The sequence below is a fragment of the Lytechinus variegatus genome, chromosome 2 (assembly GCF_018143015.1).
Source record: "Lytechinus variegatus isolate NC3 chromosome 2, Lvar_3.0, whole genome shotgun sequence".
Lineage (NCBI taxonomy): Eukaryota > Metazoa > Echinodermata > Echinoidea > Temnopleuroida > Toxopneustidae > Lytechinus > Lytechinus variegatus.
In genome coordinates this window covers 8,262,673-8,318,733 of record NC_054741.1, presented here as the reverse complement: position 1 = coordinate 8,318,733, position 56,061 = coordinate 8,262,673, and the positions used below count along the sequence as shown (strand labels likewise).

The window sequence follows — 56,061 nt, the reverse complement described above, 5'->3', positions numbered from 1 at the left end:
ACATCCAAATGAGAGAGTCCATGACGTCACTCACTCACCATCTCCTTTGTTTTTTTATTATTGTTTGAATTATACAATATTTCAATTTTTATAAATTTTACGACCAGGCCCTCCCTGCCCGAAGCACAAAATGCCAAAACAATGGAACTCCACGTGTTCAGGGAGGAACGAAACCCCATTCCACACGACAATGGCGAGAAAATCAAAATATTTCATATTTCATATAACAAAATACAAAAGAAACAGTGAGTGAGTGACGTCATCAACTCTCCCACCCGGATGCAACTGGCTCGCTCATACAACCGTTTTGCCGAAAACAAGCGAAACCTTAAAATGCTACAACTTTCCTATCCTACATCCGACCCCGATGAAATTTTCAGCGCTATGCCTGTTGAATTTCTCTCTTTTTACTCAAATCAAGTTTTTGTTGGGGTGGACTTGTCCTTTATTTTTTTTTTCTTTTCCTCGTGTCAGAGGTTTTTTATTCATTCAATTGCCAAGTTAACATGTATTAACATCCAGGCCCATCCAGGGTCTTAGAGATAACATCCGAGATGTCGTCTAAAAGAATTTCATATTTAAACACATGCCATATAGAACAACTGTTGTATGGTTTACCTTGAAAATAATTAATCATATACATCAAATAGATTGCATATTGAGCATACACAAGGACTATATTTATATCTGTTGCCTTTTCATGTGTGAAATCAAAACCAACTATTAATAATTTTTCGTTTAATATAATTTTTTCTTTAAACATTAAATTAATCAAATCCACAATACGTTTCCAGAAAAGCTTTACGCTTGGGCACTCTAAAACAACATGAACAAAAGATTCTGTTGTTTTACAGAAAATACATAAGTTGTCTGTTACAATTTTCCACCTCCACAAGTTGTATCTAAACGGTAAAATCCTGTGAAGAGTTTTGAAGTTGAGTTGCTTTATTTTATTGTTTTTCAACGTCTTAAACTTAAATTTCAATGTGTCTTTCCAGTCAAAATCAATTGCAAGGTTCAATTTACCTTCCCAGAATGTTAAAGCAGCCGGTTCTCTTTTATTAAATTCACACAATAAACTATAAAAATTGCGAGACTTCATTGATCGAAGTCTAATAAAATCAAGCGTTCTAATTTCGAATACGTCGCTTCCGTATTGTGAATTTGTTTCATCGTTATCTGCATAATTTATGTCTAGAATTCTTTCGATCCAAATTTTTGGTATCGCATTTTTCAGTTTCGAATACATAAAGTCAATTAACAAAGAATTTAAGCCAAGCACTCGACAAATATGTTCTCTTGGCAGAAATCGTCCATTTTCTACAATGTCATTAATCGTTATAATACCTTTTTCAAACCATTTTTTAAAAAATAAGGGTTTTCTATCATGTGTGATATTACTATTATACCACAAAACTTGATTTTTAACATTAACAATATCTGGAAACTGAATATACTTAAGTTCACTCCAAGTTATGAGACAGTCTATATAAAAGTCGGGTACCTTTTGTTTTACGCACAACTTCAACATATCTTTACTGAAACAATTTGTTTTCAAAATTAATAAAAAAGGACAAATTTTTTCAATCCAATATCTAAACATGAACTTCCACGGTACATCATTATCATTTTCAAAGAATCTACTCAACCATGATAAATGTAAGGATTGGAATTTAGATTTCAGATCTATCATTCGCAGTCCTCCTCTTGTAATATCATTAATCAAGACTGCTCTCTTGACTTTTTCTCGTTTTGAATTCCATAAAAAATTATACATCAGTTTATTGAGATCAACAATTAGCTTCTGGGGGATGGGTAACACAGAGGCAACATAAACAAATTGAGAAATTACTAATGATTTAAGAATCAAAACTTTACCATAGTAAGTTAAATTTCTCATTTTCCAAAAATTTAAAATTGATTTAACTTTTTGAAGTTTCATAAACCAATTCAGTCGTTCAGACTCTTTTTTATCACTTGTTAGATACATTCCTAAGTACTTGACAGGTTCATCATTCCATTTAATACCTTCAATGAATGCGTGTTGTTGTTGCATAGTGACAGCATTTGTTTTCATCACATTTAGGCTTGGCCCAGCAAATAAACCAAAACGTTTTACTTCTCCAAGACATAAGTTGGCAGATTGAATGTTGTTTAAAAAGAGAACAGTGTCATCTGCAAGTTGTGATATCTTAAATTCTTTTGAAATACCAGTTTCAGTAGATACTACAGTAATACCACTGATATCAATATTCTGCCTTATCTTTAATGCCATAATTTCAACCACAAGAATAAACAATAGAGCCGACAGAGGGCAACCCTGTCTAATTCCTCTTTTTATTTCAAATTTTTTCGAAATCCAACCATTATTCATGACACTCCCTCCAACATTTGCGTAGAGGACCTTAATCCATGTAATAAAAGATTCTTTGAATTTAAGTTTGTATAATATTTGAAATAAGAACTGATGGGTAACCGTATCGAAAGCTTTTCGAAAATCAAGAAAAAGAAAAATGCCTGGGTGATTATTATATTCACAATATTTAATAATATCTTTAACCAAACGTAGATTTTGCATAGAAGAACGCTGTTTTAAATAACCTGATTGATCAAAAGAAATCAATTTATCTATAACACCTCTTAATCTTGTACACAATACTTTTGCTGCAATCTTATAATCAGTGTTGAGCAATGATATTGGTCTCCAGTTATCTAGACATTGTTTATCACCTTTCTTGTAAAGCAAAGTTAAAATAGCTAATTTCTGAGTTTCTGATAACTGTTTTTTAATAAAACCTTCATTAACACTATCTATTATAAGGGATTTAACATCGTCCCAAAAATACTTTAAAAATTCAACAGATAAACCGTCACTACCTGGCGACTTATTGTTTTTCATAGAAAATAAAGCATTACGACATTCTTCTTCAGTAAGTATACCTTCGCATGACAATGCTTCTTGTTCTGTTAACGTAGGTAATATAGTTGAATCTAAATAGTCATCAATATCAGACGATTCAACTTCATTGATTGTTTTAGAGTACAAACGTTTATAATATTGAAATATTTCTCCAAGAACAGATTCCTGGTTTGTAATAACCCTTCCATTCTTTTTAATAGAATTAATTTCTTTTCTCTTTCCGTTTCTCTTTTCACTTTCAAAAAAATATTTGGTTGACTTTTCACCATGCTCCATCCACTTTTGTCTGGATCTGATGAAAGCTCCTTTGCATTTATATGTTAACCATTGGTCTAGTTGAATTTTTGTTCGTTCTAATTCAGCTTTATTTTCATTAGATGGGTTTTCATCAGTCTTATAAATCATTAAATCGAATTCAGATTGTAATTTTTTAAAAGTTTCATTATTTTCTTTCTGTTTTTGTTTCGAATACTTGATTGTGTATTCTTTAATTTTTATTTTACACATATCCCATTTCATTTGAGGATTCATAATTACATTTTCCAATATAAATTTTTTAATCAAACTTTTCACATTTTTCGTATAATAATCGTCTTTTAATAACGAATTATTCATTTTCCATAAGCCACATCCTTTTCTAGGACTATTAGTTGTCAATGGCGATATGACTTTATTACATTATATATGTATTTTACAACTGCAAGCTCATTTTTGTTGTTGATTTTTATATTGAATCTCTGTATTTCTGATTTGTATATTGAAAATTGATGAGAAATGAAATAAACCAAACCGATAAATTCAAATCTATCTGTATGCCTATCCCTTGGTGTTTCTCAGTCCATATTCTACAACAGTGCTGCAAATATCTCAAACCGTACAGATGAATAGAATTTCATGAAACTGTAGGAAATAAACGCACACTAATAGAAGACGTTTATCTATCTAGGTATATATAAACCATGTAATTAATGATAAATAGTTTCTGTTCTGCATTTTCACTCTTATTGACACTAAAATAAGTTCATATAAATTTTCTTATATATTCCTTTAACACTTTACAATCCTATCTCCTTCCACCAGTACTTCTCCAAAAATGGATTTCCAACAATCACCACGAAAGATCTTTCCAAACTTGGCCTACTCGGCAACCGCGATTACCTCAGCTTTCTCGACATCAAACTCGCTAACATCATCTACAAATGCAACGAGGAGTGCACTACGGAAATCGTGTGTCTCAATGATGGTTACCAGGGGCCTAACTGCAACTGCGTGTGCCCACCGGGTTTCAGCGGGACCTTCTGCCACCAAACAGGTGGCCCAGTAGATCCCGTGGGCCCTTCTGAAGAATGTATGCACACATACACTGCTGCCTACGGCGAGATCAAATCTATTAACTACCCCGGGAATTATGACGACCTGTTTGATTGCAGCTATCGCATTCAGGTAAAAGGCGAACATTGCAACATTCTGTTCATTTTTATTTTTGTTAGTGTTGAAAGGGTTTGGACTTCGGAGTAAGCCAGATTGCAGATTCTAATGATGAAATTGAATATTTCTGAGAGGATTATGTAATGAGACTGCCCACACACAACGAGATGCACCTCGTTATATTCCTCGACAAACTTATCAAACTCCACCGATGATTCACAATGTGGGGGTAGGGAGAGCTAGTTAATCGCTCTATCCATCTCTTTTCCTGTTTCGCTTATTTGCGATTATGCAGAGTAATTGATTGAAACAAAACATTTTCTAATCGTCATTTTAGGGAGGGCAGGGGTCGTCGATCTCGCTCGTGTTCAGTGATTTCGACTTCGAGGACCATGAAAACTGCGAATACGACTACCTCAACATCCGATCTGGTGACAACGACCTGACAGGAAATACTTTCTGCGGCAGTGAGCGTCCACCTGCATTCTATACACAGAACAGCGAGATGATTTTGAAATTTCATTCTGACCCTTACGTCAACGGTCGTGGATTCCGTGCGACCTATAACATCATCGGTCCCCTTGTCGGAGAGGAATCAACGACTGTTCCAACGACCACGGCCCAGACAACAACACAGATGACCACGACTACCGAAGGAGAGGGTGGAGGTATGTAAACTGATTATTAAAATTAATGATATGAACAATATATGTCTAAGCTTGCGATCTGCTTGACTCTTTAGAAAATGTTTACCCTAATCACTACATTCAGAATTATAGGAAATGTTTGATATGAAAATTATTCGTCTATTAATTTGTGCTAGGAGTGCACTTTTTACACTCTGATAGTATTGATCCGGCCAGATCGATCTTCCCGCCGTTAAACATTCATTCCAAGGTATTGTTTTCAAACAATCATTCATATCTGTCTTTTATTGCCCCCCACCCCCTTTTGTTTTCACCCAGAGTTCGTCGGTTCTTGCGGTGGATATTTTTCAGCTCTGACTGGCACTTTGGCTTCTCCGAACTATCCGGCCGACTACTCGAACAACGCTGTCTGCTACTACACCATGGTTGCTCCCGCTGGTCGTCGCATCGAGCTCACTATTCACCACCTGGACGTCGAACCCTCGACCGAGTGTGAGGGCGATTACGTCATTGTGAATCCGGGCAGCGGGATTGAAGTCTTAATGAGGTAAGCTTCTACAGGCCCGAGCAGCTTTTAACTGTTTTTTTTAATAATGCATATAGTACTTTCACTTGTTCGGATGCAAGACAAAAGAACAATGTATATAAAATGCCTCGTTCTCGCCGGGCCGACCGTGCCGTGAATCGAACCCCGAACCACATGTATATGGTGTAGTCAGGCACCTTCGACCCCAGGGACCGTTTCATATAGCTTTTCGTAAGTAACCATCGCCAATGAATATACCATTTTCCATAAGAAAGGATCACCTTTCGTTCTCAAAATCGCTCTTAAATTGCGAACAGCTTTATGAAACACCCACCGACCTCATGGAACTGGTTCACTTAAACAATACTTACGACGATTTCAGTATAGCGTCATCTATAGACTATGGACTAATAGGGACGTTCCAAACAACAGTACACAAACAAATCGCTGAATATTTCATCAAAATCGGACAAGGATTAACAAAGCTATATTTCCATTGTTTCGATGAGCAATCTGATGATGACATATCCCCAATTTATTGTTCTTTTTGTATTTCATTATATGAAAATAGGTTTATTCAAATATTTTCTACCTAGAACTTAAAACTTAACAATTGGATTGAAAACTGATTTAGTGCATTAGATATTCATCGCTGCAACTTACTTCATTACAAGGGATTCATATCAGTCACACAAGTAGGAAAAATTAAATAATAATGATTTCATGTGATAACGTAAGAAAGAGGAAAGTGGGGATGTGTCATCTTCAGCCTATATACCTCATGAATATTCATGACGAAGTCCATTATAATTATTTTCACAAAATATTGCTTTACTTTAAATTCAATAACTTGTTATTTGTCATCCGATTTTGATGAAAATTTTCAGCATTTTGCTCTGTGAATTTTATGCTATTTATTCAGATCTAAATATATTCAGCACGAAGTATCCTTTTAGAGATTTTCACTATGGTTGCTTGTGGAGATGTCCTGACAAGGAGGAGCGGGGGTGGATATGTGAGTCAAATATAATGTTGATATCCCAGCCCTCCAAGCACTCACTGGAAACAATTATTATTTTGAAAAAAAATATTAGAGGCAAATTGGGAATAAAATTATAATACACGTACGGTCCTGCCAACCATGACCATCGATTCTGCCGTTTATTGGGATTCAATATTCAAATTTCAACCAGTAAAATGCTTCTTTTATGTCGATTTTGATACTGCTGAACATCATTATTTACAATTCGCTGTATGTTTCCTTTGATTACTCGCAGGGTCTGTGGGTCTCAGGCGCCAGGCGGTACCTTCATTTCTTTACAGAACTGGCTTCAAATTCGATTTAGGTCTGATTCCTCTGGCACACGCTCAGGATTCACAGCCTCATATCGCACCGTAGATATCATCTAATCATGGCATCTAACTCTGGTCCCCGCTCTGGTCCAGGTGGACGTTTCATGAAGATGTTTGTTGGTTATGTACGACTGATTACACGACTAAATGATATATCCCCATGTATGGCTGACTCGCCGCCTAAGAACAAAGTCCAATCGTTTGTAAAGTCACTCGTAACTTTACAAAGAGCTTATGGAAACCAGGCTATGGTGCCCCTAAGAAAAAAAAGGAACTTACAGGACTGAGGAAGATGCTGGATATAATTATGAAAGCTGGGAGACTTGATTTCGTGCTTACAGATTGATGGAAGTTATTGAGAAGCTGACTGGCATACCGAATATTGTGCTATATTCAGATTGTGCGGAGTTTGGAAAAGAGAATAACTTGTTTGCTATTTATAAGAACAGGGGCGGCGGATCGAAATTGGAAGTGGGGTGGCACAGGGAGGTAAAGGGCACTTCGTATTTTGAAAAGTGCATCTTACAACCAAATACGATAAAATTAAATTAGAATATCTACCCCACTCTTAGATGTCTCAAATAATAATCAAAAGTCGTTAACAAGAAAACGGTATCAGGCGCTTATTCTTATCAAAGGATACGGGTGCACACCGTAAATCCCCCCCCAAAAAAAAGGTTTATGGCAGAGAGAGATTACGGGCGCCGCTTTTCCGACGGTGGCGACAACGTATGGTTAATTTTTTTAAATGACATAACTTAGAAAGTGTATGGACCTAGCTCATGAAACTTGCACATAAATGTCATGAAGTATTATTATTGAACGTCCCGATCGAGTTTCAGATCAAATGACTAAGGTCAAAGGTCATTTAGGGTCAATGAAAATTGGGCATTTTTGGGGTATTTGGTGAGTTACCATCGTAACTTTAAGTTTATGGATATTCCGTGTGAATAAAAAAAATGACACCTTACAAAATCCCCAAACTAGGAAATATTATATGACATGAATGCATAAGTATTATAATGGCATGATAGAGTATCTTCTCTCAAATAATTTATTACCACAATGGTATTAAATCACTCTTGGATAATCATTTGGTATTCTTTGCAGTGATGTAAATTTTGATTTGCGCCAAAGCAAGGCATGACTGCAGTGGATGAACACTTGTCTACATGCCAGTGATGTCAATCCTACTTGAGTTGATTAACATAATTTGCAAATCCCTTTTCAATGAAATTAACTTGTGAATTGATACTAAAGAGTGTTAATAAACAATTATAATGCAAATTACTGATAAAGCGTTTTGAAGTGGATTTTACTGCAACCCTTATAGGATAATGACACCATTGACATAGCAGTCATGCCTTACTTTGGCGCAAATAAAAATTTAAATCAATGCAAAGAATATTTCCTGATAATCAAGCGTTAACACATGCCATATAAATATGGCATCAAATTATGTGGAAGCTATACTCTTTCATGTCGTATAGTATACAATAATTATTTGTTCATGACTTACTTTTTTCCTTAAATTTGGGATTTGTGTGGTGTCTAACTTTTTGTTTGTTTTTCACTCACCGTGCATTGAAATGTGGACAGAGGAGTTTTCCAGTATCATTGCTCATCTTGCACAAATAGCAGGTCACTTGATCAAGGTCAAATGTCATTAAGGGTCAATGAACGTAGTAGCATATTATTATATGAATGGTGTTTATTAAGAATATAATCATTTTGAAAGTCAGCACTGCTGCTATTGAATCACGTAATGCAGGCGAGACTGCCAAAGTCGGTCCTCTAGTTTTTCTCTCTTTTTGGCTCGTCTAATTTTGGGAAATACTGAATATGTGGCCCTTCAGAGGAGGAAAAAGTAAATGAGTAAAAAAGAGGGAAATATATCGCATTATGAAATAAATAACAAGTAAATAATGATCAACTTTAGAGCAAACATGCGCAGATTAAAAAGTGTTCCTCAAAGGGCAAGGCATTCGGAAAAGAGTATTTTCAACGGGAAATTGTGACAGGCAAGTACCCCTTTCCTGTAGTTTTGCTTTCCCTGCAAAAAAGGCGGTGCCAACTGTAATAAAATTACTTTAACAGACTGAACATTTTAAACAAACTAGATAAAGCGGGACACTTGATCAGAGGTGATAGGAACACATTGCAGAAGAGAAATTTCCCTATGAAAAATGAGCTGAAGGTTGTAGTAAAAACATTTTTAAAGCGATCATCCAACTGATAGATGTACTTTCAGAATGGAACAGAACGCAAAAAAAGAGAATGGGTGCTGGTCGGACATTAAAAGAGCGAAATAAGAAAGGCCGCTTATCTCATACGAGAAAAAGCGCTTATAAGAGCACTCTAAAAACTCATTAAACGGGTCCTTTTAGATGGAAAGGGGCACTGAACATGTTTGCCAGAGGGTTTTTTTCTTCCCGTAGAAAGAGTTGTTCCTCCTACCCTCAGGATCGCTCCCGATGAAAAAAATGATTTGTTACAAACGTTAGGGAGCAAATAAGTTATTAATATAAATATCATAATAAAAGGTTTTTATTCATATTCATTATCTTTAAAAAATCGGGGGAAATCGATCGAAATGGTGTCATACAAAATACTTTTAATGATGATGTACGATTGCTGAATTTATTAATTATTAGCACTTTTTGAGGTATTTGAAGCCTTTTTAAGGATGTGTAATCATGATATTAAGTTATTTTTACAAGTGCTTTTCATCCGATTGGTAGTGCAATAATCGAGATGAGGATGAATAATATTTTTTTAGCAGTCTTATAACTTTTTTTTTATAGGATCTTAAAAATAAATTCTGAGTGCCTTTAATGAAGCGGACTTTGTCAATGTGCTGTTTCATCTAAAATCGATGGACCAGTAACAGTATCAAATCCTTTCGAAACGTATAATAATGTTGAATTTACACAAACATGAGCAGCATATTCAAGGATAAGTAGGATAATGAATTTCATGTAAAGGGTTGTACTATAAAACCTACCAAATTGTGTGTAAAATGCATACATGTCCGCTGTGGAGAGCATGCAGTTATACCATATTTTACGGAAATGCTACCAATTGTCAGTTTGCATACTATAATTAAATTGATAAAGAAAGAATAAAAAACAGGCCTTAATTAATAACAAAAATGTTCCTGATCCAAATTTCATCGGTTATGTCTATGGAGCATTTGTCGCATTTTACGGAGCGAATGTCCTCGGAGCAAATGTCGATGGCGCAATGATTGTCGCATTATACGGAGCAAAATGTCGGCGGAGCAATGATTGTCGCATTATGCGGAGCAAATATCGGCGGAGCAATTGACGACGGAGCAAATATTGGTGAAGCAATTGACGGCGGAGTAATTGTCGGCGGAGCAATTACATCGAACTGGAAATACGTAATTCCAGTTCAGTGAGTAAAATATCGGCGGATTAATATTGTCTGGAGCAATTTATTATCGGCGGAGTAGTTGTCGCATTTTGCGTAGAAATCGTCGGGTCACCGTTACTGTGGTAACTGCTGGATAAAACCGGACTTGTCGGATAAAACACTCCCTGGTTTTCCAGCGTGCAATGGGATATTTTTTTATACTTAATCCAAGTCTTTAGTCTTCTACAATATCCTCCTTCATTTTTTTTATTCTGCTAGTTCAACCTCATCTAGGAGGATATAGTATTACTATATCAAACTCTATTATCGCTCAATCGCCTTATTCCCCATCACCTCTCAAAAACAATGCGACAATCACAATCTGTCTAATTTTTACTTGTGCAAAATCAGCATTTCGCAGTTGAAAATAACAAATACTTTTGATACAGCATGAAATGATATACCTTCAGGTCAGTTTGAATCATATGAATCATGTTGAATATAGCATGCGGCTGGACCGTTAGATTTTAAAATTGTAAATATTAAATTATTCAATAAAAAATATCATTTTTCATAATAGATAGAATCGTTTCGTTCTACGTTGTTGATTTTTGTACTTTATTTTGACCAAAGTATTAATCAACAGTTGTTTATGTTTGCCAACCTCAAATGTCGTTTTAAACCATGGACCTACTACAAAGTCCATGGTTTAACCAATATTTAATTACAACAGGAGAGGGAGGGAGAGAGAGAGAGAGGGGGTGAGACGGACAGAGAAAAGGAGAGAAGACATTAGTTTTATGTGCTATATAACTTCTATTCAAAGGTTTCCATGGCGAAGAAGAAGAAGAGTGTAGTGGGTTCACCATGTATTCTTTCGTGAGCACAATAATCATGATAATGTTGGTAGTAATGTGCTATGTAATGAGCGTATATCATGCAGGGATGGCCTTAAAGGTTTTGGCGGGGCGACCACCCTAAGATTTTTAAAGAGAGGAGCAAAGAAAAGAGAAGAAAAAAACATTAAAGGACAAGTCCACTCCACTTTTGATTTGAATAAATGGAGAAAAATCTAACTAGCATAACATTAAAAATTTCATCTAAATAGGATGTAAAATGAGAAAGATATGACGCTTTAAGATATTGCTTATTTTTCTACAAAAAAGTGGTATGCACAACCCAAATGAGACAGTCGATGATGTGACTCACTCATTATTTCTTTTGTTGTTTTTTTATTGTTTGAATTATACAATGTTTCATTTTTTTATAGACATTAAGGATCAACTTGAATGAATCATATTATTAAACAATTCCCATTCTACATGTTCAGGGAGGTATTAATCGTTGTTTTACTTGACAATGAGGAGAAAAATAGAATATTCCCTATTTCAAATAATAAAATTTAAAAAATAGTGAGTGGATGACGTCATCAGTCTCCTCATTATTCTGCATACCCACCAGCAGCATGTGCATAACTGTTTTGTGAAATTAAGCAAAACTTTGAAATGTCATAACTTTCTTATTTTACATCCGATTTTGATGAAATTTTCAGTGTTGTGTTTGTTTGATTTTTCTCCTTTTTCAAATCAACTTTTTGTTGGGATGGACTTGTCCTTTAACTAAAACCGAGGACGGATTATCGATCAAAGTCAGATTTCCAAACCTTTTTGAAGGATCCATATTATTTTTATCAAACCAACTTACTGTTGGGGGTGGACTTGTCCTCTATACGAGTGATTTCAATTGAGATATATTTAGGTCTTCGCCCCCCCCCCCATCCTCAGCAAAATGCATTGAGGATGAGGAGCACGAATCTGTGATGGTTGAAGAAGAATGAGATTAGAATACTTTCTCTTTTTTTTTAACTTTTTTCTTGAAACTTTTTCGGCGCATGGCCCCATAATTTATGTACGCCATTGTAACAGAGAGAAAGAAGGAGGGAGGGAAGAAGAGAAAAGTTTTCAGAAAGGGCACTTTATAGAATTTCAGATGAGATTTATTCAGCTTTATTCTTGAGAAGAATCTCTTATTTAATAGAAATGATTATGTAGTGCCCTGGACCCACTGACATTTCAGGCGTCTCTTCAAATTTGGGGTAGATTGTTTTGTAAGGGGATTCATATTTATCAGGATATGTGAGTTACCTTTAATGATGAAAATTCATGTTCTGTTAAGCTATTAGCATGATTAGAAACAAAGTCTAATAGCATATCGAGGGGGGGGGGGGTCTTCCAGAAACCAAATTCAAACAGGACTTAAAGGTATTGTTTAACTTTGTGAGCAGCAGATTTAAAAAATTCTCAAACCAAGATGAAACATGTGTACAAGTGCATGTATTAGAACTAATAAACCCTGAAAACAACCATTATTGAGAATGAAAAGCCAAAACTAAAAGGCAAACCCCAATTTTGTAAATAGGTGTCTTATAGACGCCTAAATAGTACACATAAGTGTATGGGATGAAATTAAGAAGGTGTTTCCGGTCACTTTATACTTCAATTCTTGAAGCACTAAACAATGATTTTCGAACGCAATTTTTTCTGGGCTTCATTTTTGTAACATATCACAGACACAGATGACAAGTGTGACCTTCTAGCTCAGATTTTTTAAAAGTCAAACCAATGTTAACCAATCACTTTAACTTAACAACCTTCAAAAGTTATCCGAAGTGAATTAGGGTAATTATCCCACAATAAATCATTCATTGTTTAACATAAATTGTAACAATTATAAGAAGGCCACAAGACGTCTATTACAGAGATCAGGAAGAGAGATTTGAATCATCACAGTGAACAAAATCATCACTGTTATTGTTCTCGAAAAAGGTCATGTTAATATTTCGAAATCAAACCGCGAGTAAAGTAGAGTTGGAAGTTGAAAAAGGAGAGTTGGAAGTTGGAAAAGGAGAGTCGGAAGCCAAAATGCATGTAAAACGCTTTTTAGATGATAGCAAAAGAAAATAACAAACTTGGCAGATCAATTAGCAAAACAATAAGATTAAGATATAAACAGGTTCCACCTCCGCGATTCATTTAAAGAGAAAGGGAAATTGGAGAAAGAGAAAGGGAAATTGGTTAAAGAGAATCGGATGATGGCTAAAGAGAACAAGAAATCTCGGATGATGGCGAAAAGTAAATGTGTTGTTTGCTTTTAAAGCAAATTAAGTGACAATGAAGAAAGAGAATGAGATTTTGAATATTCAAGATTAAATATATAGGTGAAGGGGTTCATGAAAGAATAATAAGTAAAATGCCCTAAAGAAGAAGAAAAAAGATAAAGAAAATATGTAATGAATAAATTGATTGATAATAATATGCATAAAATGAAAGACATATAACTCATGACGTCAATGGCGTATACCGCATGGGGGGCACCAGCAAATATTGTGAGCGCACGAAGCGCGCTCACTGGCCACGTATATATACTGATCTAATAGAGACATTTTAAGGACAGTGCCATTAAATGGATATGTATTTCACTTATCACATAATGCGAGCGCGAAGCACTGGTTAAAAGTTTCGATACTCGGACCTATAAAAAAGGACATTATAAGCATCTAAGCATCGTATCATGATACGTACTTGTCTCGCTTAACAAACAAAACGAGCGCGAAGCGCGAGCTGAAATTTTAGTATATACTGACCCCAAACGGACATTTTAAGGACTATATTTTAGGAATCCATTAAGAGTATATACATATCTCACCAATCACCATAGTCATCTAATTCTAGTGCCAAGAGCTTGCTGACTTTGTTAGAATTACATCTAAACACATGAAGCGCTTAGTCATTGTAATCATGATAAACATACGCATCTCACTAATCAAATATTGCGAGCGCGAAGCGCCAACTGAAAATTTAGGAAATTAAGACCTGAAGAGGGGAATTTTAAGGTTTTGTTTGTAGGAGTTCAATACAAAGCCATACATATTTCACTAACCAAATGATTCGAGCGCGAAGCGCGAGCTGAAGTTTGTATATATATTAAATTACAAATTATATATACAAATATATAATTTGTATATATATTGACCCCAAACGGATATTTTTAAGGACTATTTTTAAGGAATCCATTAAATCCAGTATACATTTCTTACCGTGGTCATCTTATTCGAGTGCCAAGCGCTTGTAGTCATTGTAATCATGATTATCGTACGCTTCAATTTAATTCAATTCAATTCAATTCTTTTTAATTTCCATTCAAAGCATAATACAAAGTAATATCAAGCAATACAAATCAATTACAATTTTATAGAAGGGCATTCTTACTTCGTAAAACAGAAAAAACAGTATAATATAGAGCATAATTGGAAATGGAAATGAGGGGGGTCTACTAAAAAGCAAATCTTGTAAAGTGTGGATCCCCCTTGGAAATGAAGAAATTATAGTTGACTTATTCTTATATGCGTACATGCATGTATTACAGGAAAGAAAAAGAGAACAAAAGAAATCACGCTTCGTACTGTAAGCAAGCTGAAAATTTTTGACATTCAGATCAGAAAAAGGGACATCTTAAGGACTGATTTAATAAATTCATAAGGAGTTAGACATTATCTCGCCAATCCACTATTGCGAACGTTAGCACGAACAGGAAATGTTTCATATAAAGACCTTTATATGGGGCAATCACTTTAAGTAGTCATGAAAAAGAAGCATGTCACTACATAAAACAATAACTTAAAGTGCGAGAAATTTGGTTTGAAGACGGAAGGTTTTAGTACAACAGATTTATATATCTCGTTAAACAGACAATACGAGCACCATGCAGGAACAATGAAATTATGTTTCATAAAGTTATGATAAAAATGTCTTATATAATGTAACATAACACGATTTTAACATAACATTATAATGAACAATAATTTCTTCTTTCCTACTACGTTTCTCTTCCTTTCTCCCTCCTTTTTGGCCAGCCGATGTTGGAGGGGGGGGGGGTTACGCGCCCCCATTCCCCCCGTAGTTACCCCCACTGCATGACGTCATTAACTGATTTTGTTAGTTTCGTATAAAAAAAAATTGTGATTTAATTTCTATTTTAATGATCGCACTAAGTTTGATAGACTACTGTAATTGCCACTTTCTTATTCGGGGGGGGGGGGGGGGTAGGGGCTTTAGCAACTTCGGGGTAACTTAACCCAAGTATGTTAGGGCTTGGCGCTCTGCTTTGCTCTCATATTAACGCTCCTTGAAACACCCTTGCTAATTGGCCTTGACTAGTATCAACATCAAAGTTAAATGAAGATTGTGAGATTAATTTGATTACTGCAATAGTTTTACTTATTACCTATTTTTTTATAAACAAATTCTCTTTGTGCAACAATAAGGTGCCTCGGAATGATTTTGAAAGTGTAAAGTGGGTGGGAAGGGGATGAGCATGCATTTAATCACAATTTTAATTGCCAGGGTCATGTTTGTATACATGTTTACAGAGCCTTTGGAACGATTAGTGACGGGTTCGCTCCTAAAGGAAATTTCTACTTTTGAACATACCAAAATAATTTTCAGGGGGTGTGCCTATGGGGTATAAAGTACAAATCAGCACCCCAGCTTCCCCGGGCAGGGCCATGTTTACCAACAAAAGGAGAAGGGGATGAACCCCCAGCCCCTGCATGGTTGCGCGGTCCCTTTATATTGTTTCTGAACAATCGTTAATTCCAATCCGGTCGCTATTTACATTTTTGACGATTTATGTATTTTTTGTCACGCCAGTCTTCCTTTTCTCAATACGCATGCACTTATAGACATCAACCATGTCAACACTTGAAGCTACTGCTTCCGAAATATACACTAAAAGGCTAAAAGGAAGGATTAAAAACTGAATCTTAGTTAACTTGTTTTCGTAAACTAAAGGACACGTGAACAAGATCCTGCCTATATGCCTATGAGCATGACAAGATAAAGTAGTGTTGTAACTGCTTTGCAGAGCTATTCAATAATTATTTGAGATAGCTATAATGTGTTATCATATTTATATAAGGATATCACACACATGACACAGTCATGATAATTTGAATGATAGCCCAATTTCATTAATTTACTGGTATAAAAAAGAACCTGCAGATTTTGAAAATGCCCCAAAAGAATAATCAGCAGTTTCACATGCTGTCTTCAAGTAAACTTAAAAACAGGGAGACGACAAGATATTTTTGAAGGGGGGAAGGGACGACTTAAAAGTGATGTAATAATTTTATGCTTCAACTGAGTATATAACATTTTTGTCATAATAGGCGCCGCTTTTCCGACGGCTGCAGCGTCGTCAACATTGAAAATTAATCTTAACCAAGGTTAAGTTTTGAAAAGTCATCATAACTTAAAAAGTATATGGACCTAGTTCATGAAACTTTGACAAAGATGTATCAAGTATTACTGAACATCTTGTCCGAGTTTCGGGTCACATGACCAAGGTCAAAGGTCACCTAGGGTCAATGAACTTACACCATGTTGGGGGAATCAATATCGAAATCTTAACCAAGGTTAGGTTTTCGAAAAGTTGTCATAACTTAGAAAGTATACCGACCAAGTTCATGAAACTTAGAAATAAAGATAATAATGTATCACTGAAGATCCTGTCTAAGGTTATATGACCAATGTCAAAGGTCACTTAGGGTCAACTTACTTTGACCATGTTTGAAATTGTCATCATAACTTTAAAAGTATATGGATCTATAGTTCATGAACATTAAGAGTATTAAAACCATGTGTCACTGAAAATCTTGTGTGTGTTACAGGTCACATGACCAAGATCAAAGGTCATAGGACAATGAAGTTTGGTCGTGTTGTGAGTGTTTGTTGAATTGGCATCACGACTCAGAAAGTTTACGGACTAGCACATAAGAAACTTGCTGTTTAAATTCTTAAGCGAAAGGGCCTTCAGTACACAAGTCATGAGCATGGGCGGAAATCCCGGGGGGGGGGACGCATCCCCGTACCCAAAAAATTAGGGGAACACAATATCAAATGTCCCCCTATTTTTTGTTTTTTATGATGAAAGGAAATCCATCATTCAAAATCGTAATAAAACATGTATTTTTTGACGAGATGACCTTCCTTTTTGGGGGCGATAACCTTATTTTTTTTTTGCTTGTCAAATTCATTTTGGTCGAAATGACCTTACATTTGGGATGATAACATTTTTTTTGGTCAGATTTTCCAGCCCTTGGTCCTCCCTACCTTTGGGGAGAGATTCTCGCCCTTTGGGCATGAGCATAGGCTGCAATTCAGACCCTATATAACCAAGGGTTTGCACAGCAGACTATACCTTCTACTCACGCGTGCCTCTTTACGTTTACTCAATTTTCCACTCCTTTTGGTTTACAGTCGTTTTAAGGATTAAACTAATTTCGAAAAGAATACGCTACTTTCAAACCTCCACTTTTCTCACCTTTCCAATTCACCTCCAATTCTACCTATAATCCACTTTTCTTATATCAGTCCCTCTCGGACTTTAGATAATCATGGTGTACCGTAGACCTCTTCCGCGATTGCTTTCCGATGCTTTTAAACGTATTTTTTTGCATTGCAAATTTTTCTAGTTGTCAAAATGATTGGGGGAGCAAATCGATATGCTTGTCCCCCAATGTGTTCATGATCTCTCCTCCCCCTCGCATGATGCAGGGCAGCGTCGATCCTGGGGTCGTGTTCTTTTGCAGCCTATCTTCTTGTATCCTGTTCATGTAAATTTACATTATTTCATTTGGAAGTTCATGATAAAATGCCCCGATTGCTAGGTCACACGTCGCAATTTTCTCCCTGGCACCGAATTAATGGGATTGGTATACCTCTAAAAACCAAATTACATGCCATATTGATTAACGGTCTCTAAAATTTGAAAATATAGCTCTTGAAATTTAGAAATTTTTCGCTCGTTCACCTGACTCACTCTCGTATAATGAAACGCCTGGAAAGAGTAACAACGCAAGCTCCCTTCTTAATTTTTCTCAAGTTACCCTTATTGTGAAATGAAATCACATTCCTACATACATGCATGTTTTCTGACACCAATGGGGCTCGATTGGGTGTTATAAATGTAGACGAAATGGCTATGAAAAATAATATCAAGCATTTTGAATATTTGATTGTTTTTGTTCGGCTGCTGCTACGCTCTCTCTTATTGCACTCTAGTCTGGCTTTTCTCTCCCCTTTCATTTCGGCAAGACCTCCGTCAATTTCAAGCTCCAAGCTTCAGATGGTGATCTCCAATTTTTTTTAATATAGTTTATATAGTTTACATGTTACAACTTCTTCGTCCGGGTTGAAAGTATTTAGAGCTTAATAAATAGAGTAGAATTCACTAAGCAAAATGCCGAAAATTTCATCAAAATCGGATAATGAATAACAAAGTTATTGAATTCTAAAGTATAGCAATATTTTGTGAAAACTGTCGTCATTAATATTCATTAGGTGGGCTGATGATGTCACATCCCACTTGTTCGTTTGTATTTCATTATATGAAATTAGGTTTTTTCAAAAAAATTATCCAAGAAATAGAAAAATTGGATTGACAGCAGCATGATTTAGTCATGTTAGTGCAATAGATATTTATTGCTGCAACTTATTTCATTATAAGGGAGTCATTTTATTCACATAAGTATGAAATAATGAAAATAATACGATTTTATGTAATAACATAAGAAAACGGAAAGTGTGGATGTGACATCATCAGCCCACCTAATGAATATTCATGACGACTGTTTTCACAATATATTGCTAAACTTTAAACTTCAATAACTTTATTATTTGTATCTGATTTGGATGAAAATTTTCGGCATTTTGCTCAGTGTATTCTACTCTATGTATAATATTAAGAAATAAATATTTTTTGCACGGACCATCCCTTTAAGAGAAAAATTTCCATCAAGGCCTTTTATTCATATCTGACTTGGAACAATCATGGAGCTATTAATAGCTCCATGTTTCCGAACAATACTATATGTTCATGAATTATGTTTATGGTTATGAAATGCTGAAAATTATTACACTTGTATATTTTATGTTCTTGGATTATGGACATAAAATCAAATCAAATCCCTAGATGTTAAAGATCTTTTGGGAACCATGGGCAGGGGAACAATAGCTGCTTGGTCAGATCAGTATAGTCTCCCACGTGACAACAGGCAGTTTCCATTGCATTGCATGAACCAACATCGAAAATTTCTCATGCCCCCAGGAGCCCCCTCAAAATATTTTTTGTCTGGAACCGCATGTTAATTATCATGTCCCTGAAAATAATTATAAATGTTTGAAATTAATTTGTTGGAAACAAAATTGGATTAAAATCATAATTTGAAATTGAATAGGCCTATTTTGATCGATGTCCTGGGGAGAGGACTAGGAGGAGGGGTTTCTCACCCCTTCCCTTTGGTCTTTTTATTATTTCATTTATTTATTTTTTTGCTTAAAGAGCCTATATATGCAAAAATTATGAATGGTAGGGAATAGGATTTTTTCCTTGTAAAATTTGAAGTCGTCTGTGATTACATACCTAGCTAGCGCGATAGCTCAGTCGGTATAGAGCGGGGGTTCTGGATTCCGGTGACCCCGGTTCGATTCCCAAATGGTGCGCTAGTAACCTTTGGAAAGGCATTTATCCTCATTACCAGGTCCCTTGGAGAGGACCTTAAGCCGTTTGGTCCCCTGGTTGCTTGCGCACAGGCATTCGTACTTTCTTAGCAGTCAGGTAAAAAACCTCGGTAAAACATAAAAAAAGAAAAATAAAATAAAATACCGTTTAGCACAGCAATTTTAAAGAACCTGTGTCATGTGCATAGTCTCCATCAATCCAGGCAACAACCACCCCTCCCCGGCCCACATACGTACCCTGTACGGAAGTGGGGGGGGGGGGCTGAGAGAGTGGTAAATCGAGATGAGGAGGAGGAGTCATAAAATCAAATCTCCCGGCCCGGCGCACTATAGCTGGAGCCTGAAAGTACTTGTAAGGGGGGGGGGGCAAGCCGACGTGAACAACAATCAATAACAGCGGCCGTATTGACTCTATGCTTGATTGTTTTTTTCAATGTTGATGCTTGATACGCTATAATATAGTTGTTATTCTGACCATTGAGGTGGGGGATCTGCCTCATTGATTGACTCGGCTTTGCTTTGGATGCCTTTGTTTACATGCGATGTATGTGTCCGAGTATTGAGAAAGTACGTGTATACAACCATGATACAGGCTAGTATAGGACACGCACGAAGAAGAAGCAGACGAACCACGAAGCCGTCTAATAGAGAGCTCCATGACCATGCCCTATTGCACATGCACGAGGCCGAGGGTCATATGCCCTTTTCATTTCTATGTAACCAGACATTGTTGTAAAGAACACAATAACGGAAGGAGCTACACTTGTAGCTGAACACCAACTTCGGAACCATGCTACAGCTTCAACTTCTTCGAGTTGTTGATGAATAATGCTCACTGCTGCCCCGAACGTCTGCTACATAGTAGTAGAATATAGTATTGTGCTCGTCACAATACTGTACTTTCTACAGCAGGAAGCAAGCCCTCTGGCAAGTCCTCTTGCAGCTTCCACCGGTCTAGCTCTGGAGTAATTAACATGGCTTGTACCTGTTCTACTAATGCTCGAAGCAGCTGGGAGAGATATTCTTGTCCGGCTATCCTTCCAAGTAGATATCTTCAATGGTGGAAGTGGATTGTAACTGTTTCTCTAGCTATTGTCTACTTTGTGTCCTGGGGAAACATCCATAGCTACCCATTGCTGTTCGGCCCCCTCCAGGAGGAATTTCAAACGTCTGCGATTGAAACAGGTGAGATGATTCTGGTTGAAAGGGGTTTATTGTTTGAGGTGGTCATATTCGTATCACCCACCTCTAATGAGGCTCTATCGTACGTACAGGCAGTCTCGTCTGCGTATCGTTCCTGCTATATCTTATGCATGAATTATTGTGGGTAGATGCCTCTTATTATTTTTTTTTCTATTGAAGATAGGTTGTGTGTGTCAGTGTATACGTATCAGGCCTGATAGAACGATACCAAATTGATAACGTATATTTCTGCAGGTAGATGTAAACATCAGTCGGAGAAAGTGAGCTAGCCTAGTACTGTACTAGCCTTATCCACCCCCCCAAAAAAAAGAACGATAAAAAAGGTGGATGTAAATTAAAGCCAATCCATGTGAATATAATGACTTGTGAACAATCAAATGTCCCTGTTTATGCCTATGAGGGAAGTGGGAGTTTCCCAGGGCCTCTATGTTGCCCATGCGAATAAACTACATCTGTATGTACAATACATGTATGTATAGTATTCTGTTATGCTTGGATCCAGAGGCTGTATAGCGGTTTCTTTCTTCCTTTTTTTCATGATGCTCTCCGACTCTTGATTGTGCCCTGGAAATTCTCCAGGATTTTCTGTTAGTCTTGACTCTCAGAACCTGTTTAGAAATAGGCTGGGCGTTTATAACAACGTTTCCGATCAATATGGAATAATATACCTGAATACAAAAAAAAATGTGGGCGATCATGTGCATGCTCAATTTTTTTGTCGTTTCTGATCATTCAGTTCATAAACATATAGGCCTACATAATCCGAAACATAATATACACAATAGATCCGATAAAGTATTACCAAAAAATAACATAGCATATTAATTGTAATTTAACAGAACATACTGAGTCACTATGGTTACAGAATATAAGATAACACTGAGCTTGGAGCTAAGCAATCAAAGCAAATAAAACTGAATGGGTATATTATATTTTTTTTTTAAAGATATGAAGAGAGGGCGGCCACTCTTGTATAATATGCAAATGCTCCCTGCTTCATGCATTGATATCTTTCATTGGATTGTGTGTTATTGAGAAAGATCTCCCTCCCTCGGTAAATTCTCCGTGAAAGGTGAATAATTTGCGCTTTATGAAAAAAAATATTGGTATTATTCACGTACATGTATGAGAGACCCCCCCCCTTTTTTTATATCTTGATATGATAATTTTGAACATGGTATCTGCATATAGTTACCTATAAGTCGAAACATGGACCTATAGGTCCATGGTCGAAATGACTGAAATGTCCTTAATCCAGAGTTATACAACTCCTTGTGATAAGTGCGTTTCATGGTCATAAATTCCTCGACTGATATCTTCGATTAGAGAGAAAAGGCAATGTACATTAGCGTAGCCCTCCCGCGGGGGGGGGGGCACTTGAATTGACTAGTGGATACCATGCGCGACCCCCCCCCCCCAAAAAAAAAGTTACAACTTTATACAAGGATGTCTTTTTCAAGACAGGGCACGTAACGTAGTAGGGGTGTCAAAACACTGAAATAATGAAAAAGGGGTATCTATATATTTCGTTAGGAATTAAACCTACGTGTTTAGGGTCAAATTCGCGAGGGTATATAAAATGATGTAGATCTAGATCTACTTTTTGCCCCAACAGTCAACACAACGTGTTTATAGAGTCCGATTTGCTCGAGGTGTCGGAGGTGGGGCCGTACGAAACCCAATGATGTAGGCAAAGGTATGGTAAAACTGACGACCGAAGTCCGTGACAATATACCACTTTACATGTAAATATCGCTGTACTTGTTTAGGAATTCAATTAAGAGAATACTTACCAAAGGTATATCGTTTTATACGGGTAGGGTTTCACGCGCCAAAACTTGTAAAAGGTCAAGTCCACCCCAGAAAATGTTGTTTTGAATAAATAGAGAAAAATCAAGCTAGCATAACGCTGAAAATGTCATCAAAATCGGATGTGAAATAAGAAAGTTATGGCATTTTTAAATTTCGCTTATTTTTCACAAAACAGTGATATGAACAACTCAGAGTCATGCAAATGAGAGAGTCGATGTTACTCACTATTTTGCTTTTTTATCGTTTGAATTATACAATATTTCATTTTTAACAAATTTGTCAATAAGGACCAAGTTGACTGAACCATAGTAGTAAACAAGGCTAGTTCCGCATGTTCAGGGAGGAATTGATCAATGTTTCACTTCACATATTATAATATACAAAAAAATATAATGAGTGGATGATGTCATCAGTCTCCTCATTTGCATACTGACCAGAATGTGTATATAACTGTTTGTTAAATTAAGCGAAACTTTAAGATGTCACAACTTTCTTATTTTACATCCGATTTTGATTAAATTTTCAGTGTTTTGCTTGTTGGATTTTTTCTCTTTTTATTCAAATTAATTTTTTGTTGGGAAGGACTTGTCCTTTAAGTTGTTTATTTTCAGAATGTGGAAAATTCTTGTTTGGGTGTAACAATCATTGAATACGAAGTGTTTTATTAGACAAATAATATTGATGAGAAAAATCAAGAAGCCATCACGTATATTATTGTGTGGAACGTGTCATGATCTTGTGTCGATATTTTCCTAGATAATATGCGTAGTATACAACATTCTAGTGGTAATGAGATTCTATAATGGTATATTGATGTATCAGGTATTTAAACTTTCTGGGGGTAGGGTTGCGCCTAGTTGCGCCCCCTCTCTTCACCAACTGAAAAAAATCTCCCCAACGCTGCATTTGCAGGGCGATGTAGGATCATTGAGCTATAGGTCTAAGGTATTTTCAGTGGGGTTTCTATCCCTTCATTAGCCCTATATTGATAACGAGGCATGTGATATGTTGGTCTAAGAATATTACGGGGAAAACATATCGCTCTGCCCTCCCGTAATACTTTTAACAACTTGACAATTCTATAACATGCAATGCAAAAATCTAAAAATCACTGGAAAGATATATATAACCTTTAAACATGGCATAATACAAAATTGTCATTTTTTTCAAAATGAAAAAAAATGGCCTTTTAAAAAGTGTTTGTCCCCATCCCATCCAAAACATAGATCGACACCCCTGCTGCTACTTCATCATGTATATGGCAGGTTGTTTTAACAGACTACGTATATAGTCACGTACCCTCCGGCATCAGATGGAATTATTAAACAGTCAGTCATTGATGTTTGAGAATTATGAAAATATTCACAACGGTTAAGGTTTTATTAGTGAGATGGTGTGGTAAAAAAAACCCACGCATTTTAACACTTCCACGCAGACGAAATTATCTCTAAAGTAAACGTAATCAGATTTGTTACACGGGTCATGTTAGTTTGTTTTCTCGTCAACTGGCAACAAGTGCTGTTTAATTAATGGGTTCATTACTGAACCTAGATATTAAGTTTATTCAAAGTATAGGGCAATGCTAACTGCATAGCGGTTTGTTGAAAAGTATCTTTGGCCTTTTCTCTGGAATAATCATAGAGAAAGTTGTAATACGCTGTGATGTAGCATGGCCCCTGACAATTCTTTGTATAAAGGGTTGGGTTGGGTTCAATACTTTTTTTTTGGGGGGGGGGGCATCGAATAGTGATCCATTTGGCTTTACAAAATATTTTGACAAGCAAAAACGGGAGAAATTTCCTTCCCAAAATGAACCTAAGTCAGTTTTAATACAAAGTTCAACTTGCATTACCAAAATTCGCTTTCATAATAAGACACATGCTTCTTCATATACACAAACAATTTATTATATCAGGTCCAGAACAAGAATTTCATCATCGTGGGGAGAGGGTTGATCCAATGTGTTGGATGAATCGATAAAGCTATTCAGTCCTCTTCTGCATGGCTGCGTCGACGGCACACATATTTTTTTTTTTTACCAGAAACGATTAGCAAAGCTTTTTAAAGTCAAAATTTATGAAAAAGATAAATAATGGGGCATAACTCGTGAAAAAGAAAGGAACATTTATCGAATCGAAAGGGGGGGGGGACGTTTTGAAAAAAAAGACTCCTGACAGCCATTGGAGGTGAAAGGATCAAACGGCATGTACTAGGTGGAAGAAAATTTGTTATTTTTGTCGTCGATGAAAGGAAGACAAATGTTTTGTTTATAATTTTTTTGTAGGTTCAAAATAATAATGTCTGAATTCAACAAAAGTTATGCGAAATGGGGAAAAGAGAAGAGCAATAGTGCTTTCAGAGTTTTCTTTAAATCTGGATCAGAAAAAATTGTTTTTTTTTCGAATGAAAATACATTTCGTGATTGCATGAATATTTAAATAAAAAGTTACTAAATGTTATATTCAAGTTGTGGCGCCACTCGGAGTTGGGGTTACCGCCCCTATCTTTTCCAAGTTTTTAGGCAAAATGAAAAGAGATGAAAAATAAAAATGAGGGGAAAAGGGGAAGAAAGGAAGAAGTTATAAGAGAGGATTTTTTTATATTCATCCCATTACTCTATGATTTTTACACTATGACTGAGGAAAATAATTAGGACGCAACGTCACTTTTAGGTAGTTTTGACCTGCTCCACCCCGTTCTTGCGATGAATCTGCTACATTGGGAAAATCATATGAGATTTGATGAGCCTTTCAGGGGCATTAACAAATTAGAACTATTGTGGTAATCTTAGGTGATTTTGATGTTGCTATTCGGTATATGATTGACAGTATTACCTACCTATAATGTTTAGACCTACATTCTAATAAAAAATGAAAGTAATCAGAAAAAGAAGCGGAATCACAAACTCACACAATAAGTAGCAGGTGCTCATTAAATCAAACGAAAGTGTTTTTTTTCCGGGGGAATTTCACCCTGCATTAACCCTAAGAAGACTGGGGGGCTGATTCAGCCCCCTCGACTTTTTTTCGCGATAAATCCGCCGCTCGAAAGTTTTTTACCGCGTCGCTCGCTGACTTTTTACAAGTCTCGCGCAACTTTTGAGACCAAAATTGTGACCCCCGAAATTACGCAGTAAGTGCATGCAGACCCCAAATTACTCAAAAACGTGAATTTGTGTACAAATCCAATGCAAATAGTGTTTTTAGTCAAAATTCATAAAATGTATCATTATTTTTTCCTTTTACTGCTTAGAATCAATATTTTTATCTTGTTTATGGTAAAATAAAGTACCCGACAATTTCCATTGAATAAACAAGAAAAAACAAAAAGTCGAAAAACATAGAAATACATAAGACAGTACACATAAGAAAATAAATGTGATGTTGAAATTTTTGAAAAATAAATTTGATCAGATGCCTATCTAGAGTATGTGAAACAAAAATTAGCATTTTAGGGGCATTATTTTATCAATTAGAGCAAACTTGTGATTTTAAATTAGCATATTAAATGAGCAATGAGATTTTTTTCGCAGAATTTGATATTATTTTAAATTATAGTTTTGTAGATAATGCCATGGGTAACGCGCGTGGCAAATTTCGTCGCGATCGCGCGATCGACGGCCGAGATCATAAGGGGGACTGAATTGGCCTCCCCCAGTCTTCTTAGGCGTCGAAATAGCCCAGTCTATTTAGGGTTAAGTTGATTTTATTTTAAGAATTATTTAAAATTTAATATATTTATAAGACCTTAGACAGGATTCCCCTTTAATTGATTTGAAAGTTCGATTCTGTAGACGAATGTGATTTGAAAAAGACTGGTCTTTCGCATATGAAATGGGGAATCTTTAATTCTCATGTTAGGTCAGATCCTTGCAGCGATGGAGTGTTTGTGCAGATAATGGTCTTCAAGCAGGCGCAAACTTATATTTCATTCGGGTTAAACCATCCCAATGATGTATGTTGATGCGGAGTTTGCATTTTATAATTTTTATTACGGTCAAAGTAAACAAGATAAAGGCCGCAAAGTACATTCCAGACAGTGACTTAAACTTATCTTTACTCACACGCTCTTCAACGGCTTGTATTTACTCGAGCAGTTGCTGGAATACAACTATATGAAGGGGTACTCTGGGCTGGAAATATAATGTATCTAAATAGATTCACAGAGCAATATGCTTAAAATTACATCAAAATCTGATAACAAATTGCAAAGTTACTGAATTTTAAAGTTAAGCAATATATTGTGGAAGAAAGCTATATGCACGTCGCTGTGAATATTTATTGGGCTAATGATGTCACATCCCCACTTTACTTTTTCTTATGTTATAGTACAGGATAGAAGAGCCGTAACCTTGTTTTTTATATATACAATATTTTTTGATGGTTTCTTGTCAATTCGAGGGTGCTGATTACGAATCTGAATGATGCCACTCGTGTAACCTTGAGCATTTTCCGCAAATTGGCAAAATCCAATATGGCCGCCAAAATATGCAAATTACCCATAAAAATCCTAAAATTGTCCGCACATTAGCTACGAAATGCATGAAATTGTGTGGCAGGGGTGAGATACTCCCTGAAAAAACAATTTTTGACAAAATATTTATTTTCCTCATATTTAAAATGGCCGCCATAGTCCATTGTATACTATATTATGTACGATATGAATATGGAAAACTAGCTTTCACAAAAGTGAGCACTAAACCGCAAAGAAATTGCGATGTATGAACGAAGTGATATATGCAAATCATTATTACTAAAGAGATATACCATTTATTATATCATAAATGGGAATATTTCTGTATTTTGATATCTAAAATGGCCGCCACTGGCCCAAACAGTATTACGTACAATGGCAATGGGGGCCAAAAAATTCACAAGAGTGATCACTAAAATGCATATTATTAAGATTAAACGAGTGGAATACTGACTAAAAACAACTGTTAACGTAATATATTATCAATATGCCATGTATGTGATGAATGTTGTATTTAGATATTCAAAATGGCTGCCAAAGGCCCTAAAAGCATTATCCACAATGAGAAAGAGGGGCAAAAAATCACAAGAGTGATCACTAAAATGCATATATATGTGATAAATTCATGGGATACTGTTTAAAAACGTATTTTCTAACGAAATACATCATTCAGGTTTAAAGTTTGTGTTAAATACTGTATTTTTACTTTCAAAATGGCCGCCAGAGACATTAACAGTCTTATGCACAATGCAAAGTGGGAAACCAATATTCACAAGAGTGAGCACCATAAATGCAGATATTAGTGATCTATGAGTAAAATATTGTCTGAAAGCATGATTTCTATTAAGAGATATTTTATTCTGCCAGTTAGGTGATAAATACTGTTATTGGAAAATCAAAATGGCCGCTACAGGCCCTTAAGATATTATGCACAATGTGAATGGGAACAAATTATTTCATCAGAATTTGGCTTTGCTTGGCCAAATGGTGATGTATGAGTGAAATATCGTCTGAAAACATGATTTATGACAAAATATATCATCTCTTATGTAATTTATGTGATAAATACTGTATTTCAACATACAAAATGGCTGCCATATGCCCTTTTTGTGAACATTATTTGTCTACACTAAAATTGTATTATACGATAAGGGCTTATGTTGGCCATTTTCAATTTAAAAATGCAGTGTTTATCACCTTAAATACACAACATTATGATATATCTCGTTAGAAACCATGGTGTTAGACAATATTTCACCCTTGCATCAGAATTCACAATAATAGGCAATATTTAGAGTCAAACAAAGCCAAATTCTGTCAAAATTATATGTCTAATGTTACAATGTACATAATACTTTTAGGACCTATTGCAGCCATTTTGGATTTCAAAGTACAGCATTCATAACCTCCACAACCAATATGTGATGTATTTAGTTAGAAATCATGTTTAAGACAATATTTTTACTCGTATATCACAGTCATATGCATTTCATGATTCTCACTCTTGTGAAAATTAGTTTCTCCATTCGCATTGTACATGATAAATATAGGGATTATGGCGGCCATTTTGAATGTCAAAATACAGCATTCATCACATAAATTACATAAGATATCATATATTTTGTTATAAATCATGTTTTCAGACGATATTTCACTCATACATCCCCAATTGGCCAAGCAGAGCCAAATTATGCTGAAATAATTTGTTCCCATTCACATTGTGTATAATATCGTAGGGCCTGTAGCGGCCATTTTGACTTTCCAATAACAGTATCTATCACCTATCTGGCATAATAAATGATATCTCTTAATAGAAATTATGCTTTCAGACAATATTTTACTCATAGATCACTAATATCTGCATTTATGGTGCTCACTCTTGTGAATATTGGTTTCCCCCTTTGCATTATGCATAAGACTGTTAATGTCTCTGGCGGCCATTTTGAAAGTAAAAATACAGTATTTAACACAAACTTTAAACCTGAATGATGTATTTCGTTAGAAAATACGTTTTTAAACAGTATCCCATGAATTTATCACATATAATATGCATTTTAGTGATCACTCTTGTGATTTCTTTGCCCCACTTTCTCATTGTGGATAATGCTTTTAGGGCCTTTGGCAGCCATTTTGAATATCTAAATACAACATTCATCACATACATGGCATATTAATAATATATTTCGTTAACAATTATGTTTTTAGTCACTATTCCACTCGTTTAATCTTAATAATATGCATTTTAGTGATCACTCTTGTGAATTTTTTGGCCCCCATTGCCATTGTAAGCAATACTGTTTGGGCCAGTGGCGGCCATTTTAGACATCAAAATGCAGAAATGTTCCCATTTATGACATAATAAATGATATATCTCGTTAGTAATGATGATTTGCATAATATTACTTCGTTCATATATCGCGATTTTTTGCGGTTTAGTGCTCATTTTTGTAAAAATTAGTTTTCCCTATTCATATTGTACATAATATAGTATACAATGGACTATGGCGGCCATTTTGAATATCAGGAAAATAAATATTTTGTCAAAAATTATTTTTTCAGAGTGTATTTTACTCCTGCCACACGGTTCCATGCATTTCATAGCCAATGTGCGGACAATTTTAGGATTTTTATGGGTAATTTGCATATTTTGGCGGCCATATTGGATTTTGCCAATTTGCAGAAAATGCTCAAGGTTACACGAGTGGCATCATCCAGATTCGTAATCAGCACCCTCGAATTGACAAGAAACCATCAAAAAATATTGTATATATAAAAAAACAAGGTTTGGTCAAGTTTCTATGGGGCCTATCCTGGACTATTATTACATGAAATCACAAATGTTTTATTTTTCATGCATGTGCATTTGTGTTTGACACTGTGAGGGGGTGCCGCTAAAAAATAACCTCTCAAAGGGATTAGCCAGACGTAGTTTCCTAGATCCCTTTTCCAATAAGACGTTTTGAAATTGTTCACAATTTCACCCGCAGCCAATCAAATCCAACGATATCAGTAGCTTTCGACGTTATTTTTTTTTGTATTATAAAGCACTTTTTTATGAAACGGACCCAGATGTACATTCACACCGGATAAAAGCCGTCCAAACTGATTCCATCAGGGACGTGACAACGTCCCTGATAATTTGATGAATGATTCTCACTTTTCTAATTGCAGAGAATATATTGTTTATTCGTGTGTTTTTTTTTTCAATTTCATTTTCTATGCAGCTTTTGTTTCAGTTCCAGAGGACATGCATGGCTAAATGATAAAAGTGTTATCTTTCCGAGGGCAAAACGCCATTCTCCGTGGCAAACAGTTCAGTTACTATAAGTGGAACGCCTCTGGTTGTCTCGCCTGCATTACGCGATTAAATATAGCAGTTGTGCTGACTTAGAAAACAAATAGAATATTCATTTAAAAAAACCCTTTCATATGAGGATAAAATACTATGTTCATTGACCCTAAATTACATTTGACATTGATCGTGTGACCGAAGACTTGTGCAAGACGATCAGTGATATTTGATAACCTCATTTTACGAACTAAATCCATAAACTTTTAAAGTTATGACAATTTAACAAATACACCCAAAACGGCCAAAGTTTATTGACCTTGGTCATGATGGTCGTGTGACCTGAAATCACGCAGGATGTTCACTGATACTTGATTTCTCTTATGTCCAATTGCCATGAACGAGATCCATAATCTTTCAGAGTTATGACACTTAAAAAACTTAACCTTGGTTAAGATTTCGTTTGGATTGGTCTAATTGCATGGTCTAATTTCATTGACCCTAAATGACCTTTGACCTAGGTCATGACACCTCAAACTCTGGCAGGATGTTCAGTAATACTTGATAACCATTAGGCCAATGGCAGAAAAAATAATGTTTATTCGTTTTTTTTTCAATTTCATTCTCTTTTCTGCTTTTGTATCAGTTCCAGAGGACATGCATGACTGAGCGATAAAAGCGTTATTTTTCCCAGGGCAAGGCGCAGTTCTCCGTGGCAAACAGTTCAAGTACAATGAAAATAGAAAAGTGGGGCGCTTCTAGTAGTCTCGCCTGCATTACGCGATTCGATATAGCAGTTGTTTGTTTGTTTGATTGTAATTTATTTCTACGTTCCATATGTTCAACACAATACAACATAATCAATTATTACATAGATTTTACATATATATACATTTTAGACACACGTATCATTTACAATCTCTTTCTGAATATAAAAAAGTATGAAAAATAATTATTATTTAACTGAATTTCAGAACGCAGGAGACCGTCGTCATGAGCGACCTGCTTGATGTTGACGACGGCCTGTGCTGACTTTGAAAACGAATAATCTTATAAAAGAAAACACAATTCGCATGATGATAAATGTTCATTGATGACATTTGACCTTGGTCATGTGACCTGAAACTCACAAAGGATGTTCCGTGATACTTGATTACTCATTTATCCAATTCCTCATGTCCAAGTTTCATGAAGAAGATCTCTAAGATTTCAAAGTTATGATCGCAATTCAACAAAATACGGCTAAAGTTCAGGTCCTTATACTTTCTAAGTTACGGTGACATTTAAAAAAACTTCGGTCCAGATTTTGATGTTGATTCCACCAACGCGGTCTAAGTTTATAGACCCTAAATGACCTTTGACCTTGGTCATGAGACCTCAAACTCTGGAAAGACGTTCAGTAATACTTGATAACCATTATGTCCAAGTTTGATGAACTAAGCCCATATACTTTCTAAATTATGATGGCATGAACTTAACCTTTGGTGAAGATTTGATGTTGACGACGCCGCCGCCGTCGGAAAAGCGGCGCCTATATAGTCTCGCCCTGTTATGTATGTCTCATAAAAAGTCACGTGACGTCGCGATGCTATACCGGTATGTCGCGAATTTGGTCTCAAAAGTTGCGCGAGACTTCAAAGAAAAAAAGTTATTGAATTTTGCGGCGCTTTCTATTTGCGTTGTAGAAATATCGCGCGAAGCGTCGAGGGGGTGGCATCATTCCCCAGTCCTTTTACATATTAGAGGGATATACTAGGTGAAAAGAGAGAGGACCGGTGTACATTGGTGTGTAAAGACGAGTGCAGGGTTCTCGAAACAAATAACTACTGACGTCCAGATCTAGACTAGGAGGGGAGGGGTGATGGGATGACGTCCCAAACGTAAAAGAGTTTGAATTGTTCTTGATAATATGTTATGAGGGATATCATTACTCCATGAAGATCTCTCTCCTTTCCTTATTTTGTATTCCTCATTTTTCATTCCTTTTCCTATTGTATTCATCTTTGGGGGGGAGATATCGGTTGGATGGTCGTCCATTGGCCCAGGTAGGGCTACTTCTGAATTAAACTCATTTTTTTTCAATGAAAAAACCACGTGTGCATATAAGCCAGTAAGAATTGATTGAATAGCATTCGAAATTGATTTTGACCTATATACGTTTATTTGTACATTACAAAGTCTTTTCAATGGCAAACAGTATAAAGTGAGAATGCAGCAATTTGACAAAATCATTTTCCAAAGAACTGGCTCGGAGCAGATTTTTGCTTGTTGGCCTTTATCTAATGAGAGCATATGATCGGAGATATATTAACTGTAAGTCTGTAACCTGTGACTGTGTAGGAGGGGGGGGGGGGTAATGTAGAGAGCAAAGTCACTTTTTCATTAATTGGGACGTGATATTCACAAATGAAATTTAACAGTCAAGGTAAAGAGTACTGGAACAGACAAAAGGAAAGAAGAAGACGTTGACGAAGAAGGAGAAAGGAGAGGAAGATTTAGTATATAGGCTGCACATTCAGACCTATAACTCGAGTGAAGGGTTTACACAGCGGACGAGTACGTTGAGTCGAAAACAGCGGGTTTTTTTTGTACCAGCTACATATGGTTGGTTTGAATAAAAATAAGTAAAAAGTCCGTACGGCTGCCTTAGGGGAAATGTGACTGCAGCATTAATTGGGATATGTGGCCTTACCTGAGGCTCCGTAGCGTGACCTGCCATAGAAAACACCAAGGTATTGAAATTGTTCTACCAACGGAATCAATGTGGAAAACAGTTTGAGATTGGAAAAACGATCTTAAGTGGTATTATGGTCTAGAGTTACATTGACCGTAACGTTTTTTTCTGTCCTTATCCCGTGTCTCTCTTTACGCAGGATGGGTAGGGTCTGTCAACATCGGGATGAACTGCCTGGCCAGTCCGTTGGCAGCATTCTTGGAGAGGCGAATCGGCTTCCGCGCGACCATAGTTCTAGGAGTTCTCTTCTGCGCCACCGGGGTCTTCGTATCATCATTCGCGCCGCAACTCTTCATGCTGTACTTCACCTATGGGACGATGTACGGCATCGGTATCAACCTCTCATTCCATGCCAGCTTATGCCTCATGGTGCAATACTTCCCGAACAAGAACTGTCGTCGTGCCACTTCTGTCATAATGATCGGAGGCACTTCTGGTAAGTTTTGTGAAGAATACACCCCCACGACATCAGGAAAGTGGTAAAGCCTATCTGGGGCCTGTTTTCATAAAGAACTTGCAATTGTTGTAACTTTGCCATTATGCAACTACCATGCAAACCTTGATTATGATTGGCTGCTGAGCCCTGCATGTTACCATGGTAGTTGCCATAATTGCAAAGTTACAACAGTTGTAAGACCTTTATGATATGTGCCCCTGGTCGGAGGCTGCAGCTGTTGTCTCTGCTTGTATATTATTTATCCTCCGCCTATATGTCCGGGTTAGATGTAGTTAAATAAGATGATGTGCTTACACAAGACCCAGCTAACCCAATGGTTTGCATGGTGGTAAAGATTAAACAAAAGTGTATACTTCATAGGTTAGTCCTGTAATGGGTTGTGGCATGAAGAGAAGTTGATGTGAACAAAAAAAAGAGATTTAGATTGATCATGTTGTTTTGCTTATACGTATGTTTTTCACAGGAATGCTAGTCTTTAGTCCGGTCATGGAGAGATTAATCGAAATGTTCACGTGGCGTGGAGCCCTACGGATCAGCGGGATATTCGTTCTCTTCCTTGGCCTCCCATTTGCGTTGCTCTGCAAGTCACCAGAAGAGACTGTTAAAGAAGTGGAAAAGGTAGTCAGAAAGTACAGCAAATGCGCCGATTCCATCGAGGATACGGTTAACAAGTGCAAGCGGGATCTTCAGAAGGTCTACCCAGGGTATGATCCTGATGACAAGAGGGCATGGAAGTCGGACTCATCGGGAAACGATGACGAAGACGAGTACGGCGATGAGAGAGGTCCATTGCGGGATTCGAAGACGAGCGATTTGAAATCGCCAGACTCTAAATGTGAGAAAGAACATGCTATTGATCTCCTCGAGAATGTTATTGTCCATGAAAAGGAGGAAAAGTCGGGTTGCCGGAAGTGGCGAATCATTCTTGGCTCGTGGCGGACCTGGATTTTCATCATCTCCGTTTTCATTTCAACATTTTCATGGAGTTTCTACTGGGTTAATCTTGTAAGTTGCAACTTTCGTGATTATTCTCTTTCAGTATATTATGTTGGACTTAGATGCAATCATCCAATTCATAAGTTTTATCCAGCAAGGCATTTATTGAAAAATTGACTGGTCATTGCTGAAGCTGAGGTAATTTCAACTTTTTATTTTTTTCCCTGGAGGTAAATAAACAACCCAAGCCCTAGTTGGAAAAAAAAAATCGTTTAACGATTGAACAGGTTTATGAGAGATAGTATGGGTAGACGGAGGGAAATGTGAAATAAATATAAACTTCCTTTGACCCTATCATTGGTGAATGGAATACAAAATTAAATATTTGATAAAATTGTTGCTTCTCAATTTTCCATTATTCTCTCCTCAATCCTTAAGGTCAGCCACCTGTCAAACGTTGGTCTCTCTCAGCGTCAGAGCGCTTTGGTCCTCTCATCGTGTGCTGCTGCAGAGTTAATCACGAAGGTCCTTCTAGCTCTTTTCGGCGATCGCCTGCCTGTTAGTAATGTAAGCATTCTAGGCATTCAAGGTCTCATTACCAGTGCTTTCACCGTCGGGGTCATGTTCATCAATAGCTTCGGCGCTGGTATCGGCGTTATTCTAGGTAAGAAGATATGATTTTTGTTTGTTTAATCTATCCACGATTTTATTTAGTTATAATTGGGTGTTTTCATATGTGTATCAATCAGAGATGATAATTTATTTCTTGGACTGACCTGTTAAGCCATGCACCATCTGGAAAAACCATCGGGAATGAATGAGACAATCCGATCCCTTTGGCAGTTGTATACAGTATTCAAAATTAAAGGAGGTGGGTCTTATCGTCCCCAGGATCGCCTTCCATTATATTGTGGACATTAATTACTCTGGTTGGCGAACATTATTTAGTGTAATAGTTATTAACATGTTTAAATCATTTTTTCCAGGATAACGTGTTCATATTCAATGTGTCACTTTTCTCTCTCTCACGGTCCTGTTAACATAAGGTCATAATACATCCATGCATTATTACTGCGTTGTATATCACCCCTTTTCATTTCCTCATTCTAATTATCTAACCCCGTGAACGTGTCTAAATGTTAATAGGCCATTGATTGCTCTTCAAATCTAGTTGCCAGGTTATCTTACAGGAGAATAGGCATAGGCCTATACAGAGACAGTAGCTGTTGACCTTTTGACATGACAGCTTGCACCATGGCATGGTCCTGGAAAGCAGGGGTGCTGTGTGTATTATTCTCCATAGGCAGCACCCCTGGAATTCTGGAAGGTGGGTCATAATCATTGAAAATGGAGAAATGTAACAAAATGACCTACATTTTGTATAGAAACCTTTTTTTTCTTGTCAAAATTGTTGGAACCAAAATGACACTCATTTTGTAGTGAAACCACATTTTTGTTACTTCCTTGCTTATATCAACAACCCTAGTAAAAAAAATGTTTCCAAGGCACTGTTAAAGGGGTACTTGAGGCTGAAAATAATGTGATTTAAACAGTATATAAAATCAGAAAGAGAAATCACTGAAAATTTCATAAAAATCGGACAAGGAATTAACATACATGACATGACATACATGTTTTGAACTTTTTTTTTATTTCTACGAAATAGTTCTATAAATGTATTCATGAATGCGCATTAGCAAGCATTATGTCTTAACTAGACCCCACTTGTTGTTTTGTATTTTACTATAATGTTTGTCCTCGAATGATGAAAAAATGGATTGAGTCATGATATAATGTGTAAGATTCTCATTGCTTCAACTTATTTTGATAATTATTTTGATTATTATGAGGTAAAGTAAAAACATAAGAAAAGCGAACGCAGAGTCATTACGACGCGCGGCGTTGTATAACTGTTTTACAAAAAGCTGCTCAACTTATTTCTTATCTGATTTTTATGAAATTTAGATAAAATTATTACAAAACGACTGACGAAGGCCACTAAATTTTGTACAAACTAATGAAGAAGCACGAAGTCATTAAACTTGTATGTCCTCAATTTCTATGATGTGGATGATACGAAATTAAAATTTGTTTGGTTAATGTGTTTTACGATTAAACGTGAAAAATTGTTATAGGCCTACGCTTTGAAATGGCATTTTAAGAAGAAGAAAGCGAAACATTACGGGGCACTAGATATTAGATGTTATTTTTAAATAAAAAACTGAATTAATGTAAAATGAAGCGTTAGAATGACACACCAGTGTGATTCGCTATAATGAACCTCTACTCAATCTTGCGACAGGATTTAACATTTTTACTAACAGAGTAACTAAAAAAAAAATCCTATTTCATTAAACAAATGGGAAAGCACCGTTTCGGATCGGCCTACAATAATTGTTACTTGGAACATAATCTACTGTATGTGATTCCTTTTAGATGTTCTTTATCGGCAAACGACAGACAGAGCTTAGTTATTTTCAATAAAATCATTCTTAGCAATATCCTTGGTGTTAACAACTATTTTGAAAACTGTTGGTATATTTCATTCTGATTTATGTTCCCTTTGTTCAAAAGGATCAGCACAAACTAAAACTATTGATCATTTATTTTTAAAAATACCCCTTCACCCGTTGATTTTTAGATGGTTTTTATACCTGATGGAAAATTTCTTCATTCATTTCAGCAAATTGACAAATCTTTTATGTTGAAAGTATATTCAACGAGATGTTATTTATCATTGACATTATTCCAAATAGAAATGAAAATATATCAGCATCACAAAAGAAGTATATTATGTATCTTGATGGATCGATGGTGATGGATCCCTGTTATGCTTGATTGATACCGAGTTATGAAAGATATTCGTTTTCTATCAATGTACTGACTGATTGCCCATAAAGAATACAAAGACATCACAACATCATGCACCGATTCATACCTTGGTAAAGAAATGAATTTCCATTCTTTGTATAGCTTTCCACGATGTGAATTGATGTTCTTCACTGCAATCATTACACTTGATGGTTACATGGCAACAAAAGGAAACATGGTTCGCATAAAATATACAATACACAAGAATAAGATTACCAGTCGCAAGCTACTAATCAATTTTGCTTTAATATAAGAATTATTAATAATACATTATTTTTGTTGGTTGTGGTTGTCGGCAAAGAGCCTATAATGGAGTGAAAGCTGGTATGCAAGTGCGATTTGACAGTAAGGAGTGTGCATAACGTGGTGTGTCTGTTTGAGAAGGAAGTGCGTGGATAGATGTAGGTGAGGGTGTTTAGGGGGGTCGGTGTGTGTGTGTGTGTTTTCAGGGGTGAGCCTCTAATAAATATATCTATAGTCAGACGTCGTACATAAATTTTATAATAATAAGAATTAAACAATTGAAAGTGAACCTCTTACAAATATATATATATTCTGAATTTATACATAATAGGCCTAATTGTTAAACAATAAGCAAGCGATTCGATTAGCATATAGGGTATACTAATTACGGGGAGATTCAGACTTGCATTATAAGTGATATATGGCCTGAAACGGGTTTTCTGTGTGCATGGTGTACATAGACGAATCCCTGAACGATTGAAGGTAAAGTTCTCGTAGAGGGGTGGCAGGGGTCCTGCATTATCTGTTTTAGTTTAGAAGCGATGTCAAATTTAACCATATTAAAGTGATTGGTTAACATTGGTTTGACTTTTAAAAAATCTGAGCTAGAAGGTCACACTTGTCACCTGTGTCTGCGATATGTTCCAAAAATGAAGCCCAGAAAAATTTGCGTTAAAATGATTATTTAGTGCTTCAAAAATTGAAATATATAGTGACCGGAAATACCATCTTAATTTCATCCCATACACTTATTGTACTATTTAGGTGTCTATAAGACGCCTAATTACAAAATCAGGGTTTGCCTTGTAGTTTTAGCTTTTCATTCCATCAATAATGGTTGTTTTCAGGGTTTATTAGTTCTAATACAGGCACTTGTACACATGTTTCATCTTGGTTTGAGAATTTTTTTAAATCGGCTGCTCACAAAGTTAAACAATACCTTTAAGCGTTGGACTATTTTGCTAGGTTGATAAGTTTCTTCGAGTCATATTTTGTTAATGCATTTTGCAAAATAGCACACAATATTATATCAGAAGTCTCTGGATGATGGATTCGTAAAAAGAACAATAAAATTATTCTATCTTATACGAAAAGCTTTTTCAAAGTCCTTACAAAACAAAGCCTTTGATTTTCTTTTTTCTGCAGTGTCACAATGTTATTTGACCAGTTTAGTGAATTGCATAGTTTAGTGAATTGCATAGTTTAGTGAATTGCATATGGTCATACATACTTGTATTCTTTTACTTGTTCAAATTTTACGCCGTGAATTGTAACTGCCATAATGCTTGGTAGACTTTCGTCTGAAATCTGCAATCTATTTTTTTTAATACATTTACCAGTAGAAAATGATTATCACATCATTTTATGAAATGTTCTCGTGTTGTGTTCGCTTCAATATCATCGTCTGCAATGTAACCTGTGATTACGGTATCAACTGCATATTTGATGATGCTACACTGGTTTGAGGAGCATCGGCAGTCACTTGTGTAAAAATAGAAGAGTACTGGGCACAAAACACACCCCTGTGGTGCTCCTGTGTTCAAGATTTTCACACTAGATTGCACATTACCCGTTGTAAATTTCTGAGGTTGGTTTCTGAGGAAGTTTTTGGTCCTTTTTAGCGTAATCTGCATGAGGTGGCGCTAGAGAAATTAGTTTCTACGTTAGGCCACTTTACTACGTCAAAATTGAATAAAGCATTGTTAAATCGTTGAAATCTCTTTTACTTCGACAGTCATCCTCACTCTGAAGTGTATATTGATGGCGGGCGAGAGCTTTAGGGGCACTGGAGACCTGACCCCTCCCCTCCCTGCACCCCCTCGAAAGAATAGACAAAGTGGGAGAAATAGAAAGAGAAGTAAATGTCAAAATCTGTCGCAATATTTGATTTTCGAGACCCTGGCGCGGCCTCTTCTGTATACGTTAATCTCCCTTGTAACAAAATAAGTTTCAGCAATAATTATCTTACATGTAAAATCAGTTGTCACTCCAATGTTTTAATTTATTTGGGGATTTTATTTGAATAAACACATTTTCATATGATAAAATACAAAGACGTGGTATAGGCCTACCATCATGTGCTAAAAGTGAACCCCCAACAGAAACTGAACATATTTTCAAAGTTTTCCGGTTCTGCAATTGTTTACGTGATTAATTGTGAAGTCATGTGATAAGATATTACATTCAATGAAGTTTGTTTCTCTGGGCTCGCCGAACATTGAAGTGTTGTTGTCTACATTCAACTCTCGGTGCGAAGGAGTGCATTTTGTGGTGGGGTTCGCTAAATTTTAAGCACAACTGTAAAGTGGTGCTAAGATGGTGCTATGGTGAACACCACCACAAAAAGAACACTAGAATTTAATTCGTCATGCGGACGAATTAGGTGGTCTGTCATGATTTTTCATTCAGAGTCGGCTAGTGTATAAAATGAATAATTTAGATATGATTGATAATCTTGATTCTAGACATCCTAAGAATAAATTTTGACCATTGCTCAATGTGATTATTAATGTTTCCCATAGACTTTACACGTAAGCAATTTTGAGAATTACAATTCCAATATTGCAAGTGAAAAACGGGCATGATCCCGGCATCTGATCAAAAAGTGAAGGGCACATTACCGAAAGCCCAGAATCTCAGCTATAACATATTAAAAGCTCCGGCAAAACTGACAAGAAGAAATGGAGATATGGCTCACGAAATAGAGGAATGTCGAATCTAGTTTTGAGAAAAAGTCATGTCCCATAGAGATTACACACAAAATACATGTGATATGAAAAAAACAATTATAATCTGTTTTATCTTGCTAAATTTTAACTTTCATACCTTTTAATTATCATAAAGGATCATGTAAGAGGTGGCAAAAAGAAAAAAAAATGAAAAAAAAAATCATCTTTTCTACCCCAGGAATCGAACCTCCGCCCTCGAGAAAGCAAGTCAAATGCGTTATCCATTGAGCCACGATATTCCCCATAGAGATTACACGTAAGCAATTTTGAAAATTACAATTCCAATTTTGCAAGTGAAATACGGGCATGATCCCGGCATCTGATCCAAAAATGAAGGGCACACTTCCGATAGCCCAGAATCTCAGCTACAACATGTTAAAAGCTAAAGGAAAGCTGACAAGAAAAAATGGAGATATGGCTCACGAAATAGAGAAATGTCGAATCTAGTTTTGGGAAAAAGTCATGTCCCATAGAGATTACACGCAAAATGAGGAAAAATGACATGCTTCTTTTCATCGCTGTTTTACGTAATGATGCGTTCCTCAAAACGAATATTCATGTAACTGAGGAGAAAGAGTACCTTCTAAACTACAACATATCGAAATCTGGGCGAAAAATGATTTATATTCGAGAAGTTACAGCCAAATTTGCATAAATTTGATGACGTCATTTTTGAATAAATGAAATTTTTAGTTTGGGCGCCTATTTGATGACGTCACGAGATAATTTAGGGACAATGGTGACATGAAATCAAATTTACAACTCATAATCTATCGATATATGAAAAAAAAATTGGGGGTCAATGGACTATTTAAAGAGCTACAGTGAATTTGCAATAGGCATGTTTTTGCCCATATATGGCCTATAGTGAGAGCTCGCGCGCACACGTGCTGCAAAGTTTAACGGGTGTTAATTTCGTTATTAATGGTTGTAGAAGGTTGATCAAGGTATCAAATTGCTCAGAATTTTATTAGCAATGCAATGATATTAAAAGAAACGGTTTTTCTGCGTTGCGTTAAGGTGTAACGCGCGGAAACGCGCGCGCATATGTGCGCGCGCGCAAATTTTTGAAATGCTTAAAATGACCTGAAACGTACCCAAAAAATTTTATAGGTCATTTGGACGATTTTTTTACCTTTGACGCGCGCGTACGCGCGCGTCATGACCTCTACATGACCTTTGATGACATTGGCATTTGACCCCTGACATGAAGTTAATGTCATGTAAATATTGTTAATTTTTGATAATTGATAATGAAGATATGATCAAATGAAGAATTTTACAAAATGGCGCGTAGATGACGTCATCATGACCATATGACCTTGAAAAGCTTATTTTGCCGTCTCTATGATAGATTCTATATATGACAAAAAATCAGCAAAATTGATTCAGCCAATTTCGAGAAAAGTTGGCGACAAAAAATAGGTACAATGAATAAAGATAGGAAGAAAGAAATAAAGAAAATTCTGACGAAATCAATAGGTGATCTGTCATAGACAGACCACCTAATTAATGTAATTTTGTAGTCGGGTGATAAAAATAATATAGATCCTTCAAAAAGGTTTGGAAATCTGACTTTGATCGATAATCCGTCCTCGGTTTTGTTAAAGGACAAGCCCATCCCAACAAAAAGTTGATTTGAAAAAAGGAGAAAATCCAACAAGCAAAACACTGGAAATTTCATCAAAATAGGATGTAAAATAAGAAAGTTATGACATTTTAAAATTTTGCTTAATTTCACAAAACAGTAATATGCACATCCTGGTCGGTATGCAAATTGGCAAACCGATGACGTCACCCACTCACTATTTATTTTGTATTTTATAATATAAAATATTCTATTTTTCTCCTCCTTGTCAAGTAAAACAAAGTTTTATTTCTACCTGAATATGTGGAATTACCATTACTTTAACAGTTTATGGTCAAGTTAAGTTGTCCTTATTATCAAATCTGTAAAAATTGAAATATTGTATTATTCAAACAATAAAAAACAAAGAAATAGTGAGTGATGGACATCATCGACTCTCATTTGCATATCGCTGAGTTGTGCATTGAACTATTTTGTGCATAAATAAATAGATAAACTTTCTTATTTTACATCCGATTTCAATGAAATTTGAAGTGTTTTGTTTGATTTTTTCTCTATCGATTCAAATCAACAATTTTCTGGGGTGGACTTAGCCTTTAATATTAATGTGTGATTGATACCAATGACTAGATCATTTAATTTTCTTTAAAATGATTCCCTACAGGATATGACTTTCATGACTATGGTTCACATGGAGGTGCAGTGCTTTGAAATGTGGGGCAAGGACATAAGTTGCAAAACGAACAATATTGAATATCACTGTTCTCTGTTCAAGTGGCGATGAGTATTGTTTCTCAGCGGTTAATTTTGTTTTCACGCACATTAACATCAACATTAAATTGAGATCTGCGAGATAACATGGTTTGAGTCCGTGGAATGAAAAGCCTATGCATGATCGTTTGTTACGTGTTTGCTTGTGAAGATGTGTGTTTGATTCCATGTTAATGTTGATGTTAACGTGCATGAAAACAAAAGAAATCACTGAGAACCTCACTCATCACCACGGAAAAACTTTTCAATTTTGACCTTGCCCCACATTTCAAGGCACTGCACTTCCATGTGAACTATAATCATATTCTGAAGGGTAACATTTTAAAGAGAATGAAAATGATCTTTAGAATGATATCAAACATGCATTTTGTAAAATTGAGATTGAGAGAAATTAATGGCTAAACTCAGATTTCCAAACTTTTTTTTAAGGAGTTAAGTATGTTTTCCTGGTCCTGCCTGACATTGCAGCGTTGCTATCTCTGTTCAACACTCAGCATGAAAGGAGTTCATTTTCTGGTGGGATGGAGTTTTTAACATCGCTGTATCACATCATTTATAAAGTTTGGTCCCTGCTTATTCATGAAGACTTGTTGATTCAGCGAAATAACGCAAAGCTTTAAAATGCCATATAACTTTGTTAGTATTTGTCCGATTTCATGGAGTTTTCAGTGTTCTTTTTGTCTAAATTTCCCCTTTTCTATTGATTTATATGTTCTTTTTTGCTATACCCCTTAACATGTTGAGTGTGCAAAACACAGATTGACTTTCATTTGTGCTTTAAATTTCACCAAATGAAAGGCAAGCTGATATGCAAATAATTCTATTTGCAGGGAGTGCTTGCCTCATTGCGAATTGAATAGAGATTAATATCAGAGGAATCAAATGAAAAGAAGTTTCAGCTGCGCTTTATTTGAATTGTCAAATTATTCTGGTCTGAACCAGATGGGATTGAATGCGTGTTTGCAGATGGGACTGTAAATTTACTCATTCGTATAAAGTTAATATAAAAAGGGCGTATAACATAAACATGAATCAATGTTTTCAATATAAAAACCCTCCTCCCTTCTGGTTTTCTTGGGGTTGATTGCAAGGGGAAGAGCCGACCGAGAGAATTGGAGAATTATTTTATATCGGAGAATAGGGAATGAATCTTCATTATAAAAATTTTTTTTGGAAAGAAATCTTTCAATTTCAGATTTTGTTTTTCCTTATTTCCATCACCCATGGAAATACAATTACTGATAATTCGCAATTGAAGTAAGAAACAAGTATGTTTACATGATGTTCGTGGACGTGAGGGTGTGGGATATGTGTCATCAAAATTACATTTGAAACTCAGATGTAATACTATCTAAAAATATTAAAGCTATCAATTGCGGTATGTTATTTTAATATATGATAGTTTATGACCCACCTTCGTTTCAAAATTGATGTAACATAGCTATAAAGGGTTACACTTCGTAATTCCAATGGTTCTTTATTCCGAAGGTTCGTAATTCCGAAAAACGAATTGCCTATACCTCGATGTTCGTTAATCCGAAAACGAAAAAGACGGTTCGTTAATCCGAACATTTGTGGCGTAATTCCGAAGATTCGTTAATCCGAAAAGGAAATGAGGGTCGTAATTCCGAAGGTTCGTTAGTCCGAAAACGAAATAAGGTTCGAAATTCCGAAGGTTCGTTAATCCGAAAACGAAATGAGGTCCGTAATTTCGAAGGTTCGTTAGTCCGAAAACAAAATGAATAGCGTTTTCGGACTGCCGAACCTTCGGAACAACGAACCTTATTTCGCTTTCGGATTAACGAACCTTTATTCGGAATAAGCCTGTTCGTAGTTCCTTTCTGCGCATGATCAGAAGATTCTGCGCATGATCAGAAGAAGGTCATTTGTACTCAAATGACATGGTACTTTAAAATCTAATGAGATAAGCACGAACTTTGATGTCTTGATTATTCATATATATTTTTGAAAAGTCGTTTTCATTTATATCCACAAAAAACAACAATGCTTCCACGAACGACTGGTATTTCACAGTTTGCAAAGTACATTGTGTAACATGCTAAGATATGCATTCAAAAAAGGAATGCAACAAATGCCTTCATTAAGTGTTCATTTGTGTGCTATTCTAGTCACCTGGTCTATTCAATTTCTTCATCCTGCTATGTAAGGCAAGCTTACGTAATATCTTGCTTTGAAATCTGCCTATCATGATGAAAGAAATGAAAGGTCATTTGACCAAAATTGTCCATGAAGTAACTACGAACTGGTCTATTACGAATGTATACGGCTATAAAGACCTTTGTCATCAGTTTATTGGCCTTTCACTCAAGACTACGATAGGATTACCATGGGGGTGATACCCCGGGAAGGAGGGGTGATATACCTTAGAATATGAACGCCATATCGGAGGTGAAAGAAACCACAGACTTCAGATCTGTGCTTTAATGAAGATGCAAAAAAAAAATCATGAAGAAAAAGGATTCTTATATTTTACTGTAATTGTGCTTGCTTTATATTTTGTTCAATGAGCATGGATGGGGCCTGTGGGGATATATGATTATGGATTGTTTGCTTTGTCAGATTACTCTCAAGCTCAAACCTAATGGGAAATCATGTTTGCATAATATTCGATTCAGTATTCCAGTATTTACACGAGTATGTTGATCACAAACTTATATTTACCCCCCCCCCCCATATATTATCTCGAAGCCAATAGAATAGAGGCCGCACAGACAGAAGAGAATATGAAAGGGACAACGAAGGTGTTTACCTCTCCAATGTAATAATAACAATAATAATAATATAGGGGCGGATCCAGGATTTTCCAGAAGGGTGGTATTTTTTAACACAAAAAAATAATATTTTTTGTGCCTCTCAAAGGCACGAAAAAAATATATGGGCCCATCCACAAGCACAATAGAGTCACTTTTTGTCCCCAGACATTGGCCCATGAAATGCTTTGTAAAATCTGATGCTGGATACGCGGCTGAAATGGGGGCACGGCCGTATGTCCCCTACCTTGATACGCCTCTTGATAAATAACAGCTTCTTTATACGATAGTCATTGATCGTGCTCAATGTATAGAAAGCTAGTTTAGGTCTCTCTTACTGTGTACAATAAATCAGTTGACAGTTACTACAGTGTCTTTTGAAATTTAATTATTTGATATTGGGTATCATCCCATCACCGATTTTTAGCTCATCCGGCCCAAAGGGCAAGATGAGCTTATGCCGTGGCGTGGCGTCCGTCGTCTGTCGTCCTTCGTCTGTCGTCCGTCCACAATTTCAAAATGCTACTATTTCGCCATTTCAAGTCCGATTTCAATTCTGTTTGCTTTATATGATAGCACTAGGTGGGGCATTCAAACTTCTACACAGAATTTAGAAATTCATCAAATATGCTAATTTTTGCGCACTTTTCAAAATTCACAAAAAATGCTACTTCTTCTTTATTTGTTGACCGATTTTGATTTTTTTGCTTCCATCTGGTAGAGCTTCATGAGGTTCACCAAACTTCTACACAGAATTTTTAAATTTTGAACAATTTTTATGCTAATTTATGCGAAATTAATTTATGCATATTTTTGAAAATTCACGTAAAAATGCTTTATTTGTTGACCGATTTTGATTTATTTTCTTCTATCTGGTAGAGCGTCATGAGGTTCACCAATCTTGTACACAGAATTTTGAAATTTTGACTAGAACAATTTTTATGCTAATTTATGCATGCGAAATTTATTCAGAAATCACAGAAAATGTCTCTTCTTTATTTGTTGACAGATTTTGATATTTTTTCTTCCATCCGGTAGAACCTCATGAGGCCCACCAAACTTCTACACAGAATTTTGAACATTTTCAGTAGAAGGTTATCTATGCTAATTTATGCGAAATGTATTCATAAATCACAGAAAATTCCTCTTCTTTATTTGTTGTCAGATTTTGATTATTTTTCTTCCATCTGGTAGAGCTGCATGAGGTTCACCAAACTTGTACACAAAATTTTGAAATTTTGTCTGGAAAATTATTTATTCTAATTTATGCAAAATTTATTCATAAATCACAAAAAAATGTTTTTTCTTCTTCATTTGTTGATCCGATCAGTTGTTGATCAATTTCAGTTTTGTTTTCTTTATATGGTAGCTCGAGGTGGTGATACAAAATTTAAACAAAAGTTAAACATAGAATTTTGAAACTCATTGAATCTGCTATTTATTCATATATTTTCTAAACTCACAAAAATTGCTTATTTGTTGATTGATTTGGGTTATTTTTGTTCCATCCGAGACCTACATTAAGTTCACCAAGGTTCTACACAGAGTTTAGAAATTTTGACTAGATAATAATACTTAATTCATATGAAATTTATTCACAGATAACAAAAAATGCTTCTATGTCATTTCTTCATCAATTTCAATTCTATATACTCAATTTATGTCTAGAATATAATTCACTACAGTGTAAACTGGGCTGAAATTAAAATTGTGTTAAATTGTGTTGCGAGATGCCAGATGAGCTCCACATCATTGATGTGCTAGTTTAAATACGCCCGTCTAGACGGGACGTATTATGGTATCACGCTCGGTGTCCGTCCGTTAACTTTTCCTTGTGAACGCGATAACTTAAGCTTAACTTAACCCATCACTAACCAAGGCTCATATAATTTGATATGTATGATTCTAGCATGAATCTCAGGAAGCCTATTGATTTTGAGGTCAAAAGGTCAAGGTCACAGTGACTTATTTTCATCTTACCCATTTGCAATCCTTAACGCTATAACTTCATTTTGAATTATCCTAGGCTCATATAATTTGGTGTGTCTGATACTGGCATGAATCCCATAAAGCCTAATGATTTTTTTAGGTCAAAAGGTCAGAGTCAAGGTCACACTGACATGTTTTCACCTTACCCTTCTGAAGTCTTTGGAAACGCAATAACTTCAGTTTAACTTAACCTAAGCTCATACAATTTGGTGTGTATGATACTAGCATGGATCCCAGAAAGCATATTTGTTTTGAGGTCAAAAGGTCAAGATCACAGTGACATGTTCTCATCTTACCCTTCTGAAGTCCTTATTAACGAGATAACTTTAACTTAACATTTAGGCTCATATCATTTGGTATGTATGATACTAGCATGGATCCCAGGAATTCTATAAAGTTTGAGGCCAGACAGTCAAAAGATGAAGTCACCACCTTCCACTTTTCTTGCTTGACCAATAACTCCATTTTCCGCGTTACAGGCGGGGGTATTTTATGTGCTCGTCTTAGCGACACTCTGGTTTTTTTCGTGGAAGCTAAGAGAAAATAAGTATTATATATGATTTGCTTAGAATAGATGACGAAACATTATTGAAATGTATCATTTTCCTGATTTGTAATTATACCAGAATTTCACATGCATGTTGTAAGCTATCTCCATTGATATTTTACCAACTTGTGCACCTTGAAGTATACTCCCCTGCTGAAAGGAATTTTCCTCAGATCAGATGTACGTTGCGAAAGTTGTTGAATTTTCGTTATTTCCAAAACGGTAATGTGCACATGTTTGGTGTGTGAATGAAGAAGTCGACGTTGTCTCACATATTTTGTATTTAATTACATATAAGAGATTAAATAGGCCAATCAAGCTTATTTTCAAAATTAGATTTGATGATTACGTAGTTTTACGAAGTCATTATAATTATGTTAGATTATGACTGTTCAATGAAAAGGGTTACTTTCATTCAGATTACACGCTACAAACATATGATGTGCATGTGACATTTTCGGCTCCCCATTTTTTTTATCATTATTTTCATTATTCTTCTCCCATAATTTACTTATCACTTTATATTTTGGATAAGCGCAAGATCAAACTGTGCTACTTTTCCTATATACTTTACACCAGATCTTGATTAAATTATTCATGCTTGTTTGGCTTTTCTTTATTAATTTGTTGGGTATACATAGTCTTGCCTTTCATTTTTTTTAAATCATTATTAATCATTGCTTGATTTAATTTATTTTTAGTCATTACTGTTTACTTTCTTTCGTCTTTTGAACTAGCATTAGATGCTTGAGATAATTTTATCGACATTTCTTTTCCTCTTCAGTAATTGTCATATCTGACCACTTTCCTTGGTTTTGATTGGCACTGTTACCACGGTAACTGTCAAATAAAACGGAATAGCGTTCCATCAACATTGTTTTTGTCCGACAAGTTGTTAAATATATCATTCCTTGATTTTGGATGTTATTGAAAGACAGTAAAAGCAAAAGTTACATCTAAATGACACAAATGAATAAAAATATACATGTATACTCCAAATGTAATAAAAGGCACATTTAATCGGCATATTACACCATTACACATCATTGTGAATTTCTTTTATTTTTCTGTAGGTGTTGGATGTATGCGGGGTATATACCAGGTAGTTCCATACATGAGCTGTGTAGAAATTATTGGCACACGATGGGGAGACGAGGCTCAGACCCTCACTCTCGTAGTCCAGGGCTTCGGATATCTGGTTGGGGCTCTTCCTTCAGGTAGGTAAACCAGTAGATTGCTGATTGGTATATATGGGAGTTTTAAAAGTACTATCAAGATGTTAAGATAATTATCTCGGGAATTCAATATCCTATTAGAGAATAGTCAGATGATGAGATCCGAGATCTCGCAATGATGAGATGACAAGATCTTGGAGCTCGTCATGTCTACATAGTTAGAACAGATGATCAGACGACGATATCTCCAAACTCATCATGATGACTTCCTTCAGAAGATGTCTTTGGAAGCTTCCTCTTCTACAGGATATAGACAAATGCATGACGAGATCCAAAATCTTGTTATCTGATCATCTCTCCCACGGGATGTATACATGACCAGGGGGGGCGTTTCATGAAAGGACTTGTCGGACATTTTATCCGACAAATCCCATTTTATGCGACAGTTACCATAGGAACAGTGCCGCTCAACCAATCAAAATCATGGAAAGATGTCAGATCTGACAACTTGTCGGATGAAAATATTGATGAAATGCTCCCCAGGGCACCGTTTCATCAACATTTTTGTCCGACAAGTTGTCAGATCTGACATCTTTCTTTGATTCTGATTGGCCGAGAGGCACTGTTACTATAGTAACTGTCGGATAAAACGTCCGACAAGTCCTTTCATGAAATGCTCCCCAGATCTATAAGATCTTGTCATGTGATCATCTTTTTCACTGGATGTAGAGTTGACAAGATCTAAGATCACGTCATCAGATCATCCCTTTTACAAGATGAGACATGACAAGATCCGAGATCTCGTCATCTCATCCTTTTCCCTAAGAGATGTAGGCATGACGAGATGATTATCTGAACATCTGAGCGGCACTTTTATGCCTCCCTAGATATCAGTTGACGAAATCTGGAATCTCATCATGAGGACTTCCTTCAAAAGAGATGATCAGGGGAGCGTTTCATGAAAGGACTTGTCGGACGTTTTATCCGACAAGTCCTGTTTTATCCGACAGTTAATATAGTAACAGTGCTTCTCAACCAATCAGAATCCAGGAAAGTTGTCAGATCTGACAACTTGTCGGACGAAAATATTGATGAAACGCCCCCCAGATGGCGAGATCTCAGATTTGATCATGTCGACATCCTTGAGCAGTAATGATCATGTAGACTTTTTTTTTAGACATAATAATTTTAAGCGAAAAATATGTCATGAACATAATCATTATAATATGACCGGAAACTTTGGAAAGAGTGTATTATCCCAAATGATTTGATACCATATTTTATGAGGTATGTCTTCTGTGTATACGCTTGGACAATCAGTAGGTGTTCTTTGCAGTCACGTGACCTTTGATTTGCCCCAAAGTAAGGCATTACTGCAATTAATTATTTCAGTTGTCAATGATGACATAATCCTACAGGGGTTCCATTAAAATCCTATGCAAAACACCTTTCAATAATTAACATAACACTTTTTAGTATCAATTCTCAAGTTTCTTTTATTGAAAAGGGATTTTCAGACATGTTTACTAACTCATGTAGGATTGTGACATCATCGGCATTTGGATTCATTCATTGCAGCTATGTCTTACTTTGGCGCAATTCGAACTTTGTGAAAAAAAAAAAATACCTTCTGATTGTCACATACCACATAAATATTGGGGATTTGTGAGGTGTCATATTTTTTTTTGACCCACGGTAGTATCACAGTATGCATGTCACCTGGTTTCTCCAAACCACTTCCGCTTCCATCTTCTGCCCTTTGAAATCATCAAAGTTTCTAAATGATTGTTAAGTGAATTGAAATGACTTTCGCTCCCTTTATTTTCCCTATACAGGTGCAATATACGACCTAACCCAGTCTTACCAAACGTGTCTTGTGATGGTTTTCATTCTCTTCATCGTGTCGTCAGTGGCGCTGTTCATAATACAGATCTACGATCGTTTCTGTGCCAGGAGACAGGAGAAAGAACTGTCTGCGGCCAAGGATATGCGTTTGAAACATTTATCCTTGCAAAATGAGATTATTGGCGACAAGGTCACGACTGTATAAGATAGTAAATGGTAAGGTATGTGGGTCGTGAGAGATAGATCGTGAAGCGGAAAACAAGAGGCAATGTCATTTCATTGGATATCTACAAGGAAAGAGAATGACTCAATATCTTGCCTTCAAAACATTCTGCCTTACAAAATGAGATTATCAGTGTCAATGTCTTTACTTTATAAAACAATGAATGGATGAGTTTAGATAAGAATGTAGTTTGTTAGAGGAATGCGATGTGAGTGGGTATCTATAATATGAAGTGGAAACCACTGTTAACCTCAAATATATATGCTGCCTTAAGAAATGAGGTTAACGGCGACAGGTTCACGACTGTTTAAAACCGTGAATGGACTTCATTCACCAAGAGATGTAGATAATGAGAGATGAATAGCCTAGATAATAAAGATGGGAGAATGTGATGTGATTGGATATCTTAATAAAAACGAACCTATATATGCATGGTCTGAACTTCAAAACATTCTGCCTCACAAAATGAGGTGAACGGCGACAGTGTCGCGATAGTATAAAATAGTGAATAGACGAAACATTGAAAGTAAGAGATAATGCTTGTTATAATCGACAGATATTGAAGAGGAAGAAATAGGCAGAGTGCTATGATAAGATATTCAAAAAATAGAAGTGAAAAACGTACCACTGGCCTTAACTTCAAAACACCGCCTTAAAAAATTAGGTTAACGGCGACAGGGTCGCGGTAGTATCACTAATAGTGAATGGACAAATTGAGATATTCTGGATGTGAGAGAAAGAGTTAGGAGTAAGGATATGAAAATGTGTGCAAATCGGATATAATAATGTTGTGAGTTGCACTTACAGCGAACAAAGTTCAAATCATTCTGCCTTCAAAGTGAGATTAGTTATTAGCGACATGGATAACAGGGTCATGACCTTATAACAAATGGAATGGATGATTTTTTTGTGTGTGTGAAAGTTTAGAGAAAGACTAAAAAACATTGGATGAAGTGAAAGGGGAATTTTTATTTACAATCACCGATGTAACTTCAACCACGCTGCCTTACAGAATATGGCTATTTGGTTAATAGCGACAGGGTCACAATCGCGAAAAAAATAAGAGAGATAAAAATATAATGAAAGATAATGTATCTACTGAGAGATTTGGGTATGAGAAACAAAAAATGAAAGAGAGAGAGAGAGAGCAACAATGTATGCAGAACAAGCGTATCATTGTGCTCTCTACATTCTATAAAGAATATTCCAAACTTTTACATATTTCTTGTGTGTGAAATGAATTTCTTCAGGATAAATCATATATAATTACAGGGTCTATATTTCAAGTCCCATTATGGCTAGTGTCTTTTGGCAAGACATTAATCCAGTTTTGCCACTTTTAACCCAGGCGTATAACATAGTGAATTCCTAGAATACTGTGAGCTCATAATTTTGTTTCCGTGATATCCTGAAGAGATGGAATAACATTGAAATGATAACGGTTGCCTTGAACACTTTGGGAAATTTATATCATATATGGAGATTGTTTACACTGGCAGAAAATTAATGTTGATTGAAAATCGTGAAGTTTGTTAAAATGTGAACCATAGTGAACCTACAAACAGATTTAAGTGTTGGTATTTCATTTTTAACCAACATTAAAAATCAATAAAATATTTTTTCTTTGGAGAGGGGAGCATTAGAATTTAACTTCAAAGCCCAGTGTATGAATGAGCAGTGGGTCTTGTGAACGTTTCATTGCAATATTATTTCCACATAGTTTTATTTTTACCCAAGGTTGGAGCACCCGTTCTTGAGTTCTCTTTAACCCCCCCCCCTTCCTCCTCTCCCTCTCCCCCTCGTCCCTCATCCCCCTCCCATCCCTCCTAGACAAATTTGGCAGAACATCGTCCACTTCATAAAACACTGGTGTTCTTATTCGACGTCATGTTCTCCTAACTAGACGTACTTTGGTTTATTATACTTAAAGGACAAGTCCACCCCAACTAAAAAGTTGGTTCGAATTGAAAGAGAAAAATCGGAAAAGCATAACACTGAATTTTTTTATCAAAATCGGATATAAAATAAGAAAGTTATGACATCTTAAAGTTTTGTTAAATTGTACGAAATTGTTATATTCACGTTTCTTTTGTATTTAATTACATGGAATAAGCTACTATTTTCATTGTCATGTCAAAAAAAGTTCGATACCTCCCTGAACAGGTGTAATTATCATTTTAACGTTTTGTGGTTCAAACAAGAGGGCCCTTATACATGTAGTTAAATTTGTAAAAAAATGAAATATTATATAATTGTTTTGATTCTTTGATGTTTCTCTTTTTAGTAAAATCAAAATTTGGGGTGTGGACTTGACCTTTAGTTTTTGAGATATCTAGTGTTACTGATAGATTTCATATTTTGTGTGAATATGTTAACAGGACATCGATGAATGACAGCTTTGCTGATTCAATTGTTTGTTTTGTTATCATATAAAATTATGATGAATGAAAAATATATGAATAAATGAATAAATAAATAAAATATATTTTACAGATATTATAAAGAGCATTTAATGCATGTTGAATCAGACATATAGAGGTGGATAAAAAAAACTTCATGATGAGTATAGTAATCTGTACATAGTGCAAGGGCATTCTTGTCTTTCATTTCGCCGTAGGTGGCTGTTTTGTTTCTACGCACAATTCATACTACCAATTTTATTTTGGCAGGAATCTATAAAGTTATTCTTCTTTTGGCTTTTGGCTTCCTGTTGGCCAAAAGTCACTTATTCTTTGTTTTAAATCGATGCTACCTTTTCCAATCATTGGCCAGTTAGAATGAACAGTAATAGTTTTAATTGTTTATTTCCTCCGAGATATGTTTTCATGATTTACTGTGATAACCTCGAAAATATCATATACTCTGTTGATTAGTTATATGATATCCTGTGTTATGAATCGAAGCACTGATCCATATACAGGGCACACAAATATCGCTTTGAAATGCAGGAAAAATAGAGAGTGAATCAACGACAGTCAGATTAAAAAAAAATAAGAATAAGATAAGGGTTAATTATTGTCACATTCTCCTAAGTAGTGTAATCCGAATTTTGATATGGTATATTATTTACGATTGAAGTATCAGGATGTAATCTATGTTTTGATTTAAAATTTGATTTGTGCCAAAGCAAAGTATATGTTATGACTGCGATTCTTGTACAAGCTGTATAGCATAATGACTTCATGGACGTCTAGATTCATGCATTTCCAGGCGCGGTTCAAGGGGAGAGCTTCTGAATCTTTTTCATTCTTTTATTTTAAAAAATTGTTATGTTTTTGTAAAGAAAATGGTCCGTACGCTATATTCTCCCTGACCGATGTTAAAGTTATATTTTAGAGTCATAGATATATAGATATCAGTCCATATTTTGGATGGGGGGTACTCGAAAAATATCCAAAGTTTTCGGAGCAGTCTACGCGCCAAATTTTAACACAGAATTTTCTGCACATGAAGAGCGTCAGATATTTGACAATTATGGTTTTAAAGTGTTTCCAATGCTTTTTCAAACATATGGTTTGCATTGAATACTATGAACTTTTCACGTTGCCAAAATTATTGGGGGAGCAGATCGATATGTTTGTCCCCAGGACCATGTTGTAGATGTTTTCATGATTTTCAAGTGCCCCAAACGCAACGTTTCACTTCGAAAATTGTATCCCCGGTCACCACATTAAACATGTTAAAAGGGGATTGGTACCACTTAAAAAAAAAAAACATTCCCTGTGATATACCTTATTATTACGCTCAACTCAAATGTCTCAAAATATCGCTTTTGAAAGAAGAAATTTTCGCTTACTCCCTTCCTAATTCTTGCCCCCCCCCCCCTTATCATGAAGTAAAATCGAAAGCCCTCATCTACATGTACAATACCAATCGGGACCTCATGGGCGTTATCCATGTAGATGTAATGTTTATTGAAAATTCTCAAGTATTTTTAATATGTGATTCTTTTTTGTTCGGTTGCTACACTCGCATAATATAAATATTTTGAGGGCCAAGGGCGGGGTCCAGCTACTGGATCAGGTCAGTATAGTCTCCCACTTGTGTGCTACCTACGATAGGCCACTTCCATCGTATTAATTATAACAACGTCGAAATTTTTCAAGCCCTCGATCAGAAGCCCCCTCAATTTTTTTTTACTCTACAGAACCGCGCCGAATTATTTCAGTCATACCTTACCGAAGCACACATCGAATTTTATGTCGGATCAAAGAATATCTCCTGATCTTCCAATCATGAATATCTTACACCTAAAATGGATTCAGATAATTTTGAGAAGATACTCCCGATAATACTTTTGTTTTTTAATGGCAAGTTTCTCTCTTTTTTTGTTTTGAAGTATGAGTTTCTTTTTTATCCCACTTGATATATCTATTAGAAATATTCTATGCAATTGTAGATTACAGCTACGATATTATCATTTATATATATATTTAAGTATTGATCACCGTTTACGATTTTGAAATTTGTTTTTTAAGCAGTTATATAATAAAATATTCATGTGCTGTCTTGCTCAAATCTTCATATCAGAGAATTAAAATACAGACACCATAATAAAGGAAGGTTGTATGGAATGAT

General features: G+C 35.9%; 2 protein-coding genes across 3 annotated transcripts in view; both read left to right on the top strand.

Moving 5' to 3' along the window:
• LOC121407223 (blastula protease 10-like) overlaps window positions 1-7,536 on the top strand; it is a 15,397-nt gene extending 7,861 nt beyond the window's left edge. The window contains exons 5-8 of the mRNA XM_041598190.1: window positions 4,001-4,363; window positions 4,686-5,016; window positions 5,314-5,542; window positions 6,799-7,536. Coding sequence (XP_041454124.1) covers window positions 4,001-4,363; window positions 4,686-5,016; window positions 5,314-5,542; window positions 6,799-6,931 — 1,056 coding nt within the window. The 3' untranslated portion in view covers window positions 6,932-7,536. The remainder of the gene's footprint in view (window positions 1-4,000; window positions 4,364-4,685; window positions 5,017-5,313; window positions 5,543-6,798) is intronic.
• A 12,669-nt stretch (window positions 7,537-20,205) lies between these two features.
• LOC121407222 (monocarboxylate transporter 9-like) lies at window positions 20,206-53,448 on the top strand. Of its 2 annotated transcripts, XM_041598188.1 has the most exons (6): window positions 20,207-21,012; window positions 33,478-33,774; window positions 34,259-34,800; window positions 35,170-35,395; window positions 49,314-49,457; window positions 51,251-53,448. In XM_041598188.1, the coding sequence occupies exons 1-6, from the start codon at window positions 20,802-20,804 to the stop codon at window positions 51,463-51,465; spliced, it is 1,635 nt and encodes a 544-aa protein (XP_041454122.1). In that variant the 5' UTR covers window positions 20,207-20,801; the 3' UTR covers window positions 51,466-53,448. The 2 variants fall into 2 exon arrangements, with proteins under 2 accessions (XP_041454123.1, XP_041454122.1); XM_041598189.1 differs by lacking the exons at window positions 49,314-49,457; window positions 51,251-53,448 and adding an exon at window positions 39,581-39,961 and having other exon boundaries at window positions 20,206-21,012.
• The last annotated feature ends 2,613 nt before the right edge of the window (window positions 53,449-56,061 follow it).

What these genes read in the sequence shown, in the direction of transcription:
- LOC121407222 (XM_041598188.1), top strand. Translation starts at nt 20,802, where the DNA reads ATGGCTTGTACCTGTTCTACTAATGCTCGAAGCAGCTGGGAGAGATAT. An exon ending in AATGATCGGAGGCACTTCTG is followed by an intron (nt 33,775 to 34,258) that starts GTAAGTTTTGTG and finishes TGTTTTTCACAG; the next exon opens with GAATGCTAGTCTTTAGTCCG. An exon ending in TGGTATCGGCGTTATTCTAG is followed by an intron (nt 35,396 to 49,313) that starts GTAAGAAGATAT and finishes ATTTTTCTGTAG; the next exon opens with GTGTTGGATGTATGCGGGGT.